Here is a 72,089-nt window from a genome sequence, read left to right as displayed (position 1 = left end):
GTGGGAAGGGATGAGTTGACCAGGGAGTTGCGGAGGGAACGGTCTCTGCGGAAGGTGGAAAGGGGTGGAGATGGGAAGATGTGGCCAGTGGTGGGAGCCTGTTGGAGGTGGCGGGAATGACGGAGGATTATGTGTTGTGTGTGACGGCTGATGGGGTGGAAGGTGAGGACTAGGGGGGGCTCGGTCTCTGTTGTGACTAGGGGGAGGGGGAGCAAGGGCGGAGCTGCGGGGTACCGAGGAGACACGAGTGAGGGCCTCGTCTACGATGGGAGAGGGGAACCCCCGTTCCCTAAAGAATGAGGACATCTCGGATGTCCTAGTGTGGAACACCTCATCTTGGGCACAGATGCGGCGTGGACGGAGGAATTGGGAGCAGGGGATGGAGTCTTTGCAGGAAGCAGGGTGGGAAGAAGTGTAGTCGAGATAGTTGTGGGAGTCAGTGGGTTTGTAATAGACGTCAGTCATTAGTCTATCTCCTGTAAGACCAAGAAATGGGAGGGAGGTGTCGGAGATGGTCCAAGTGAATTTTGGTGCAGGATGAAAATTGGTGGTGAGGTGGATGAAGTCCATGAGTTCTGCACGGGTGCAGGAGGTAGCACCGATGCAGTCACCAATGTAACGGAGATAGAGTTCGGGGATAGGGCCAGTGTACGCCTGGAACAGGGATTGTTCGACGCACCCTACAAAGAGGCAGGCATGGCTGGGGCCCAGGCGGGAGCCCATAGCTACGCCTTGGACTTGGAGGAAGTGGGAGGAGGGGAAGGAGAAGTTGTTAAGGGTGAGGACCAGTTGTAGAGACCCTTAGGAGGAGAGTGTTAATCGAGGGGAATTGGCTAGTTCTGCGGTCGAGGAAGTAAAGGCTTTAAGGCCCTCCTGGTGGGGGATGGAAGTCTCTCTCCCCTACTCCCAATTCCTCCGTCTACGCCGCATCTGCGCCCAAGATGAGGAGTTCCAAACCAGGGCATCCGAGATGACCTCATTCTGTAAGAATAAGGGGTCGGCCATTTAGAACGGAGATGAGGAAAAACTTTTTTCAGTCAGAGAGTTGTGAATCTGTGGAATTCTCTGCCTCAGAAGGCAGTGGAGGCCAATTCTCCGAATGCATTCAAGAGAGAGCTCTTAAGGATAGCGGAGTCAGGGGGTATGGGGAGAAGGCGGGAACGGGGTACTGATTGAGAATGATCAGCCATGATCACATTGAATGGTGGTGCTGGCTTGAAGGGCTGAATGGCCTCCTCCTGCACCTATGGTCTGTTGTCTATTGGAACGGGGGTTCCCCATCCTCCATCATAGACGAGGCTGTCACTCGAGTTCGCTCGGTGTCAACATTGGTCCCACCAGCCCGCGTTTGGTCCATATCCCTCTAAAACTGTCCTATCCATGTACCTGTCTAAATGTTTCTTAAATGTTGTGATAGTACCTATGAGGAACTGCAGAAAAATTGACACAAAGTGCTCGAGTAACAGTGGGCCAGGCGGCATCCATGGAGAACATGGATAGTTGACATTTCGGACCAGGCCACTTCAGTCAGGAGAAGGGTCCTGATGGTCCTTGGTTGGTTGCTCTGGACAAGCTGGACGGAAGGACCTGTTTCCACGCTGTATGGCTCTCTGACTCTAGGTCTCAACAACTTAAGGTTTAATAGGAATCTGAAGGGGAACTTTTTCACGCAGAGGGTGGTGGGTGTATGGAACGAGCTGCCAGAGGAGGTAGTTGAGGCTGGGAATATCCCATCGTTTGAGAAACAGTTGGACAGGTACATGGATAGGACAAGTTTGGAGGGATATGGGCCAAGCGCAGGCAAGTGGGACTCGTGTAGCTGGGACATTGTTGGTCGGTGTGGGCGAGTAGGGCCGAAGGGCCTGTTTCCGCACTGTATCACTCTGTGACTCTATGACTCCATGTCTCTATGTCTCTATGTCTCTATGACTCCATGTCTGTGGAATTCTCTGCCTCAGAAGGCAGTGGAGGCCAATTCTCTGAATGCATTCAAGAGAGAGCTAGATAGAGCTCTTAAGGATAGCGGAGTCAGGGGGTATGGGGAGAAGGCAGGAACGGGGTACTGATTGAGAATGATCAGCCATGATCACATTGAATGGCGGTGCTGGCTCGAAGGGCCGAATGGCCTCCTCCTGCACCTATTGTCTATTGTGTCTCTATGTCTCTGTGTCTCTATGTGTCTGTGACTCCATGTCTCTATGTCTCTACGTCTCTGTGTCTCTATGTGTCTGTGACTCCATGTCTCTATGTCTCTATGTCTCTACGTCTCTGTGTCTCTGTGTCTCTATGTGTCTCTGTGTCTCTGTGTCTCTGTGTCTCTGTGTCTCTGTGTCTCTGTGTCTCTGTGTCTCTATGTGTCTGTGACTCCATGTCTCTGTGTCTCTGTGTCTCTGTGTCCCAACGTCTCTGTGTCCCTACGTCTCTGTGTCTCTATGTCTCTATGTCTCTGTGTCTCTGTGTCCCTACGTCTCTGTGTTCTCTATGTCTCTGTGTCTCTGTGTCCCTACGTCTCTGTGTCTCTATGTCTCTATGTCTCTGTGTCTCTATGTCTCTGTGTCTCTATGTCTCTATGTCTCTGTGTCTCTATAACTCCATGTCTCACTGACTTCCAGTAGCCCCTCATAACCCGCCCGGCACCTTTGTTACTAAGACTCTCGGAAGAAGAAAGCCGGTGAAAAATGTTCACCTTAAATGATATGTTCAAGGGTCAGTCTGGCCGGCCCTTTGAAAGACGCCCTTAATGACTTCTCCAGAATCCCGAGCTTGCGAAAAAAAAAGGCCTGGTTGCGTTTACAAATGCACCGTGACGTGGAGAGCGACACGCTTTAGCACGGCCTGGGTGTCGCGTTACAGGCCCGGCGTGACGGCCGGGATTGCTCGCGGTTAGAGCGTACTTGTTGTGAGCCTGTGGCTGCAGCTGTGGCCTATGCTTCCGAGGGGCCGCTGCCTCGAGTTACCGCCGCGCGGATTAACCCTTGCCACCGGCCAGACGGCTTCAAAGGCCACGGAACCCGCGCCCCCACATCCACCAGCCACGACTGGAGACTTTAGTTTAGGTTTTAGTTTAGTTTAGAGACACAGCGCGAAAACACAGGCCCTTTCGGCCCACCGGGTCCGCGCCGGGCGACCAGCGATCCCTGCACACTTACACCTCCCCACAACCTCTAGGGACAATTTTAACATTGACCAAGCCAATTAACCAACAGCCAGCACCACCATTCAATGTGATCATGGCTGATCATTCTCAATCAGTACCCCGTTCCTGCCTTCTCCCCATACCCCCTGACTCCGCTATCCTTAAGAGCTCTATCTAGCTCTCTCTTGAATGCCTACAAACATCGAATTAACCTACAAACCTGCACGTCTTTGGAGTGTGGGAGGAAACCGAAGATCTCGGAGAAAACCCGCGCGGGTCACGGGGAGAACGTACAAACTCCGCACAGACGGCACCCGTAGTCGGGATCGAACCCGGGTCTCCGGCGCTGCATTCGCTGTAAGGCAGCAACTCTACCGCTGCGCCACCGTGACCGCCCTTACTCTAAACCCACGTCCTCCTGCTCTTGATCCCCCGACTCTGCGTAAAAGACTTTGTGTCGTAGAGTCGTGGAGGCATAGTCATTGACTAGGTTAATTCCCGGAATGGTGGGACTGTCATATGTTGAAAGACTGGAGCGACTAGGCTTGTATACACTGGAATTTAGAAGGATGAGAGGAGATCTTATCGAAACGTATAAGATTATTAAGGGGTTGGACACGTTAGAGGCAGGAAACATGTTCCCAATGTTGGGGGAGTCCAGAACAAGGGGCCACAGTTTAAGAATAAGGGGTAGGCCATTTAGAACTGAGAACTTTTTCAGTCAGAGAGTTGTGAATCTGTGGAATTCTCTGCCTCAGAAGGCAGTGGAGGCCAATTCTCTGAATACATTCAAGAGAGAGCTGGATAGAGCTCTTAAGGATAGCGGAGTCAGGGGGTATGGGGAGAAGGCAGGAACGGGGTACTGATTGAGAATGATCAGCCATGATCACATTGAATGGCGGTGCGTACAGACTCGAAGGGCCGAATGGCCTCCTCCTGCACCGATTGTCTATTGTCTATTGAGTCATAGAGTCGCAGAGTCATGGAGTATATAGTCGCCCAGCGTGGAAACAGGCCCTTCGATACACTTGCCCACCCTAACCAACATGTCCCATCTACACCTGTCCCACCTGCGTTTGGCCCATATCCCTCTAAACCTGTCCTATCCACGTACCTGTCTAATCGTTTCTTAAACGTTGAGATAGTCCCAGCCTGAATTACCTCCTCTGGCAGCTCGTTGCATGAAAAAGTTACCCCTCAGATTCCTGTTAAACCTGTGTCCTCTGGTTCTTGATTCCCCTACTCTGGGCAAAAGACTCTGTGCATCTACCCGATCTATTCCTCTCATGATTTTGTACACCTCTACAAGATCATCTGTGCAGTTCCCCTGTCAATAGACAATAGACAATAGGTGCAGGAGGAGGCCACTCGGCCCTTCGAGCCAGCACCGCCGTTCAATGTGATCATGGCTGATCATTCTCAATCAGTACCCCGTTCCTGCCTTCTCCCCATACCCCCGGACTCCGCTATCCTTAAGAGCTCTATCTAGCTCTCTCTTGAATGCATTCAGAGAATTGGCCTCCACTGCCTTCTGAGGCTGAGAATTCCACAGATAATTCCCCTCATGATCTTATGCACTCAGGATCTCATGATCTGATGAAGATCACCCTCATTCTCCTGTGCTCCAAGGAATAGTGTCCTAACCTGCTCAACCTCTCCCTGTAGCTCACACCCTTGAATCCTGGCAACACCCTAGTAAATCTTCTCTGCACTTCTTGAGCTGAACCACATCCTTGCTAAAGCATGGTGACCCGAAACTGAACACAATATTTGTGTATGTATGGGGAGAAGGCAGGAGAATGCGGTTGGGAGGGAGGGATGGATCAGCCATGATTGAATGACGGAGTAGACTTGATGGGCCGAATGGTCTAATTCTACTCCTATCACTTATGAGGTTCCTGCAGTGGTCTCACCAATGTCTTGTTTAACTTTAGACTTTACGCTTTAGCGATGCATCGTGGAAACAGGCCCCTCGGCCCACCGATCCCACGCCGACCAGCATTTTACCAAGCCAATTAACCGGAGAAAACCCACGCAGGTCACGGGGAGAACGTACAAACTCCGTACAGACGGCGCCCGTAGTCAGCATCGAACCCGGTTCTCTGGTGCCGCCCAAAATACCTGTTATTGGGTATATGGAACGAGCTGCCGGAAGAGGTAGTTGAGGCTGGGACTGTCGCAATGTTCGAGAAACATTTAGACATGTACACGGATAGGACAAGTTTGGAGGGACAAAAGCAGGCAGGTGGGACGGGACTAGGGTAGATGGCGGATGTTGGGAGGCACGAGCAAGTTGGGCTGAAGGGCCTGTTTCAACGCTGTACAACTCTATGACTCTGTGGACTCTCATGATTTTGAACACCTCTATAAGATCAAAGAGTAATGCCATTCCCCCGATCCTCGATTGGCAAGTGTGCAGAAATAGCCTACTGAGGCCACTTGCAAGAGGCACAATGTTTTGGGGCCATTTTCAAACTCCAGTCCGCGCTCCAGGTGTTATGAGCGGTGCCCGATCCAGGCGAGCCCCAGGCTGCTGCGGGGCCTCCAGCCCTCGCCTTCCTTGTACGTGTGGGTCCATAGTGTTCTGTTACCAAGGCAGGATTGGCCCAGTTCAGTTCCAATTCAGTTTAGTTTGTTGTCTCGTGTGCCAAGTAGGGTTGCCAACTGTCCCATATTAGCCGGGACATCCCGTATTTTAAGCTAAATTGGTTTGTTCCGTACTGGACTGCCCTTGTCCCATACTAGGTCTGGGGGCCGCCTTAGGCCCGGACACTGTAGGCTCGGACACTGTTGGTCCAGACACTGTAGGCTCGGACACTGTAGGTCCGGACACTGTAGGCTCGGACACTGTTGGTCCGGACACTGTAGGCTCGGACACTGTAGGTCCGGACACTGTAGGTCCGGACACTGTAGGTCCGGACACTGTAGGTCCGGACACTGTAGGTCCGGACACTGTAGGCTCGGACACTGTAGGTCCGGGCACTGTAGGCTTGGACACTGTAGGTCGGGACACTGTAGGTCGGGACACTGTAGGCTTGGACACTGTAGGCTCGGACACTGTAGGTCCGGACACTGTAGGCTTGGACACTGCAGGTCGGGACACTGTAGGTCCGGGCACTGTAGGCTTGGACACTGTAGGTCCGGACACTGTAGGCTCGGACACTGTAGGCTTGGACACTGCAAACTCGGACACTGTAGATCGGGACACTGTAGGTCGGGACGCTGTAGGCCTGGACGCTGTAGGCCTGGACGCTGTAGGCCTGGACACTGTAGGTCCGGACACTGTAGGTCCGGACACTGTAGGTCCGGACACTGTAGGTCGGGACACTGTAGGTCGGGACACTGTAGGTCGGGACACTGTAGGTCCGGGCAATGTAGGCTTGGACACTGTAGGTCGGGACACTGTAGGTCGGGACACTGTAGGCTTGGACACTGCAAGCTCGGACACTGTAGGTCGGGACACTGTAGGTCTGGGCATTGTAAGTCCGGACAGCGTAGGTGTGGACAGTTTAGGCCCGGACGCTGTAGGCCCGGACAGTGTAGATCTGGACACTGTCGGCCCGGAGGCACGGGCGCCACCTAACGGAGGTTGCGTGTCAACCCATTGGCGGAGCGGGAGCATGTGGCCACTGGCTGGGTGAGGCCACGTGGGGCGCGGGGGGGTGGTGACGTCACCTTGTCCCTTATTTGGGAGTGAGAAAGTTGGCAACCCCCGGTGCCGAGGCACAGCGAGAAGCTTTCCTGTTGGGGCTGAGTTGGGCTGAAGGGCCTATGTCCGTGCCGTACAAACCCGTGACTCTGACGCTGCGGTTCGGAACAGAACTAAACTGAACTAAGCCCGTCTCAGCCAGCAGCCTAGTAAAATAAGGAGACACAAACCTGACCCCGAGCAGGCCGTGATCTTGAAAGCCGACCGCACTCCTTTAAAGTCTGGGTGGGATTTGGGGGGAGAGTTCAGAGGTGAAGTTAGGTTGTTACAAGCACTTAAACAAATAGGCAGCTATCAAAGGCGATCGGCCAAGGGAACAGCTGCATCGATTGTCCAGGGCTACAGTTGTTCCATAATTCCTGACAGAAGGGATTATTTCACCTCCACTCATGGGCTGGGGTATTATTTTATCAATGAACCATATCTTCAGCACCTGTCTCCCACAGTCCATCACCGGGGAGACTGCTGTCTGAGCACGGAGTGACCAGGGGCCCTAATCACTGGGAGGGTGGATTGAATGAAAGAACGGCTCGACTGGGCTTGTCTTCCCCTGGAATTTCGAAGGACGAGAGGAGGTCTCGCAGAAACAAGAATGAATGAATGAATAGGTTTATTGGCCAAGTATGTACGAACACAAGGCACGTGCCTCGGTGCTCCGCTGGCAAGTAACAACACGAACATACACGAAACGCTTAAGAATAAAGCTTAAAACATTCAAACATCGTCACGGTTTAAACACGTGAGTGAAATAAACCAGAGCAAAAAGAGACTACAGACTTGTGGCTGTTGAGTAGAGCTACTACTCGTGGAAAGAAGCCGTTGTTATGTCCGGCTGTGGCTGCTTTGACAGTCCGGAGTCGCCTTCCAGAGGGAAGTGCTTCGAAGAGTTTGTGGCCAGGGTGAGAGGGGTCAGAGATGATCTTGCCCGCTCGCTTCCTGGCCCTTGCAGTGTACAGTTCGTCGATGGGGGGGGGAAGGTTGTGGCCAACACCCTTCTCAGCTGTGTGAACGATCCGTTGCAGCCTCCGGATGTCGTGCTTGGTGGCTGAGCCAAACCAGACCATGATGGAGAAGGTGAGGACGGACTCTACGATGGCAGTATAGAATTGGACCATCATTGCCTGTGGCAGATTGAAATTCTTAAGGGATTGGACAGGATCGATGCAGGAAAAATGTTCCCCATGTTGGGGGAGTCCAGGACCAGGGGTCACAGAGTTTAAGAATAAGGGGTAGGCCATTAAGGGACTGTGATGAGGAAAAACCTTTTTCACCCAGAGAGTTGTGAATCTGTGGAATTCTCTGCCACAGAAGGCAGTGGAGGCCGATTCACTGAATGTTTTCAAGAGAGAGTTAGATTTAGCTCTTAGGGCTAACGGAATCAAGGGATATGTGGAGAAAGCAGAAATGGAGTACTGATTCTGGATGATCAGCCATGATCATATTGAATGGCGGTGCTGGCTTGAAGGGCCGAATGGCCTCCTCCTCCTCCTGCACCTATTTTCTATTTTTTTATGTTTCTATTAACAAGAGCCAAATAATAAGATCTAAGGTATTTATTCACAAAATGCTGGAGTAACTCAACAGGTCAGGCAGCATCTCGGGAGAGAAGGAATGGGTGACGTTTCGGGTCGAGACCCTTCTTCAATAAGATCTAATCTGTCTCTCAAATAGATCCCGGCTCAACTTAAGGAGCCCAGTTCTCTTTTCAGTTCAGTTCAGTTTTCGTTTTTATTTTCAGACTAAATGTATAGGAACGAACTGCAGCTGTTGATTTAAACTAGATATGGACACAAAATGCTGGAGTAACTCAGCGGGACAGGCTGCATCTCTGGGGAGAAGGAATGGGTGACGTTTCGGGTCGAGACCCTTCTTCAGACTGGAGAGTGGGGCTCTGAAGAAGGGTCTAAACCCGAAATGTCACCCATTCCTACTCTCCAGAGATGCTGCCTGTCCCGCTGAGTTACTCCAGCTTTTTGTGCCTATTTTTACTTAATTGTCACGTGTACCAAGATACAGTGAAAAGCTTTTTTGTTGCCTCCAGAGACAATAGACAATAGACAATAGGTGCAGGAGGAGGCCATTCGGCCCTTCGAGCCAGCGCCACCATTCAATGTGATCGTGGCTGATCATTCTCAATCAGTACCCCGTTCCTGCCTTCTCCCCACACCCCCTGACTCCGCTATCCTTAAGAGCTCTATCTAGCTCTCTCTTGAATGCATTCAGAGAATTGGCCTCCACTGCCTTCTGAGGCAGAGAATTCCACAGATTCACAACTCTCTGACTGAAAATGTTTTTCCTCATCTCCGTTCTAAATGGCCCACCCCTTATTCTTAAACTGTGGCCCCTTGTTCTGGACTCCCCCAACATTGGGAACATGTTTCCTGCCTCTAATGTGTCCAACCCCTTAATAATCTTATACGTTTCGATAAGATCCCCTCTCATCCTTCTAAATTCCAGTGTATACAAGCCTAGTCGCTCCAGTCTTTCAACGTATGACAGTCCCGGAGAACGTACAAACTCCCATACAAACTACACCCGTGGTCATGTTTAGTGCAAGATAATGTCCAGTAAAGTCCAATTAAAGGTCGTCGAGGGTCTCCAATGAGGTAGATGGCAGCTCAGGACCACTCTCTAGTACATTATACAAAAGGTATAATAATGGGTGGAATTTTGATGCGTGGTATTATCTGGTCTGTTTGGATAGCATGACAAAAATAACCTTTCACTGTATCTTGGTGCACATGACGGTAAAAAACCTAAAACCTAAATAGGACTAGCATAGGTTTTGGTTCAGGAGGATACTTTCTTAGAAGGCTTAGGACGTTCGGCCTGTCCCCACCAACTCTCACCAACTTCTACAGATGCGCCCAAAACATCTTATTGGACTAGAGTGCATGGGGCACGTTGGCCGGCGTGGGCCGGTGTGGGCAAGTTGGGCCGAAGGGCCTGTTTCCACACTGTATCACTCTCTGCCTCTATGCCTCTATGTCTCTGTGTCTCTGCATCGCTGCGTCTCTGTGTCTCTGTGTCCCTGTGTCTCTGTGTCTCTATGTCTCTGTGTCTCTATGTCTCTCTGTCTCTGTGTCTCTATGTCTCTCTGTCTCTGTGTCTCTGTGTCTCTATGTCTCTCTGTCTCTCTGTCTCTGTGTCTCTGTGTCTCTGTGTCTCTATGTCTCTATGTCTCTGTAGGGCAGCACGGTGGCGCAGCGGTAGAGTTGCTGCCTTACAGCGAATGCAGCGCCGGAGACTCAGATTCGATCCTGACTACGGTGCCGTCTGTACAGAGTTTGTAAGTTCTCCCCGTGACCTGCGTGGGTTTTCTCCGAGATCTTCGGTTTCCTCCCACACTCCAAAGACGTTAAATGTAAAAATTGTCCCTAGTGTGTGTAGGATAGTGTTAATGTGCGGGGATCGCTGGGCGGCACGGACACGGTGGGCCGAAGGGCCTGTTTCCGTGCTGTATCTCTAAATCTAAAAAATAATAATTGTCTCTATGTCTCTATGTCTCTGTGTCTCTATGTCTCTATGTCTCTGTGTCTCTGTGTCTCTATGACTCTGTGTCTCTGTGTCTCTGTGTCTCTGTGTCTCTGTGTCTCTGTGTCTCTGTGTCTCTATGACTCTGTGTCTCTGTGTCTCTGTGTCTCTGTGTCTCTGTGTCTCTATGACTCTGTGTCTCTGTGTCTCTATGTCTCTGTGTCTCTGTGTCTCTGTGTCTCTGTGTCTCTGTGTCTCTGTGTCTCTATGTCTCTGTGTCTCTGTGACTCTGTGTCTCTGTGTCTCTGTGTCTCTATGACTCTGTGTCTCTATGACTATGACTCTATGACTCTGTGTCTCTGTCTCTGTGTCTCTATGACTCTGTGTCTCTGTGTCTCTATGACTCTGTGTCTCTGTGTCTCTGTGTCTCTATGTCTCTGTGTCTCTGTGTCTCTGTGTCTCTGTGTCTCTGTCTCTGTGTCTCTGTGTCTCTGTGTCTCTGTGTCTCTATGTCTCTGTGTCTCTATGTCTCTGTGTCTCTGTGTCTCTATGTCTCTATGTCTCTGTGTCTCTGTGTCTCTATGTCTCTGTGTCTCTGTGTCTCTGTCTCTGTGTCTCTGTCTCTGTGTCTCTGTGTCTCTGTGTCTCTGTGACTCTGTGACTCTGTGTCTCTGTGTCTCTGTGCCTCTATGCCTCTGTGTCTCTGTGACTCTATGTCTCTGTCTCTGTGTCTCTGTGTCTCTGTGTCTCTATGTCTCTATGTCTCTATGTCTCTGTGTCCCTAAGACTCTATGAATCTATTTCTCTGTGACTCTAAGACTCTGTGTCTCTGTGACTCTAAGACTCTGTGTCTCTATGTCTCTCCATCTCCCTGTCTCAATGTCTCTATGTCTCTAAGATGCAGAAAGCATTTTATCAGGATGCATCACAACTTGGTTTGGGAACAGCTCCATCCAAGACCGCAAGAAATTGCAGAGAATTGTGGACGCAGCCCAGACCATCACACAAACCAACCTCCCTTCCATCGACTCCATCCACGCCTCACGCTGCCTCGGCAAGGCCAGCAGCATCATCAAGGACCAATCTCACCCCGACCACTCCCTCTTCTCCCCTCTCCCATCGGGCATGAGGTACAGAAGTGTGAAAACGCACACCTCCAGATTCAGGGGCAGTTTCTTCCCGGCTGTTATCAGGCAACTGAACCATCCTACCACAACCAGAGAGCAGTGCTGAACTACTATCTACCTCATTGGAGACCCTTGGACTATCTTTCATCGGACTTTCCTTGCACTAAACGTTATTCACATTATTCCCTTTATCCTGTGACTGTACACTGTGGATGGATCGATTATAATCATGTATTGTCTTTCCGCTGACTGGTGAGCACGCAACAAAAGCTTTTCACTGTACCTCGGTACACGTGACAATAAACTAAACAGAACTAACGGGCCAAACACAGGCAGGTGGGACTAGAGTACATGGGGCATGTTGGCCTGTGTGGGCAAGTTGGGCCGAAGGGCCTGTTTCCACACTGTATCACTCTATGTCTCTATGTCTCTATGCCTCTATGTCTCTGTGTCTCTATGTCTCTATGTCACTATGATTCTGTATCTCTATGTTTATATGTCTCTGTGTCTTTATGTCTCTATGTCTCTGGGTCTCTGTGTGTCTGTGTCTCTGTGTCTCCATGACTCTAAGACTCTGTGTCTCTATGACTATGTCTCTATGTCTCTATGACTCTATGTCTCTCTGTCTCTGTGTCTCTATGTCTCCGTGACTCTAAGACTGTGTCTCTATGACTATGTCTCTATGTCTCTCCCTGTCTCTATATCTCTATATCTCTATGACTATGTCTCTATATCTCTATGTCTCTGTCTCTCTGTCTCTGTGTCTCTATGTCTCCATGACTCTAAGACTGTGTCTCTATGTCTCTGTCTCTGTGTCTCCATGACTATGACTCTAAGTCTCTGTGTCTCTATGACTATGACTCTAAGTCTCTGTGTCTCTATGACTATGACTCTAAGACTGTGTCTCTATGCCTCTAAGACTCTGTGTCTCTATGACCATGACCCTAAGGCTGAGCCACCAGCCTGATCTCCAGTAATAGTGGGCCCGTGTCAGTACACACGTTGCTGCCCATTAACAAATAAACCAGGCACGCAAGGCCAAGTGTGCAGCTTGGGTTTCTCCAGGAGACGTGCCTCGTCCTCCCGGGCCGCTGGGTCGGGGAGAGGCCTGGGGAGTTCACAGGGTATCTATTGCGCCCCAGCTGTTGCCTATTGCTCAGCAGAAGGGGGCCTGACCTGTCCCGGCCCAGAGTCAGACACAAGGAGAGACGGCTCTTGCCCGAGAGGAGCTGCTACTAAATAGGAGCGGTGATTTATGAGGCTGGGGGCAGGAGTCAAGCTCGTTCAGGAGCTTTTGTAGATCCACTTTGCTACAATACATTCCCTTTGATTGTCCGACAAGGGCAGGGAGTGAGTTTCAGACTGGAGTGTAAGCAAAGAGTTCAGGGTATATATATATATATATTTAATATAAACCTGAGGGGCATCTTTTTCACACTGAGGGTGGTGGATTTAGTTCAGTTCAGTTCAATAGACAATAGACAATAGACAATAGGTGCAGGAGGAGGCCATTCGGCCCTTCGAGCCTGTACGCACCACCATTCAATGTGATCATGGCTGATCATTCTCAATCAGTACCCCGTTCCTGCCTTCTCCCCATACCCCCTGACTCCGCTATCCTTAAGAGCTCTATCCAGCTCTCTCTGTTCCAGCTTCAGTTTAGTTTATTGTCATGTGTACCGAGGTACAGTGAAAAGCTTTTGTTGCGTGCTAACCAGTCAGCAGAAAGACAACACACGATTATAATCGATCCATTTACAGTGTGCAGGCACGCGATAAGAGAATAACGTTCAGTGCAAGGTGAAGCCAGCAACATCCGATCAAGGATAGTCCGAGGGTCACCAATGAGGTAGATAGTAGTTCAGCACTGCTCTCTGGTTGTGGTGGGATGGTTCAGTTGCCTGATAACAGCTGGGAAGAAACTCTCCCGGAATGTATGGAACGAGCTGCCAGAGGAGGTAGTCGAGGCAGCTACCATAACAACTTTTAGACTTGAGACCTTAGAGCACGCACTTTAAACTTTGGCACGCAACAAAAGCTTTTCACTGTTCCTCGGTACATGTGACAATAATTGGTTAGCAGACAGGAAACAAAGAGTAGTGATTAACGGGTCCCTTTCAGAATGGCAGGCAGTGACTAGTGGGGTACCGCAAGGCTCGGTGCTGGGACCGCAGCTATTTACAATATACATTAATGACTTAGATGAAGGGATTAAAAGTAACTTTAGCAAATTTGCAGATGACACAAAACTGGGTGGCAGTGTGAACTGTGAGGAGGATGCTATGAGGTTGCAGGGTGTCTTGGACAGGTTGTGCGAGTGGGCGGATGCATGGCAGATGCAGTTTAATGTGGATTAAACTGTAAGTTGTACAGTGCCCTGGTGAGATCACATCTAGAGTACTGTGTGCAGTTTTGGTCTCCAAATTTGAGGAAGGACATTCTTACTATTGATGGCGTGCAGCTTAGGTTTACTAGGTTAATTCCCGGAATGGCGGGATTGTCATATGTTGAAAGACTGGAGCGACTAGGCTTGTATACACTGGAATTTAGAAGGATTTAGATTTAGATTTTTAGATTTAGAGATTTAGAGATACAGCGCGGAAACAGGCCCTTCGGCCCACCGAGTCCGTGCCGCCCAGCGATCCCCGCACATTAACACTATCCTACACATACTAGGGACAATTTTTACATTTACCCAGTCAATTAACCTACAAACCTGTACGTCTTTGGAGTGTGGGGGGAAACCGAAGATCTCGGAGAAAACCCACGCAGGTCACGGGGAGAACGTACAAACTCCGTACAGACGGCGCCCGTAGTCAGGATCGAACCTGAGTCTCAGGCGCTGCATTCGCTGTAAGGCAGCAACTCTACCGCTGCGCCACCGTGCCGCCATGTGGCAGGAGAGGGGATCTTATTGAAACATATAAGATTATTAAGGGATTGGATACGCTAGAGGCAAGAAACATGTTCCCGATGTTGGGGGAGTCCCGAACCAGGGGCCATAGTTTAAGAATAAGGGGTAGGCCATTTAGAACGGAGATGAGGAAGAACTTTTTCAGTTAGAGAGTGGTGAAGGTGTGGAATTCTCTGCCTCAGAAGGCAGTGGAGGCCAGTTCGTTGGATGCTTTCAAGAGAGAGCTGGATAGAGCTCTTAAGGATAGCGGAGTGAGGGGGTATGGGGAGAAGGCAGGAATGGGGTACTGATTGAGAGTGATCAGCCATGATCGCATTGAATGGCGGTGCTGGCTCGAAAGGCCGAATGGCCTCCTCCTGCACTTATTGTCTATTGTCATTCTCCTGACTGGACAGTCAACACGCAACAAAATCTTTTCAGTGTACCTCAGTACACGTGACAATAAACTAAACAGGTACATGCACTCTGATACGGGTGTCAGGGGTTGTGGGGAGAAGGCAGGAGAATGGGGTTAGGGGGGAGAGATACATCACCCATTGATTGAACTGTGGAGTAGACTTGATGGGCCGAATGGCCTAATTCTACTCCTGCCACATGATCTTACATCGAAACATGGAAGCATAGAACATAACTGCATTCACCGCCATTCAATATGAACATGGCTGATCATCTAAAATTAATACCCCGTTCCTGCTTTCTCCCCATATACTTTAGCCCTGAGAGCTAAATCTAACTCTCTCTTGAAAACATCCAGTAAATTGGCCTCCAATGGAATGTTGGCCTTCATAACAAGGGGAGTTGAGTATAGGAGCAAAGAGGTCCTTCTGCAGTTGTACAGGGCCCTAGTGAGACCGCACCTGGAGCACTGTGTGCAGTTTTGGTCTCCAAATTTGAGGAAGGATATTCTTGCTATGGAGGGCGTGCAGCGTAGGTTTACTAGGTTATTTCCCTGAATGGCGGGACTGTCGTATGTTGAAAGACTGGAGCGACTAGGCTTGTATACACTGGAATTTAGAAGGATGAGAGGAGATCTTATCGAAACGTATAAGATTATTAAGGGGTTGGACACATTAGAGGCAGGAAACATGTTCCCAATGTTGGGGGAGTCTAGAACCAGGGGCCATAGTTTAAGAATAAGGGGTAGGCCATTTAGAACGGAGATGAGGAAGATATTTTTCAGTCAGAGAGTGGTGAAGGTGTGGAATTCTCTGCCTCAGAGGGCAGTGGAGGCCAGTTCGTTGGATGCTTTCAAGAGAGAGCTGGATAGAGCTCTTAAGGATAGCGGAGTGAGGGGTATGGGGAGAAGGCAGGAACGGGGTACTGATTGAGAATGATCAGCCATGATCACATTGAATGGCGGTGCTGGCTCGAAGGGCCGAATGGCCTACTCCTGCACCTATTGTCTATTGACCACTGCCTTCTGTGGCAGAGAATTCCACAGATTCACAACTCTCTGGGTGAGAACGTTTTTCCTCATCTCAGTCCTAAATGGCCTGCCCCTTATTCTTATGATCTGATGAAAAGTTCAGAGAGATATGGGCCAAACTGGGGCCAAATGAGACCTGGGCCGGCATGGACCAGTTGGGCCAAAGGGCCTGTTTCTGCGCTGTTTGACTCTGTGACTTTTTCACCCACAGCCACAGTCATAGAGAGTTGAAACAGGCCCTTCGGCCTAACTCGCCCACACCGGCCAACAATGTCCCAGCTACCCTCGACCCACTTGCCTGCACTTGGTCCATATCCCTCCAAACCTGTCCTATCCATGTACCCGTCCAACTGTTTCTTAAATGATGGGATAGTCCCAGCCTCAACTATCTCCTCCGGCAGCTCGTTCCATACACCCACCCCCCTCTGCGTTGAAAAAGTTACCCCTCGGATTCCCGTTAAATCTTTTCCCCTTCACCTTGAACCTCTGTCCTATAGACAATAGACAATAGGTGCAGGAGGAGGCCATTCGGCCCTTCGAGCCAGCACCGCCATTCAATGTGATCATGGCTGATCATTCTCAATCAGTACCCCGTTCCTGCCTTCTCCCCATACCCCCTGACTCCGCTATCCTTAAGAGCTCTATCCAGCTCTCTCTTGAATGCATTCAGAGAATTGGCCTCCACTGCCTTCTGAGGCAGAGAATTCCACAGATTCACAACTCTCTGACTGAAAAAGTTTTTCCTCATCTCCGTTCTAAATGGCCTACCCCTTATTCTTAAACTGTGTGGCCCCTTGTTCTGGACTCCCCCAACATTGGGAACATGTCTCCTGCCTCTAACGTGTCCAACCCCTTAATAATCTTATACGTTTCGATAAGATCCCCTCTTATTATTCTAAATTCCAGTGTATACAAGCCTAGCCGCTCCAGTCTTTCAACATATGACAGTCCCGCCATTCCGGGAATTAACCGAGTGAACCAACGCTGCCCGCCCTCAATAGCAAGAATATCCTTCCTCAAATTTGGAGACCAAAACTGCACACAGTACTCCAGGTGCGGTCTCACTAGGGCCCTGTACAACTGCACGCAGTACTCCAGGTGCGGTCTCACTAGGGCCCTGTACAACTGCACGCAGTACTCCAGGTGCGGTCTCACTAGGGCCCTGTACAACTGCACGCAGTACTCCAGGTGCGGTCTCACTAGGGCCCTGTACAACTGCACGCAGTACTCCAGGTGCGGTCTCACTAAGGCCCTGTACAACTGACCTGTCCTTTGGTCCTCGACTCCCCTACTCTGGGTGAAAGACTGCGGAATGATGCACTAGAGACGAGACGCATCTGAGACTCTGCCATCTCCCCCCCCCCCCCACCCCTCCCTCCCCCCCGCCCCTCTCGCCTTTTGTCCCCAACCCCCACCTGCCCCTCATGTCACTTTGACAAGTCCGACGCGCCCAGCAAGGCGATGGCAATAAAGCTGCTGTAATATCTCATATGTGATGGTCAAGTGCGGAATGAGCTTGTCACTTGACGGCTGCTTTCCATGGCAGTATTATATGGGATATAATTGCACTGCTCCAGGCGGGAGCCCCGAGGTGTTTCTCTCAGCATTTACCGTCCTAATTGTTGTTACTACTGCGGGTGGCCCGGGGCAATCTGTGTCTGCCGGGCCTGCCCCTTTACTCCTCAGATGTACTGAGGTACAGTCAAGTTCATCTTTGTACACGGTTCAGTACAAAAAAGGGCAAGGTGTCAAAGACACATAGAAACATAGAAAATAGGTGCAGGAGGAGGCCATTCGGCCCTTCGAGCCAGCACCGCCATTCAATGTGATCATGGCTGATCATCCACAATCAGTGACCCGTCCCCGTATCCCTTGATTCCACTAGCCCCTAGAGCTCTATCTAACTCTCTCTCTTAAATCCATCCAGTGATTTGGCCTCCACTGCCCTCTGTGGCAGAGAATTCCACAGATTCTCAAATCTCTGGGTGAAAAAGTTCATTCTCACCTCAGTTTTAAATGGCCTCCCCTTTCGATTTAGTTTTTTTTTTTAGATTTAGAGATACAGCGCAGAAACAGGCCCTTCGGCCCACCCAGTCCGCGCCGCCCACCGATCCCCGCACACTAACACTATCCTACACACACTAGGGACAATTTTTATTCTTAGACTGTGTGGCCCCTGGTTCTGGACTCCCCCAACATTGGGAACATTTTTCCTGCATCTAGCTTGTCCAGTCCTTTTATCATTTTATACGTCTCTATAAGATCCCCTCTCATCCTTCAAAACTAAACAACACAGGAGCTCAAGCTCAAGGAAAATGTAGAATGCATCGAAACCGCAGAGACCATTCCCTCCATAACTCCATGTTCCACTCGGCCCTTCCCACACAAATCGCCCCATTAGGGCGGCACGGTGGCGCAGCGGTAGAGTTGCTGCCTTACAGCGAATGCAGCGCCGGAGACCCGGATTCCATCCCGACCACGGGCGCCGTCTGTACGGAGTTTGAGTACGTTCTCCCCGTGACCTGCGTGGGTTTTCTCCGAGATCTTTGGTTTCCTCCCACACTCCAAAGACGTACAGGTTTGTAGGTTAATTGGCTTGGTAAATGTAAAATTTGTTCCAAGTGTGTGTAGGATAGTGTTAATGTGCGGGGATCGCTGGGCGGCGCGGATCCGGTGGGCCAAGGTAGACACAAAATGCTGGAGTAACTCAGCGGGTCAGGCAGCATCTCAAGAGAGAAGGAATGGGTGACGTTTCGGGTCGAGACCCTCCTTCAGACTGATGTCAGGGGAGGTGGCGAGAGAAAGATAGGATGTAGACGGAGACAGGAAGACTAGTGAGAGAACTGGGAAGGGGGAGGGGATGGAGAGAGAAAGCAGGGACTACCTGAAATTAGAGAAGTTCATGTTCAAACTGCTGGGGTGTAAGCTACCCAAGCGAAATATGAGGTGCTGTTCCTCCAATTTGTGCTGGGCCTCACTCTGCCAGTGGAGGAGGCCCACGACAGAAAGGTCAGATTGAAATCGGAGGGGGAGTTGAAGTGCTGAGCCACCGGGAGATCAGGTTGGTTGAGACGGACTGAGCGGAGGTGTTCAGCGAAACGATCGCCAAGCCTGCGTTTGGTCTCGCCGATGTGGAGAAGTTGCAACCTGGTACAGCGGATACAATAGATGAGGTTGGAGGAGGTGCAGGTGAACCTCTGTCTCACCTGGAAAGACTCTTTGGGTCGTTGGATGGAGTCGAGGGGGGAGTTAAAGGGACAGGTGTTGCATCTCCAGCGGTTGCAGGGGAAAGTGCCCGGGGATTTTTTTAGATTTTTAGATTTAGATTCTACAGCGCGGAAACAGGCCCTTTCGGCCCACCACGTCCGCGCCGCCCAGCGATCCCCGCACATTAACACTATCCTACACACACCAGGGACAATTTTTTACATTTACCCAGTCAATTAACCTACAAACCTGCACGTCTTTGGAGTGTGGGAGGAAACCGAAGATCTCGGAGAAAACCCACGCAGGTCACGGGGAGAACGTACAAACTCCATACAGACGGCGCCCGTAGTCAGGATCTTATCTGAGTCTCCGGCGCTGCATTCGCTGTAAGGCGCTGTACCGCTGCGCCACCGTGCCGCCCTAATGGGGCGATTTGTGTGGGAAGGGACGAGTGGACCAGGGAGTTACGGAGGGAATGGTCTCTGCTGTTTCGAGCCAGCACCGACATTCATTGTGATCATGGCTGATCATCCACAATCAGTAACCCGTGCCTGCCTTCTCCCCATATCCCTTGATTCCACTAGCCCCTAGAGCTCTATCTAACTCTCTGTTAAATTCATCCAGTGAATTGGCCTCCACTGCCCTCTGTGGCAGAGAATTTCACAAATTCACAACATTTTCCTGCATCTAGCTTGTCCAGTCCTTTCATAATGTTATATAACTCTATATGAACCCCTCTCATCCTTCTAAACGCCAGTGAATACAAGCCCAGTCTTTCCAATCATTCCTCATATGACAGTCCCGCCATCCCGGGAATTAACCTCGTGAACCTACGCTGCACTGCCTCAATAGCAAGGATGTCCGTCCTCAAATTAGGAGACCAAAACTGCACACAATACTCCAGATGTGGTATCACCAGGGCCCTATACAACTGCAGAAGGACCTCTTCAATCCTATACTCAAATCCTCTCATTATGAAGGTCAACATGCCATTAGCTTTCTTAAAATATATGTCAGGACCACAATCATCCCCTCAAGATAATGAAGAATTTTTTATCCAAGTAATTTGAGGAGTAACCCAAATGTTGTTATTGAGTCACAGAGAGTTACAGAGTGATACAGCGTGGAAACAGGGCCTTCCACACCGGCCAACATGTCCCAGCTACTCTAGCCCCACCTGCCAGCATTTGGTCCATATCCCTCCAATCCTGTCCTATCCATGTAATTATCTCACAGTCTTTTAATTGCTGTTATAGTCCCTGCCTCAACTACGTCCTCCGGCAGCTCGTTCCATACACCCACCACCCTTTGTGTGAAGAAGTTGCCCCTCAGGTTCCTATTAAATCTTTCCCGTCTCACCTCAAACCCATGTCCTCTGGTTCTTGGTTCCCCTTCACTGGGTAAAAGTCCATTCACCCTATCTATCTCCCTTATACTCTTGGAGGGTGGTGGGTGTACGGAACGAGCTGCTGGTGGAGGTAGTTGAGGCAGGTCACGGGCAGAACGTACAAACTCCATGCAGACAGCACCCGTAGTCAGGATCGAACCCGGGTCTCCGGCGCTGTAAAGCAAAGGCTCTACCCGCTGCGCCACCGTGCCGCCCTATTCCATTTGCTGTCCATTCCAGGTCTTTAGTTTAGTTTTCGGGATACAGCGTGGAAACAGGCCCTTTGGCCCACCGAGTCCGCGCCGACCAGCGATCCCCGCACACTAAACACTATCCTACATACACTGGGGCCAACTTTACACTCCAAAGACGTACAGGTATGTAGGTTAATTGACTGGTTAAATGTAAAAATTGTCCCTAGTGTGTGTAGGATAGTGTTAATGTGTGGGGATCGCTGGGCGGCGCGGACCCGGTGGGCCGAAGGGCCTGTTTCCGCGCTGTATCTCTAAATCTAAAAAAATCAACAACAAAAAAATTCATACCAGGCAAATTAACCTACAAACCTGCACGTCTCTGGAGAATGGGAGGAATCCGATGATCTCGGAGAAAACCCACGCAGGTCACAGGGAGAACGTACAAACTCCGTACAGACGGCGCCCGTAGTCGGGATCGAACCTGAGTCTCCGGCGCTGCATTCGCTGTAAGGCAGCAACTCTACCGCTGCGCCACCGTGCCGTCCAGAGATTGTCCAGCTTGAAGACGTTCTCATCCTCCCTAACATCTGTATGTCAGCAATTACTCTGCCTTAGACTGCAAGCATTCCCAGGGAGTTGTTTATGTAACACAGACCAGACTCCCCCCCACCCCCCCCCCCACCTCCCGTCCCCCCCCACTCCCGTCCCCCCCCCCCCTCCCTCTGCTCTATGACTCCATCAACACTTCACGCTGCCTCGGGAAAGCAGCCAACATCATCAAAGACCTGTCCCACCCCCGTTAGTTCCTCTATCACGCTCCCCCATACAAAGAATACAGAAGGATATCACTGGACTCACAAACAGTGGCGCAGCGGTAGAGTTGCTGCCTCACAGCGTCAGAGACCCGGGTTCCATCCGACTACGGGCGCTGTCTGTACGGAGTTTGTACGTTCTCCCCGTGACCTGTGTGGGTTTTCTCCGGGCGCTCCGGTTTCCTCCCACACTCCAAAGACGTGCAGGTTTGTAGGTTAATTGGCTCCCATAAATTTTAAATTGTCCCTGGTGTGTAGGATAGTGCTAGTGTACGCGGTGATCGCAGGTCAGCGTAAACCTAGTGGGCTGAAGGGCCTCGTGGTGTTCCGGGTGTCAACGTCTCTACATCGGCGAGACCAAGCGCAGGCTCGGCGATCGTTTCGCTGAACACCTCCGCTCAGTCCGTCTCAACCTACCTGATCTCCCGGTGGCTCAGCACTTCAACTCCCCCTCCCACATCCAAACTCACCTTTCTGTCCTAGGCCTCCTCCATTGTCAGAGTGAGGCCCAGCGCAAATTGGAGGAACAGCACCTCATATTTCGCTTGGGCAGCTTACACTCCAGCGGTACGAACATTGACTTCTCTAACTTCAGATGGCCCTTGCTTGCCCTCTCTCTCCGTCCCCTCCCCCTTCCCAGTTCCCCACCAGTCTTACTGTCTCCAACTTCATTCTATCTCTGTCCCACCCCCCCCCCCCCCCCCCTGACATCAGTCTGAAGAAGGGTCTTGACCCGAAACATCACCCATTCCTTCTCTCCAGAGATGCTGCCTGTCCCGCTGAGTTAGTCCAGCATCTTGTGTCTATCTTTGGGCTGAAGGGCCTGTTTGGAGTCTGGAGCCTAAATCTCCTTCCCCTCTGCTACCAGGCTTCTGAAAGGCCCTTCCATAAGCTAGGATACTGTCCGATTCACCTCCACCCCATCGAGAACGTTGGAACTGATGCGCTACAATGCTGAGAACTATATTCTGCACTCTATATCTTCCCCTTTGCTCTACCTATTGCACTTGAGTTTGACTTTGATTGTATTTTTCACACAAATGGTGGTGGGTGTACGGAACGAGCTGCCAATGGAGATAGTTGAGGCAAGGACCATTTAAGGCACAATAAGACAAGTAGATGAACAGGTTTGGAGGGATATGGGCCAAATGCAGGCAGGTGGGACTAGTGTAGATGGGACATGTTGGCCGGTGTGGGCAAGTTGGGCCGAAGGGGCCTGTTTCCACGCTGTATCACTCTTTGACTGTGACTCGATTCCTTTTTGTATTTTGGAACTTTTTTTAAGCAAAGAGTTGTGGGTGTTTGGAACGAGCTGCCGGAGGAGATAGTTGAGGCAAGGACTATCAGACAAGAAGAGTCTGTTCGAAACGTATAAGATTATTAAGGGGTTGGACACGTTAGAGGCAGGAAACATGTTCCCAATGTTGGTGGAGTCCAGAACCAGGGGCCACAGTTTAAGAATAAGGGGTAGGCCATTTAGAACGGAGATGAGGAAAAACTTTTTCAGTCAGAGAGTTGTGAATCTGTGGAATTCTCTGCCTCAGAAGGCAGTGGAGGCCAATTCTCTGAATGCATTCAAGAGAGAGCTCGATAGAGCTCTTAAGGATAGTAGAGCCAGGGGGTATGGGGAGAAGGCAGGAACGGGGTACTGATTGAGAATGATCAGCCATGATCACATTGAATGGCGGTGCTGGCTCCAAGGGCAGATTGGCCTACTCCTGCACCTATTGTCTATTGTCCATTGTCTATTGTTATCAGGCAACTAAATCATCCTCTACATGACTAGAGAGTGGGCCTGACCTACCATCTACCTCATTGAAGACCCTTGGACTATTTTTAATCAGACTTTACTGCACTTTATCTTGCACGAGACGTTATTCCCTTTAGCATTTATCTGTACACTGTGGATGGATTGATTGTAATCATGTATTGTCTTTCCGCTGACTGGTTAGCACGCAGCAAAAAGCTTATCTCTGTACCTCGGTACACGTGACAATAAACTAAAGTGATTAAAACTAACCCACCCATTCTTTTTCTCCAGAGATTCTGACTGACTATTGTAGATGGGGTATGCTGGTCGGTATGGGAGAGTTGGGCCGAATGGCCGGTTTCCAAGCTGTATGATTATAACAATGACTCTTTGGAAACAGGCCCTTCGGCCCAACTTACCCACACCGACCAAAATATCCCATCTACACTAGTCCCACCTGCCTGAGTTTGGTCCATATCTCTCCAAACCTGTCCTATCCATGTACCGGTCTGATTGTTTCTTAAATGTTGGGATAGTCCCTGCCTCAACTACCTCCTCTGGCAGCTCATTCCATACACCCACCACCCTTTGTGTGAAAAAGTTACCCCTCAGATTCCTATTAAATCTTTTCCCCTTCACCTTGAACCTATGTCTTCTGGTCCTCGATTCCCCCACTCTGGGCAAGAGACTCTGTGCATCTATCCGATCTATTCCTCTCAGGATTTCATACACCTCGATAAGATCACCCCTCATCCTCCTGCGCTCCAGGGAATAGAGTCCCAGCCTGCTCAACCTCTCCCTCCAGCTCACACCCTCTAGTCCTGGCAACATCTTCGTAAATCCTCTCTGAACGCTTTCCAGCTTGACAATATCTTTCCAGTAACATGGTTTAGTTTAGAGATACAGCGCGGAAACAGGCCCTTCCGGGTCCACGCCGACCAGCGATCCCCACACACTAACACTATCCTACACCCACTAGGGACAATTTCTTTAAACATTTACCAAAGCCAATTAACCTACAAACCTGCACGTCTTTGGACTGTGGGAGGAAACCGAAGATCTGGGAGAAAACCCACGCAGGTCACGGGGAGAACGTACAAACTCCGTACAGACAGCGCCCGTAGTCGGGATCGAACCCGGGTCTCCGGCGCTGCATTCGCTGTAAGGCAGCAACTCTACCGCTGCGCCACCGTGCCACCCAGAACTGAACACAATACCCTAAATGCGGCCTCACCAACGTCTTGTACAACTGCAACGTGACCTCCCAAATTCCATACCAGCATAGATGGACACAAAATGGTGGAGTAACTCAGCGGGACAGGCAGCGTCTCTGGAGGGACGGAACGGGTGACGTTTTGGGTCGAGACCCTTCTTCGGGTGATACTTGCTTGTCGCACCACTTTGGCCCTTGGGAGGGTCGTGCTGGAACCGTCCCAGCTGCTGAGCTAAACGTCAGGCCCTCGGCTTGTAAAACCGCCCGGAGCCAGCCAGCTATTCCCATAAAGTGTGGAGTGGTCCGCAGCGCGCTAACTAGCTTTGGTGTGGGGAGGGGTGGGCAGGGGGGAGGGGGCAGAGTCGTGGCCTGGACACCCGATAGCCCTGGCCATTGACGGGGTGAGTGCATTAAGCTGGACAGTTTTACAGTGGGGATAAACAGACACCCGGGTGTTGCCTTTCAATGGCATTCCTGGACTGGTCTTTTCCATCAGCCTTCCTCTCATCTCATCTCCCCACCCAACACACCACCCCTTCCCCCCCCCCCTCTCCCCCCTCTCTCCCACATCTGTCTCTCTCCCCCCTCCCTCTATCCCACCCTTCCTTCCCTCTATCTCTCCCCCCTTCTTCACCCGCTCCACCTCCCTCTCTCCCCCCCTCACACTCCTCCCTCCCAACCCCCTTTTCACCCACCCCTCTCCCCTCCCCCCTCTCTCCTAACCTGGCTCCCTCTCGCCATTGCTCCCCCTTCCTCTCTCCCCCGCTCCCCCTCCCTCTCTCCCCCGCTCCCCCTCCCTCCCTCCCTCTCTCCCCCTCTCCCTCACTCTCTCCCCCTCCCTCTGTCCCAAACTCCCACCATTCCTCCCTCCCACTCCCCCTTCTCCTCCCCCCCGTTCTCCCCTCCCTCTCTCCCAAACTCCCTCACTCTCTCCCCCTTCCTCCCTCTCTCCCACCCTCATGTTCCCAATGTTGGGGGAGTCCAGAACCAGGGGCCACAGTTTAAGAATAAGGGGTCGGCCATTTAGAACGGAGATGAGGAAAAACGTTTTCAGTCAGAGAGTTGTAAATCTGTGGAATTCTCTGCCTCAGAAGGCAGTGGAGGCCAATTCTCTGAAAGCATTCAAGAGTGAGTTAGATAGAGCTCTTAAGGATCGCGGAGTCAGGGGGTATGGGGAGAAGGCAGGAACGGTGTACTGATTGAGAATGATCAGCCATGATCACATTGAATGGTGGTGCTGGCTCGAAGGGCCAAATGGCCTCCTCCTGCACCTATTGTCTATTGTCTATTATCCTTGCGATCATCTTCATAAACCTCCTCGGGACTCTTTCCATCCTTGCCCAAAGCTGCTCTCAATATTCCAAATGCGGTCTGACCAGAGCCTTATGGAGCCTCAGCATTACATCCCTGTTTTTATATTCTAGTCCTCTCGAATGACTAAAGAAATTCCTCCTCATCTCCTTCCTAAAGGAACATCTTAGCATGTACTTAAGTGCTTTGTTACACTTTAATTCTAGTGTAATAAAATAACTGCAGATGCTGGTACAAATCGAATGTATTTATTTCACAAAATGCTGGAGTGACTCAGCTGGTCAGGCAGCATCTCAGGAGAGAAGGAATGGGTGACGTTTCGGTTCAATAGACAATAGGTGCAGGAGTAGGCCATTCGGCCCTTCGAGCCAGCGTGATCATGGCTGATCATTCTCAATCAGCACCCCGTTCCTGCCTTCTCCCCATACCCCCTTCTTCAGTCTGAAGAAGGGTCTCGACCTGAAACGTCACCCATTCCTTCTCTCCTTTAATTCTATATCTCTGTCTCCTCTGTGCCCACTTCAGTATGGATCACATCCTTCTTACAGTCGGGCGAGCAGAACAGTGTACAATCCTCCCAGCGGGCGGTCACGGCGGTAGAGTTGCTGCCACACAGCGCCAGAGACCCGGGTTCGATCCTGACTACGGGTGCTGTCTGTACGGAGTTTGTACGTTCACCCCGTGACCTGCGTGGGTTTTCTCCGGGTGCTCCGGTTTCCTCCCACGCTCCGAAGACGTGCGGGGGTTTGTAGGTTAATTGGCTTCGGTGAAATTCTGTAAATTGTCCCTAGTGTGTGCGTGTGTGTGTGCGTGTAGGATAGTGACAGTGCGCGGGGGCATCGCTGGTCGGCGCGGAGTTGGTGGGCCCGCAGGGCCTGCTCCCGCTCTGCATCTCCAAACTAAACAAAGCTAAGTTCGCCACCAACTATGGTCTCGTTAAGCTGTAAAGCTTAACAGGTTCGAGTTGGCCAAAGGTTGGCTGGGAGACGCTTCACAGCGGAGCGATGCTGGCGTGCTATGAAGGAGAAGAATTATCTGGGTAAACAAAGGAACAAAAATAGGTTTGACAGCAGAGGTCAGGAGTCGATATTGAAGAGTTTTATGTGGTTTTAATTTAGATTTTGTTACAGAATGATTTATGTAAATAGGCCGCTGTCCAGATATTGTACATCAATCAGTCTCCAAATGGAATTTGGACAAAATGCAGCCCCGAAGAAATCGGTCAGACAGATCAGACAGTGTGCAAAATCATGAGAGGAATAGATCGGGTAGACGCACAGAGTCTCTTGCCCAGAGTAGGGGAATCGAGGACCAGAGGACATAGGGTTTAAAGGTGAGAGGGAAAAGATTTAATAGGGATCTGAGGGGGTAACATTTTCACACAGAGGCTGGTGGGTGTATGGAACGAGCTACCACAGGAATGCAGAATATTTACCAGGGAGTTGACAAGACTACAGGGTTTGAGCTACAGGGAGAGGCTGAGAAGCCTTGGGACTCCATTCCTTGGAGCACAGGAGGATTCACAAAGGGTGGTGGTTGTATGGAACGAGCTGCCGGAGGAGGAAGTTGAGGCTGGGACTATCCCAATGTTTAAGAAACAGTTAGACAGGCACATGGACAGGACAGGTTTAGAGGGATATGGGCCAAACGCAGGAAGGCGGGACGAGTGTGGATGGGGCATGTTGGCCGGTATGGGCAAGTTGGGCCGAAGGGCCTGTTTCCACGTTGTATCACTCTATGGCTCTATCTGCACATCCTCAGGATCCCATGAAGATTGTTCTTAGAGTGGTAGAGTCGTGCAGCACGAAACAGCCCCTTCAGGTACAGCAGGCAGTGAAGAAAGCCAATGGAATGTTGGCCTTCATAACAAGAGGAGTTGAGTATAGGAGCAAAGAGGTCCTTCTGCAGTTGTACAGGGCCCTAGTGAGACCGCACCTGGAGTACTGTGTGCAGTTTTGGTCTCCAAATTTGAGGAAGGATATTCTTGCTATTGAGGGCGTGCAGCGTAGGTTTACTAGGTTAATTCCCGGAATGGCGGGACTGTCATATGTTGAAAGACTGGAGCGACTAGGCTTGTATACACTGGAATTTAGAAGGATGAGAGGGGACCTTATCGAAACGTATAAGATTATTAAGGGGTTGGACACATTAGAGGCAGGAAACATGTTCCCAATTTTGGGGGAGTCCAGAACAAGGGGCCACAGTTTAAGAATAAGGGGTAGGCCATTTAGAACTGAGATGAGGAAAAACTTTTTCAGTCAGAGAGTTGTGAATCTGTGGAATTCACTGCCTCAGAAGGCAGTGGAGGCCAATTCTCTGAATGCATTCAAGAGAGAGCTAGATAGAGCTCTTAAGGATAGCGGAGTCAGGGGGCATGGGGAGAATGCAGGAACGGGGTACTGATTGAGAATGATCAGCCATGATCACGGTGAATGGTGTTGCTGGCTCGAAGGGCCGAATGGCCTCCTACTGCACCTATTGTCGATTGTCTTCGGCCCAACTCGTATGAAGTTCGAAGTATGAAGTTCAACCATGAGGATGAACATGTCCCATCTACACTGGTCCCATTTGCCCGCGTTCTGCCCAATAAACCTGTCCGATCCATGTACCAGTTAAAGTGTCTTGTAAATACTGACACAATGAACTGCAGATTTAGACTTTCGACTTTAGATTTACAGCACGGAAACAGGCCCTTCGTCCAACGAGACCGCGACGACCAGCGATCACCCTGCACACTAGGACTATCCTACACACTAGGGACGTTTTATAATTTACAGAAGCCACTGTTGGGGGAGTCCAGAACCAGGGGCCACACAGTCTAAGAATAAAGGGGAGGCCTCATTTAAAAATTTTCACCCAGAGAGTTGTGAATTTGTGGAATTCTCTGCCACAGAGGGCAGCGGAGGCCGATTCACTGGATGGATTTAAGGGAGAGTTAGATGGAGCTCTAGGGGCTAGTGGAGTCAGGGGGTATGGGGAGAGGGCAGGAACGGGTTACTGATTGTGGACGATCAGCCATGATCACAATGAATGGCGGTGCTGGCTCGAAGGGCCGAATGGCCTCTTCCTGCACCTATTTTCTGTGTTTCTATGTTAATTAACTTTCAAACCTGCACGCCTTTGGAGTGTGGGAGGAATCCGGAGCAGGTCACGGGGGGAGCGTACAAACTCAGCACAGACAGCACTTGCGGTCAGGGTTTCTGGCGCTGTGACAATAGGCAATAGGTGCAGGAGGAGGCCATTCGGCCCTTCGAGCCAGCACCACCATTCAATGTGATCATGGCTGATCATTCCCAATCAGCACCCCGTTCCTGCCTTCTCCCCATACCCCCTGACTCCGCTATCCTTAAGAGCTCTATCCAGCTCTCTCTTGAATGCATTCAGAGAATTGGCCTCCACTGCCTTCTGAGGCAGAGAATTCCACAGATTCACAACTCTCTGACTGAAAAGTTTTTCCGCATCTCCGTTCTAAATGGCCTACCCCTTATTCTTAAACTGTGGCCCCTTGTTCTGGACTCCCCCAACATCGGGAACATGTTTCCTGCCTCTAACGTGTCCAACCCCTTAATAATCTTATACGTATCGATAAGATCTCCTCTCATCCTCCTAAATTCCAGTGTATACTCTATCACTGCGCCACCGTGCACTCACCAAAATGTCTTATACAACTGCAGCATGACCGCCCAAGTTCTATACTCGATACTCTGACTGACGAAAGCTTTTTTTTTCGACCACCCTATCTACCTGTGACGCTACTGTCAAGGGGCTTTCCCTGCAGCTCAGGCCCTCGAGTCCTGGCAACATCCTCGTAAATCTTCCCCGCACTTTCTTTCCCATCTTAACGACGTCCTTCCTGCAGCAAGGTGACCAAAAACTGAACACAATACTCCAGGAGCAGCCGTTGTGTGACAGAAACACAACGTCCCGACTTCTATTGAGGGCGTGCAGCGTAGGTTCACTAGGTTGATTCCCGGAATTGCGGGACTGTCGTATGTTGAAAGATTGGAGCGACTAGGCTTGTATACCCTGGAATTTAGAAGGACGTGAGGGGATCTTATCGAAACGTATAGGATTATTAAGGGGTTGGACACGTTAGAGGCAGGAAACGTGTTCCCAATGTTGGGGGAGTCCAGAACAAGGGGCCACAGTTTAAGAATAAGGGGTGGGCCATTTAGAACGGAGATGAGGAAAACCTTTTTCAGTCAGAGAGTTGTGAATCTGTGGAATTCTCTGCCTCAGAAGGCAGTGGAGGCCAATTCTCTGAATGCATTCAAGAGAGAGCTAGATAGAGCTCTTAAGGATAGCGGAGACAGGGGGTATGGGGAGAAGGCAGGAACGGGGTACTGATTGAGAAAGATCAGCCATGATCACATTGAATGGCGGTGCTGGCTCAAAGGGCCGAATGGCCTACTCCTGCACCTATTGTCTACTGTCTAAACTCTAATACCCTGACTGATGAGGTGTGGAATATAATGTTTCAGCACTTCTCTTCCAGAGTCCATCTGTCTTGCTGCCGTCAGTGCGTGTGTGTGTGCGTGTGTGTGTGTGTGCGTGTGTGTGTGTGCGTGCGTGTGTGTGCGTGCATGGGTGCGTGTGTGTGTGTTTGTGTTTGTGCGTGTGCGTGTGTGTGTGTGTGTGTGTGTGTGTGTGCGTGGGTGTGTGTGTGTGTGTGTGTGTGTGTGTGTGTGTGTGTGTGTGTGCGTGTGTGCGTGTGTGCGTGTGTGCGTGGGTGCGTGTGTGTGTGTGTGTGTGTGTGTGTGTGTGTGTGTGTGTGTGCGTGTGTGCGTGGGTGTGTGTGTGTGTGTGTGTGTGTGTGTGTGTGTGTGTGTGTGTGTGTGTGTGTGTGTGTGTGTGTGTGTGTGTGTGTGTGTGTGTGTGTGTGTGGAACCATTCCCATCCATACATTCTCGCGGAATGGCCCTCTGAGGCCTCACCTGCTAACCCCATCCAAACTCCTGGGGCCTGCAAGACAATGGGAGCTGAATGATTATGGGAGACTCAGCAATAACCTCCTATCATCCAAGACAGAGAATCTGGGAGAAACTCTCGTTGAGCTTGGTTTAGTTTAGTTTAGAGATACAGCGCGGAAACGGGCCCTTTCGGCCCACCAGGTCCTCTCTGCCCAGCGATCCCCGCACATTAATACTATCCAACACCCACACTAGGGACAATTTCTTTTTTTTTACATTTGCCCAGCCAATTTACCCACAAACCTGCACGTCTTTGGAGTGTGGGAGGAAACCGAAGATCTGGGAGAAAACCCACGCAGGTCACGGGGAGAACGTACAAACTCCGTACAGGCAGCGCCCGTAGTCGGGATCGAACCCGGGTCTCCGGCGCTGCATTCGCTGTAAGGCAGCAACTCTACCGCTGTGCCACTAAGTCATAGAGCAATCGGGTCATGGAGTCATAGTAACAGAGTCATAGTTGTGTACAAAATCATGAGAGGAATTGATCGGGTAGATGCACAGAGTCTCTTGCCCAGAGTAGGGGAATCGTGGACCAGAGGACATAGGTTCAAGGTAAAGGGGAAAAGATTTAATAGGAATCTGAGGGGCAACTTTATCACACAAAGGGTGGTGGGTGTATGGAACAAGCTGCCAGAGGAGGTAGTTGAGGCTGGGACTATCCTAACGTTTAAGAAACAGTTAGACAGGTACATGGAATAGGACAGGTTTGGTGGGATATGGACCAAGCGCAGGCAAGTGGGACTAGTGTAGCTGGAACATTGTTGGCCGGTGTGGGCAAGTTGGGCCGAAGGGCCTGTTTCCACACGGTATCACTCTGTGACTCTATGACATAGAGTCATGGAGTCATCGTCATAGAAACGGGCCAACTTGCTCATCCCGACAAAGATGCCCCATCCACCCTCTGTGTGAAAAAGCTGCCCCTCAGATTCCCATTAAATCTTCGCCCCCCCTCAACTTTAACCTATGATTAGTGATTCACCTACTCTGTGTCAAAGACCATTCATTCACCCTATTTATTCCCCTCGTGATCTTGTACATTATAAGATCATCCCTCATCCTCCTGCGCTCCAAGGAATTTAGAGTCCCAGCCTGTTCAACTTCTCCCGATAGCTCAGGCCCTCGAGTCCTGGCAACATCCTCGTAAATATTCAGCACTGTGCATTGTAGGTAAATTGTTTTGGTTTACAAATCTGTTGTTCGGCCACGTTTGGAGTACACAGTAGTGTGAAATGGTGATCAATGGTTGGCGTGGATCTGTGGGCCGAAGGGCATGTTCCCACCCTATATCTCTAAACTAAACCAAGCATAGTAGCTCTTTCAACACATTAGACAATAGACAATAGACAATAGGTGCAGGAGTAGGCCATTCGGCCCTTCGAGCCAGCACCACCATTCAATGTGATCATGGCTGGTCATTCTCAATCAGTACCCACTGATAATCTTTTATACTTTAGACTTTAGAGATGCAGTGTGGAAACTTCGGCCCGCCGAGACCACACCGACCAGTGATCCCCGCACATTAACACTATCCTACACATTGGGGACAAATTGGTACAATTTTACCAATGCCAATTCATTTACAAACCTGTACGTCTTTGGAGTGTGGGAGGAAACCGGAGCACCCGGAGAAAACCCACGCGGTCACGGGGAGAACGTACAAACTCCGTACAGACAGCACCCGTAGTCAGGATGGAGCCCGGATCTGATTTTTGATTTTTGATTTTGAGGTACTGCGCGGAAACAGGCCCTTTGGCCCACTGAGTCCGTGCCGCCCAGCGATCCCCGCACATTAACACTATCCTACACACACTAGGGACAATTTTTACATTTGCCCAGCCAATTAACCTACAAACCCGCATGTCTCTGGAGTGTGGGAGGAAACCGAAGATCTCGGAGAAAACCCACGCAGGTCACGGGGAGAACGTACAAACTCCGTACAGACGGCGCCCGTAGTCGGGATCGAACCTGAGTCTCCGGCGCTGCATTCGCTGTAAGGCGGCAACTCTACCGCTGCGCCACCGCGCCGCCAGGGACTCCTGTCCTGAGTTCCAGACTGTAATCTGAGGCTGGGAAGGGGTGTCTGAGTGTTCTCCCAGCATCCACTAACTTTCCCTAAGCTCACGGTGGCGCAGCGGTAGTGTCGCTGCCTCACGGCGCCAGAGACCCGGGTTCCATCCTGACTGCGGGTGCCGTCCGTACGGAGTTTGTACGTTCTCCCCCGTGACCTGCGTGGGCTTTCCCCGGCTCGCCCCCCACACTACAAAGACGTGCGAGTTTGTAGGTTAACTGGCTTGGTGTAAAAATGTAACCATTGTCCCCAGTGGAATGTTAGTGTGCGCGGGGATCGCTGGTCGGCTTGGACTCGGCGGGCCGAAGGGACCGTTTACGCGCTGTGTCTCTAAAATTAAACTCGCCACCGTTCATGTTTCACACAAGTGACAACGAGGGGGAGATTGGTGAGAGGAGGTTTTTGCTCGCTTTCCCCCTGGGGCTTTCTTTGGTGTTTATTTTCAATCCGCTTCTGACTTTGTCTCATTCATCCATCTCAATTTTGCACTGTCTCCCCCTCACTCTCCCGGTAGTTAATGTGGATCAGATGCTCACTGTGAAACGCGTTACACACCTCCTGCCTTCAAGCCACTGAGGGTAACAATGTCGAACCAACTTCGCTCGGGATTCCAGCACCCCAGTGGCAGGAGCAGAATTAATAATAATAATAATAATAATAATACATTACATTTGTACAGCGCTTTTCTGGACACTCAAAGACGCTTTACAGGGTTAATAAGACATAAAAATAAATAAATAAACGAACAGAAAAGGAAGAATAAGGTCAAGCGACGGTCAGTGGTTGAAGGCAGTACTGAACAGGTGAGACTTCAGCGATGTTTTGAATGTGGTGAGTGAGGAGGAGTCTCTGACGGTTTGGGGTAGTGAGTTCCAGAGGGTGGGAGCAGCGATGGAGAAAGCCCTGTCCCCCCAGGATCTGAGTTTGGTCCGGATGGGGGGGGATAGGAGATTGGCAGCAGCAGAGCGGAGGGTGCGGATGGGAGTGTGTCTGTGGAGGAGGTCAGTCAGGTAGGATGGGGCCAGGTTATGGAGGGCTTTGTAGCGTCATGAGGAGGATTTTGTACTGGATTCTCTGGGGGATGGGGAGCCAGTGGTGCTTGTAAAGGACGGGGGTGATATGGTCACGGATCGGGGAGTGGGTGAGTAGACGGGCAGCGGAGTTTTGAATGTATTGAAGTTTACTGATGATTTTTGAGGGTGCGCCATAGAGGAGGCTGTTGCAGTAGTCCAGACGGGAGGTGATGAAGGCGTGGATGAGGGTTTCTGCAGCTGTGGAGGAGAGGGACGGACGGAGACGGGCGATGTTTTTGAGGTGGAAGAAGGCTGTCTTGGTGATGTGTTTGATGTGTTTGTCGAAGGAGAGGGTTTGATCAAAGATGATTCCAAGATTCCGGATGTGAGGGGAGGTGGATACTGGGAGACCGTCGATATTGAGGGTGAAGTTATGGGTGGATTTGGTGGGCGTTTTTGGGCACATCGAGTGCGCTCTGCCATTCCAATCATGGTTGATCTACCTCTCCCTCCCAACCCCCAACTCTCCCGCCTTCTCCCCATAACCCCTGCAGTGATGTGTGGGTCGGATGCGAGCCTGGGCGATGCCGTATGAAGGACAGGCTATTGCCCAGGCAGCACGCCCCCCCCTCTCCTCTCCATGTCCCTGATACATCCAAAGGAACAGCAGAGCCTGTTGTGATATTGCAGGGACTACTTTGTTGTATCACAAGGCCTACTTTGTTTGCCTGTGTAGTAATGTCTATATAAGAGAATGAGGTGATTAGGTGGTTTAGATTTTTAGATTTAGATTTAGAGATACAGCCCTTCGGCCCACCGGGTCCGCACCGCCCAGCGATCCCCGCACACTAACACTATCCTACACACACTAGGGACAATTAAAAAAAAAACATTTACCCAGTCAATTCACCTACGTACCTGCACGTCTTTGGAGTGTGGGAGGAAGCCGAAGATCTCGGAGAAAACCCACGCAGGTCACGGGGAGAACGTACAAACTCCGTACAGACGGCGCCCGTAGTCGGGATCGAACCTGAGTCTCCGGCGCTGCATTCGCTGTAAGGCAGCAACTCTACCGCCGCGCCACCGTGCCGCCCGTTCCAGGTGGCCACGGAATAAACAGCCTGGGTTTAAGCTCCAGCATTATAACCTTTTAAACACGTGTACTTGTGGTCCGTCCAGTATCAACAAAGGTACAACAGATACCGGACCACGAAGTACAACAGAGCCGAGACCGTTTGGCACCAGCGCAGGAGCTGCCAGAACCAGGATGTAGACAACAACGACAAACTGCCTCCGGGACTCCGACTCTGGATATTTCTTGAGGTTTACCTCAAGATAGAGAGAGATATAGATAGAGAGTTAGATAGAGCTCCAGGGACTAGCGGAATCAAGGGATATGGGGAGAAGGCAGGCACGGGTTACTGATTGATAGAAGGATGAGAGGAGATCTTATCGAAACGTATAAGATTATTAAGGGGTTGGACATGTTAGAGGCAGGAAACATGTTCCCAATGTTGGGGGAGTCCAGAACCAGGGGCCACAGTTTAAGAATAAGGGGTAGGCCATTTAGAACTGAGATGAGGAAAAACTTTTTCAGTCAGAGAGTTGTGAATCTGTGGAATTCTCTGCCTCTAGTCGGGACCGAAGGGAAAGGGAAAGGAGAGGTATAGACAGTGATGTAGAGAGATATAGAACTAATGACTGAAAGATATGCAAAAATGTCATAATGATAAAGGAAACAGGTCAATGTTAGCTATCTGCTAGGTGAGAACAAGAAGCTGGTGCGACTTGGGTGGGGGAGGGAGGGATGGAGAGAGAGGGAATGCTGGGGTTACTTGAAGTTAGAGAAACCAATATTCATTCGGCCTCCACAGTCGTCTGTGGGAACGAATTCCACAGATTCACCACCCTCTGGCTAAAGAAATTCCTCCTCATCTCCTTTCTAAATGTATGTCCTTTTATTCTGAGACTGTGACCTCTGGTCCTAGACTCTCCCATTAGTGAAAACATCCTCTCCACATCCACTCTATCCAGGCCTCTACTATTTCTTGTGTCACCCCACCCATCTACCAATATAACCACACCCCCCCCTCACCTGTATCCACCTATCACTTCAAGCAGGATCCCGACCCAAAACTTTACCTATCCAGAGACTCAATATGTTGGCTTTGCCTGTCCATGTTCTCCAGAGATGCTGCCTGGCCTGCTGAGTTACTCCAGCACTCTGTGTCTTTTTTTTGTTGTAAACTGGCATCTGCAGTTCCTTGTGTTTCCACGGATCACCTGTCAAGCTTTGACCCAATCTCACTTTTCATTTCCGTCTTTCTTCACTTTCCTATTGAACTCTGTGGAATTCTCTGCCTCGGAAGGCAGTGGAGGCCAACTCTCTGAATGCATTTAAGAGAGTGCTAGATAGAGCTCTTAAGGATAGCGGAGTCAGGGGGTATGGGGAGAAGGCAGGAACGGGGTACTGATTGAGAATGATCTGCCATGATCACATTGAATGGCGGTGCGTGCTGGCTCGAAGGGCCGAATGGCCTCCTCCTATTGTCTACTGTCTATTGAAATGGCGGCACGGTGGCGCAGCGACGGAGTTGTCGTCTTGCATCGCCAGGGGCCGATCTATCTTTCCCTCTCATCCCCATTCTCCCGAACGCACACATTGAGAGTATTGTGTCCAGTTCTGGGCGCCATGTTATAGGAAAGATGTTGTTGTTGGAAAGGGTACAGAGAAGATTTACGAGGATGTTGCCAGGGCTCGAGGGTCTGAGCTGTAGGAAAGAGGTTGAGCAGGCTGGGTCTCTATTCCTTGGAGCGCAGGAGGATGAGGGACGATCTCATAGAGGTGCATAAAATCATGAGAGGAATAGATCGGGTAGATGCACAGAGTCTCGTGCCCAGAGTAGGGGAATCGAGGACCAGAGGACACAGGTTCAAGGTGAAGGGGTAAAGATTTAATCAGTAACTTTTTCACATAAAGGGTGGTGGGTACATGTAACAAGCTGCCAGAGGAGGTAGTTAAGACAGGGACTATCCCAACGTTTAAGAAAGTTAGACAGGTACATAGACAATAGGTGCAGGAGGAGGCCATTTGGCCCTTCGAGCCAGCACCGCCATTCAATGTGTTCATGGCTGATCATTCTCAATCAGTACCCCGTTCCTGCCTTCTCCCCATACCCCCTGACTCCGCTATCCTTAAGAGCTCTATCTAGCTCTCTGTCTTGAATGCATACAGAGAATTGGCCTCCACTGCCTTCTGAGGCAGAGAATTCCACAGATTCACAACTCTCTGACTGGAAAGGTTTTTCCTCATCTCCGTTCTAAATGGCCTACCCCTTATTCTTCAAACTGTGGCCCCTTGTTCTGGACTCCTCCAGGGACTCCCCCATGGATAGGGTTATTCACAAAATGCTGGAGTAACTCAGCAGGTCAGGCTGCATCTCGGGAGAGAAGGAATGGGTGACATTTCGGGTCGAGACCCTTCTTCAGACCCCCATGGATAGGACAGGTTTGGAGGGATATGGACCAAACGCAGGCAGGTGGGACTAGGGTAGCTGGGACACGTTGGCCGGTGTGGGCAAGTTGGGCCGGTTTCCACGATGGATCACTCTGTGACTTTATTACTCTAACCTTGATAGAATGTACCACCAGATTCAGGAACAGCTTTCCCCCCGCAGTTATCAGACTACTGAACGGTGCTGCCATAAGCCAGAGCAAGTTGGAGAGTACGAAGCTGAGGTTAACTTGACTGAAGTCACCGGAGATGATGAATTCGACATCAAGGTTCGAAGCCGGCCTTCCGGTGAAGTGCCTCCTCGGGCGACGAGATTCCTTGATGGAGAGGAAATTCCTCAGCAGCGATGAAAAAATGATCATTTATTTCAGTTGGAGGTGGGGGGGAAAAGCGCATTTTTCCTCCGTCTGTAATGAAGATGAATGCCTTCAGCTTGCATCACTCAGCGGTGCCTGCAAAACACGTTGGCTCTGGAGACAATCCTCTGGTGGTTTCTGTGCCTTCAGATTCCCAGGCCCGGGTTCGGTCGCCAGGGGCAACGGCGGGGATGGAGGCCGGCCTTCACATCCTGACCAAAACCCCGCCCGTCCTCAAACTTTAGACTGAGACACATTTGTTCCTCATCTCCCCCATTTAGAACGGAGATGAGGAAAAACCTTTTCAGTCAGAGAGTTGTGAATCTGTGGAATTCTCTGCCTCAGAAGGCAGTGGAGGCCAATTCTCTGAATGCATTCAAGAGAGAGCTGGATAGAGCTCTTAAGGATAGCGGAGTCAGGGGGTATGGGGAGAAGGCAGGAACGGGGTACTGATTGAGAATGACCAGCCATGATCACATTGAATGGCGGTGCTGGCTCGAAGGGCCGAATGGCCTCCTCCTGCACCTATTGTCTATTGTCTATTCTCGTTCCATAGGGCGGCACAGTGGCGCAGCGGTAGAGTTGCTGCCTCCCAGCGCCAGAGACCCGGGTTCGATCCTTACCTCGGGTGCTGCCCGCACGGAGCTTGTGGGTTTGCTCCGGGAGCTCTGGTTTCCTCCCACACTCCCAAAAAACGTACAGGTTTGTAGTTTAATTGGCTTCGGTGAAGATTATAAATTGTGTGTGTGTGTAGGATAGTGCTAGCGTGCGGGGATCGCTGGTCGGCGTGGACTCGGGGTGGGACGAAGGGCCTGTTTCCGCGCTGTATCTCTAAACTAAACTAAACATTCCCCCCCTGAGAGAGTGGCAGATCGAACTGCAAAGGTGTCAGTCACTAGTCTGTCTAGTCTGTCTGAGGAAGGGTCTCGACCCGAAACGTCACCCATTCCTTCTCTCCTGAGATGTTGCCTGACCTGCTGAGTTACTCCAGCATTTTGTGGATAAACAACCACAAAGGTGCGTGGTTCTTGATGTTGATGCATGGAGTCATAGTCATACAGCACGGAAACAGGCCCTTCGGCCCATAATGTCCATGATGACCAAGATCACCATCCAAGTTAGCCCTGCTGTTTATTTAATCCCTGTGCCAAACCTTCACTCAATCTAAAAAGTAGACTGTTGGAGGAACTCAGCGGGCCCTGGAGCGACTGGGCTTGTATACACTGGAATTTAGAAGGATGAGAGGGGATCTTATCGAAACGTATAAGATTATTAAGGGGTTGGACACGTTAGAGGCAGGAAACATGTTCCCAATGTTGGGAGAGTCCAGAACAGGGGGCCACAGTTTAAGAATAAGGGGTAGGCCATTTAGAACTGAGATGAGGAAAAACTTTTTCAGTCAGAGAGTTGTGAATCTGTGGAATTCTCTGCCTCAGAAGGCAGTGGAGGCCAATTCTCTGAATGCATTCGAGAGAGAGCTAGATAGAGCTCTTAAGGATAGCGGAGTCAGGGGGTATGGGGAGAAGGCAGGAACGGGGTACTGATTGAGAATGATCAGCCATGATCACATTGAATGGCGGTGCTGGCTCGAAGGGCCGAATGGCCTCCTCCTGCACCTATTGTCTATTGTCTATTGTCTATTGTCTATTGACTATTGTCTAGTCATAGTCATACAGCGTAAACAGGCCCTTTTGCCCAGCATTTCCATGCCGACCAAGATGCCGCATCTAAGCTAGTCCCAGCTGCCCGTGTTTGACCCAACGCCCCCCCTTAGTTGTGGTCATAGAGGACAGAAACAGGCCCTTCAGCCCAACTCAATCCACGCCGACCAAAACACGGCATCTAGCATAGTCTCATTTGGCCATGTTTGACTTTGGACTTTTAGAGATACAGCACGGAAACAGGAATGTATTCTGAGGGCTAGTCAGCATGATGTTGTACATAAGAGAATGTGTATCACAATCTGATTGAGTCTTTTGAAGAAGTAATCAAAAACATAGAAACAGAGAATATAGGTGCAGGAGTAGGCCATTCGGCCCTTCGAGCCTGCACCGCCATTCAATATGATCATGGCTGATCATCCAACTCAGTATCCTGTACCTGCCTTCTCTCCATACCCCCTGATCCCTTTAGCCACAAGGGCCACATCTAACTCCCTCTTAAATATAGCCAATGAACTGGCCTCAACTACCTTCTGTGGCAGAGAATTCCACAGATTCACCACTCTCTGTGTGAAAAAAAACTTTCTCATCTCGGTCCTAAAGGACTTCCCCCTTATCCTTAAGCTGTGACCCCTTGTTCTGGACTTCCCCAACATCGGGAACAATCTTCCTGCATCTAGCCTGTCCAACGCCTTAAGAATTTTGTAAGTTTCTATAAGATCCCCCCTCAATCTTCTAAATTCCAGCGAGTACAAGCCGAGTCTATCCAGTCTTTCTTCATTTGAAAGTCCTGCCATCCCAGGGATCAATCTGGTGAACCTTCTCTGTACTCCCTCTATGGCAAGAATGTCTTTCCTCAGATTAGGAGACCAAAATTGTACACAATACTCCAGGTGTGGTCTCACCAATGCCCTGTACAACTGCAGCAGAACCTCCCTGCTCCTATACTCAAAAAGGTTGAAGAGGTCAAGTCCATAGACGTTGTCTACATGGACATTTGATAAGGTTCCACATGGTAGGCTGCTGTGGAAGGTTAGATCCATGGGATCCAATGAGAGAGAGCCAACTGGATAGAGAATTGACTTCATAAGATCATAAGATCATAAGTGATAGGAGCAGAATTAGGCCATTCAGCCCATCAAGGCTGATCTATATCTGCCTCCTAACCCCATTCTCCTGCCTTCTCCCCATAACCTCCGACACACGTACCAATCAAGAGTCTATCTTACCTCTGCCTTAAATATATCCATTGACTTGGCCTCCACAGCCTTCTGTGGCAAAGAATCCCACAGATTCACCACCCTCTGACTAAATGGAAGGAAGCAGAGGGTGATGGAGGAAGGTTTTTTAGATTTAGATTTAGAGATACAGCGCGGAAACAGGCCCTTCGGCCCACCGAGTCTGCTCCGACCAGCGATCCCCGCACATTAACACTATCCTACACCCACTAGGGACAATTTTTACATATTACCCAGTCAATTAACCTACAGACCTGTACGTCTTTGGAGTGTGGGAGGAAACCGAAGATCTCGGAGAAAACCCACGCAGGTCACGGGGAGAACGTACAAACTGAGTCTCCGGCGCTGCATTCGCTGTAAGGCAGCAACTCTACCGCTGCGCCACCGTGGTTGTTTTTCGGACTGGAGGCCCGTGACTAGTGGTGTGCCTCAGGGTTCGGTGCTGGGCCCATTACTGTTTGTGGTTAGTAGGTTTGCAGATGGCACTAAAATTGGTGGTACTGTAGATAGCAAAAAATGGCTATCAAAAATGGCAACAGGATCTTACCGGTTGGACAAGTGGGCTGAGGAATAGTTATTGGAGCTTAATGCAGATAAATGTGCAGTGTTACATTTTGGGAAGTTAAACCAGGGTTTGACCTTCACAGTGAATGGTCGGGTTCTGTGGAGTGTTGTTGAGTACAGGGATCCAGGACTGCAGGTACACAGTTCCTTAAAAGTGGCGTCACTGGTAGATAGGGTGGTCAAGAAGATTTTCGGTACGTTGACCTTCATCGGTCAGGGTACTGGGTCTGAAGGAGGGTCTCGACCCGAAACGTCACCGATTCCTTTTCTCTTGAGATGCTGTCTGACCCGCTGAGTTACTCCAGCTTTTTGTGTCTATATTGAGTAAAAAAGTTGGGATCGAAGGTAGACACAAAATGCTGGAAATTAACTCAGCATCTCTGGAGAGAAGGAATGGGTGACGTTTCGGGTCGAGACCATTTCTTCAGACTATTCTTCAGACTTCATCACCGATTCCGTTTTCTCCAGAGATGCTGCCTGACCCGCTGAGTTACTCCAGCATTTTGAATATGATCATGGCTGATCATCCAAAATTAGTACCCCATTCCTGCTTTCTCCCCGTATCCCTTGATTCCGTTAGCCCTAAGAGCTACGTATATCTAACTATAGTCTTGGAGTCTATTCCTTGGAGCGCAGGAAGACGAAGGGGTGATCTTATCAATCTGCATTAGATCACGAGGGGAATGGATAAGGTAAATGTAGTCTTTTGCCAAGAGAAGGAACATAGATGGGTGGGAAAGATTTAATAGGAATCTAAGGGGCAACGTTTTCACACAAATGGTGGTGGGTGTATGAGGCAGGGACTATTGCAAATGTTTAAGAAGCAATTAGACAGGTATATGGATAGGACAGGTTAAGGAAAGAACTGCTGGTTTAAATCTGGTTTAGAGTTAGATAGAGCTCTTTAGGATAGCAGAGTCAGGGGGTATGGGGAGAAGGCAGGAACGGGGTACTGATTGAGAATGATCAGCCATGATCACATTGAATGGCGGTGCTGGCTCGAAGGGCCAAATGGCCTCCTCCTGCACCTATTGTCTATTGTCTAAATCGAAGGTAGACACAAAATGCTGGAGTAACTCAGAGGGACAGGCAGCATCTCTGGTTAGAAGGAATGGGCAACGTTTTGGCTCGAGACCCTTCTTCAGACTGATCTTAGGACAGGTTTACGTGGATATGGGCCGAACGTGGGCAGGTGACACAGCGGCAGATTCCTGCCTTACGGAGTCTGTACGTTCTCCCCGTGGCCTGCGTGGGTTTTCTCCGAGATCTTCGCTTTCCTCCCACACTCCAAAGACGTACGGGTTTGAAGGTTAATTGGCTTGGTACAAGTGTAAATCGTCTGAAGAAGGGCCTCGACCCATCCCTTCTCTCCAGAGATGCTGCCTGTCCCGCTGAGTTACTCCAGCATTTTGTGTCTGCCTTCGATTTAAACCAGCATCTGAAGTTCCTTCCAACATAAATTGTCCCCAGTGTGTGTAGGATAGTGTTAGTGTGCGGGGATCGCTGGTCGGTGCGGATTCGGTGGGCCGAAGGGCCTGTTTCCGCGCTGTATCTCTAAACTAAACTGAAAGTAAAGGTGAGACGAGCTTAGATTGGGTATCTTGGTTGGTGTGGACATGTTGGGCAGTGCTGTGTGACTAAGACTATCAGGAGAGAAGGGGCAATAAGAGGCATCTAATTCACTGCACGTTCATTCCTCTCCTTATCTGACATTCCTTTTTCTCCTTTGTCCCCTTTTTGATCCTTTTTCATCATCTTCTTCAGTTGAGTTTATTGTCACGTGTACCGAGCGAGGTACAGTGAAAAGCTCTTGTGCGCTACCCAGTCAGTGGAATCGAGCCATTTACAGTGTAGAGATATATGATAAGGGAATAATGTTTAGAGCAAGGTAAAGCGAGCAAGGATAGTTTGAGGGTCACCAATGAGGTAGATGGTAGTTCAGCACCGCTCTCTGGGTTGTGGTAGGATGGTTCAGTCGCCTGATAACAGCCGGGAAGAAACTGCCCCTGAATCTGGAGGTGTGCGTTTTCACACTTCTGTACCTCTTGCCTGATGGGAGAGGGGAGAAGGGGGAGTGGCCGGGGTGAGACTGGTCCTTGATTATGCTGCTGGCTTTGCATAGTTAGGTTTAGTTAAGTTTAAAGATACAGAAAAGAAACAGGTCCTTCAGCCCACCGAGTCAATCACCGACCATCCCCATCTCCCATGACATCAGTCTGAAGAAGGGTCTCGACCCGAAACGAAACGTCACCCATCCCTTCTCTCCAGAGATGCTGCCTGTCCCGCTGAGTTACTCCAGCATTTTGTGTCTGTCTTCAGTTTAAACCAGCATCTGCAGTTCCTTCCTACACGTACTTATCTACTTGTGTTGCCGGTTTGGGGTGCCAACTTTCTCACTCCCAAATAAGGGACAAAAGGTGACGTCATCGCACCGCCCCGCGCCCCACATGACCTCACCCAGCCAGTGGCCACGTGCTCCAGCTCCACCAATGGCGGCAGCCCGGGCCGGGAGGCGGGTTACTACGCAACCTCCATTAGGTAGCCCCTGGGCCTCCGGGCCTACACTGTCTGGGCCCACAGTGGCCACCGGGCCTATGGTATCCGGGCCTACAGTGTCCGGGCCTACAGTGTCCGGGCCTACAGTATCTGGGCCTACAGTGTCCAGGCCTACAGTGTCTGGGCCTACAGTGTCCGGGCCTACAGTGTCTGGGCCTACATTCTTGCTATTCTTGCTATTGAGGGCGTGCAGCGTAGGTTTACTAGGTTAATTCCCAGAATGGCGGGACTATCATATGTTGAAAGACTGGAGCGACTAGGCTTGTATACACTGGAATTTAGAAGGATGAGAGGGGATCTTATCGAAACGTATAAGATTATTAAGGGGTTGGACACGTTAGGGGCAGGAAACATGTTCCCAATGTTGGGAGAATCCAGAACCAGGGGCCACAGTTTAAGAATAAGGGGTAGGCCATTTAGAACTGAGATGAGGAAAAACTTTTTCAGTCACAGAATTGTGAATCTGTGGAATTCTCTCCCTCAGAAGGCAGTGGAGGCCAATTCTCTGAATGCATTCAAGAGAGAGCTAGATAGAGCTCTTAAGGATAGCGGAGTCAGGGGGTATGGGGAGAAGGCAGGAACGGGGTACTGATTGAGAATGATCAGCCATGATCACATTGAATGGCGGTGCTGGCTCGAAGGGCCGAATGGCCTCCTCCTGCACCTATTGTCTATTGTCTGTTGTCTACACTGTCCGGGCCTACAGTGTCCGGGCCTACAGTGTCCGGGCCTACAGTCTCCGGGCCTACAGTGTCCGGGCCTACAGCGCCCCCCGGGTCTAATTCAGGACAAAGGCGGTCCCGTACGGGACAAACCAATTTAGCCCAATATACGTGATGTCCCGGCTAATACGGGACAGTTGGCCGCCCCAGTTGCTGGGCGTGCTAATGGCAGCGAGTGGGTACAAGGCTTTGCCCTTGTGTGTGGCATCCACAGGGCCTGGTCCCAGCACTTGCTCCCTGAGGGGGTGGGGTGGAGGAGGTTAGCGCCACCAATTAACCTCTCAACATCACCCACAAACACACTCACCAAACACTTCAGAGGACAAACGCTCGCCCTTTGAAAGCTGGAGGTTTTTTTCCCCTCTCTCTGCCCAGTCCCATTTCCTGCCCTCATTAATCATCGGCTACCGATGGAGTGCTTCACATATTTGTTTTTAACCTTCGTTCTCATTGTTTCAGTTCACTCGTTGCTTTGTGAATGGATCGCAGGGCTGGCACGGCGGCACAGAGAGTGGATCCACTGCCTCACAGCGCCAGAGACCCCGGTTCCATCCTGACCTCGGGTGCTGTGTGTGTGTGTGTGTGCGTGTGTGCGTGTGCGTGTGTGTGTGTGTGTCCGTGTGTGTGTGTCTCCGTGTGTCCGTGTGTTTGTGTCCGTGTGTCCATGTGTGTGTGTGTCCGTGTCCGTGTGTGTGTGTGTGTGTGTGTGTGTGTGTGTCCGTGTGTGTGTGTGTCCGTGTGTGTGTGTCTCCGTGTGTCCGTGTGTTTGTGTCCGTGTGTCCATGTGTGTGTGTGTCCGTGTCCGTGTGTGTGTATCCATGTGTGTGTGTCCCCGTCCGTGTCCGTGTCCGTGTCCGTGTCCGTGTCCGTGTCCGTGTCCGTGTCCGTGTGTGTGTATATGTGTGTATATGTGTGTATGTGTGTGTGGGTGTGTGTGTGTCTGTGTGTGTGTGTGTGTGTCTGTGTTCATGTGTGTGTGTGTCCGTGTGTCCGTGTGTGTGTCCATGTCTGTGTGTGTCCGTGTGTGTGTGTGTCCGTGTGTCCGTGTGTGTGTCCATGTCTGTGTGTGTGTGTTTGTATGTCCGTCCGTGTTTCCGTGTGTGTGTGTGTGTGTGTCCGTGTGCGTATCCATGTCTGTGTGTGTGTGCGCGCGTTTGTCTGTGTGTGTGTGCGCGCGTGTGTGTGCGTGAGTGTGCGTGTGTGTGTGTGTGTGGAGTTTGCACGTTCTCCCCGTGACCGCGTGGGTTTTCTCCGGGTGCTCCGGTTTCCTCCCACACTGTTTATCTCGGGGGCGGCACAGCGGTAGAGAGTTGCTGCCTCACAGCGTTCGATCCCGACCACGGGCGCTCTCTGTACGGAGTCTGCACGTTCTCTCCCCCGTGACATGCGTGGGTTTTCTCCGAGATCTTCGGTTTTCTCCCGCATTTCACGTCAGTGAAAGTTGATGTGCAGAGGACATGTGGGAGAGTCTAGGACCAGAGATCATAGCCTTTTGGAAGGAAAAGAGGAGGAATTTCTTTTGTCAGCGGGTGGTGAATCTGTGGAATTCATTGTCACAGACGGCTGTGGAGGCCATCAGTGGATATTTAATAAGGCAGAGATAGATCGATTCTTGATTAGTAGGGGTTATGGGGAGAAGGCAGGAGAATTATCAAAACGTATAAGATTATTAAGGGGATGGACACATTAGAGGCAGGAAACATGTTCCCAATGTTGGGGGAGTCCAGAACAAGGGGCCACAGTTTAAGAATAAGGGGTAGGCCATTTAGAACTGAGATGAGGAGAAACTTTTTCAGTCAGAGAGTTGTGAATCTGTGGAATCCTCTGCCTCAGAAGGCAGTGGAGGCCAATTCTCTGAATGCATTCAAGAGAGAGCTAGATAGAACTCTTAAGGATAGCGGAGTCAGGGGGTATGGGGAGAAGGCAGGAACGGGGTACTGATTGAGAATGATCGGCCATGATCACATTGAATGGCGGTGCTGGCTCGAAGGGCCGAATGGCTTCCTCCTGCACCTATTGTCTATTGCCTAATGGGGTTAGGAGGGAGAGATAGATCAGCCATGATTGAATGGCGGAGTAGACTTGATGGGCCGAATGGCCTAATTCTACTCGAAGTGATATGTGACTCTAAGCTGGATGTTAATGTTGTGCTAGAGACAGGCAGCTTGGATGTAACACTGTTCGATGATAACCCTCTAACTCCACATCAGCCGAATTCTTCCGTCGCTCTTTATTTCTTTCTAATTGCCTGGTTATGAAGCTGTATCCTCTTTACTGGAGATAGCGAGCCTGTTATCTGAAGTTAGATAAAGTCACATTAAAGTCCCATGTATCTCTTTACCGTTTATCTTCAGTGGCCTCGGTCTTAACCTCTTAATTGGGAATCAAAGACTGAGCCAGCGATCCATCAATCACTGTGTTTGCAGATGGGCTCATTCTTGCGCCTCAGGGATTTGAAGATCTAGGAGAGTGGGGGAGTCGATTGCCAAATAACACAACACTTAACCCTGTTTCCATATCGCTCGCTCACCCCCCCCTGTCCCTACTACTGTCCGTTACCCCATGGTTAGGGTTGCCAACTGTCCCGTATTAGCCGGGACATCCCGTATTGTGGGCTAAATTGGTTTGTCCCGCACTTGTCCCATATTAGGCCCGGGGGGCTTCTGTAGGCCCGGACACCTTAGGCCCGGACACCTTAGGCCCGGATGCTGTAGGCCCGGACGCTGTAGGCTTGGATGCTGTAGGCTTGGACGCTGTAGGCCCGGACTCTGTAGGCTCGGACCATGTATGTCTGAACAGTGTAGGCCTGGAGGTCCAGGCACCCCCTAATGGAGGTTGCATAGCAACCCACCTCCCGGCCTGGGCAGCCGCCATTGGTGGAGCGGGAGCACATGGCCGCTGGCTGGGTGAGGCCACGTGGGGCGTGGGGCGGTGACGTCACCTTGTCCCTTATTTGGGAGTGAGATAGTTGGCACCTCTAGCCACGGTCCAACAGCAATGTATGTCCGGACAATGTAGGTCTGGAGGCCCAGGCGCCGCCTAACGGAGGTTGCATAGCAACCCACCTCCCGGCCTGGGCGGCCGCCATTGGTGAATCTGGAGCACATGGCTGCTGGCTGGGTGAGGTCACGTCGGGCGCGGGGCGGTGACATCACCTTGTCCCTTATTTGGAGGTGAGATAGTTGGCACCCCTAGCCACGGTCCAACAGCAATGTGGCATCTGTTGGCATGGGGCAGCATGGTGGCGCAGCGGTAGAGTTGCAGCCTGACAGCGCCAGAGACCCGGGTTCCATCCTGACTACGGGTGCTGTCTGTACGGAGCTTGTACGTTCTCCCCGTGACCGGCGTGGGTTTTCTCCCACACTCCAAAGATGTGCAGGTTTGTAGTTTAATTGGCTTCGGTAAAAATTGTGAAAATGTCCCTAGTGGTGTAGAATAGTGCTAGAGTAAATGTAAATTGTCCCTAGTGTGTGGGATAGTGTTAATGTGCGGGGATCGCAGGTCGGCGCGGACTTGGTGGGCCGAAGGGCCTGTTTCTGTGCTGTAACTAATCTAAACTAAACTAAACTAATCACACAAACCAACCTCCCTTCCATCGACCCCGTCTACACCTCACGCTGCCTCGGCAAGGCCAGCAGCATCATCAAGGACCAGTCTCACCCCGGCCACTCCCTCTTCTCCCCTCTCCCATCGGGCAAGAGGTACAGAAGTGTGAAAACGCACAGCTCCAGATTCAGGGGCAGTTTCTTCCCGGCTGTTATCAGGCGACTGAACCATCCTACCACAACCAGAGAGCAGTGCTGAACTACTATCTACCTCTTTGGTGGCCCTCGGACTATCCTTGATCGCACTTTGTTGGTTTTACCTTGCATCAAACGTTATTCCCTTATCATGTATCTGTATACTGCAAATGGCTCGATTGTAATCATGTATTGTCTTTCCACTGACTGGATAGTGCGCAACAAAAGCTGTTCACTGTAGCTCGGTACATGTGACATTAAACTAAACTAAACTAAACCCCTCAGTCTGTGATGCTCCATAGATAACAATTCAAGTTTGCCCCACATCTTAGAACATTAGAAACATAGAAAATAGGGGCAGGAATAGGCCATTCGCCCTTCCAGCCAGCACCGCCATTCAATGTGATCGTGGCTGATCATCCAAAATCAGTACTCCTTTCCTGCTTTCTCCCCATATCCCTTGATTCCATTAGCCCCTAAGAGCTATATCTAACAGTCTCTTGAAAACATCCAGTGAATTGGCCTCCACTACCTTCTGTGGCAGAGAATTCCACAGATTCACAACTCTCAGACTGAAAAAGGTTTTTTCTCATCTCCGTTTTAGATGGCCAGCCCCTTATTCTTAAACTGTGGCCCATTCAATCATGGCTGATCTCTGCCTCCTAATCCCATTTTCCTGCCTTCTCCCCATAACCCTTGACACCCGTTCTAATGAAGAATTTGTCTATCTCTGCCTTAAAAATATCCACTGACTTGGCTACCACAGCCCTCTGTGGCAACATGAGTTCCACAGATTAACTACCCTCTGACGAATAAAGTTCCTCCTCAACTCCTTTCTAAAAGAGTGCCCTTTAATTCTGAGGCTATGACCTCTTGGTCCTGAACTCTCCCACCAGTGGAAACACGGCACAGTGGCGCAGCGGTAGAGTTGCTGCCTTACAGCGAATGCAGCGCCGGAGACTCAGGTTCGATCCTGACTACGGGCGCCGTTTGTACGGAGTTTGTACGTTCTCCCCGTGACCTGCTTGGGTTTTCTCCGAGATCTTCGGTTTCCTCCCACACTCCAAAGACGTACAGGTTTGTAGGTTAATTGGCTGGGTAAATGTAAAAATTGTCAGTAGTGTGTGTAGGATAGTGTTAATGTGCAGGGATTGCTGGGCGGCGCGGAACCGGTGGGCCGAAGGGCCTGTTTCTGCGCTGTATCTCTAAATCTAAAATCTAAAAAAAATCCTCTCCACATCCGCTCTATCCAGGCCTTTCATTGTTCTGCAAATTTCAATGAGGTCCCCCCTCAACCTTCTAAACTCCAGCGAGTACAGGCCCAGTGCCGACAAACGCTCATCGTATGTTAACCCACTCATTCCTGGGATCGTTCTTGTAAACCTCCTCTGGACCCTCTCCAGAGCCAGCACATCCTCCCTCAGATATGGGGCCCACACTTGCTCACACTACTCCAAATGTGGCCTGACCAGCGCCTTATAGAGCAAATCTACCGCTGCGCCACCGTGCTGTCCCTTACACCACAGTGCCACTGTTTTATGTTCTGTATTTTCGGGCCTAGCCTTGGAGCTGAGATCCCTCCATCCTGGGGCTGGATTTGGACTCACTAACCCTTCACTCAGAGCTGAGAGACAGCTACTTAGTCTGCCTGAATGGATGGTGTCAAGTTAGGAACAGGGGACGTACAACGAGATCTGGGTGTCCTGCTGCATCAGTCACTGAAAGGAAGCATGCAGGTACAGCAGGCAGTGAAGAAAGCCAATGGAATGTTGGCCTTCATAACAAGAGGAGTTGAATATAGGAGCAAAGAGGTCCTTCTGCAGCTGTACAGGGCCCTAGTGAGACCGCACCTGGAGTACTGTGTGCAGTTTTGGTTTCCAAATTTGAGGAAGGATATTCTTGCTATTGAGGGTGTGCAGCATAGGTTTACTAGGTTAATTCCCGGAATGGCGGGACTGTCATGTGTTGAAAGACTGGAGCGACTAGGCTAGTATGCACTGGAATTTAGAAGGATGAGAGGAGATCTTATCGAAACGTATAAAAGTATTAAGGGATTGGACACGTTAGAGGCAGGAAACATGTTCCCAATGTTGGGGGAGTCAAGAACAAGGGGCCACAGTTTAAGAATAAGAGGTAGGCCATTTAGAACTGAGATGAGGAAAAACTTTTTCAGTCAGAGAGTTGTGAATCTGTGGAGGCCAATTCTCTGAATGCATTCAAGAGAGAGCTAGATGGAGCTCTTAAGGATAGCGGAGTCAGGGGGTATGGGGAGAAGGCAGGAACGGGGTACTGATTGAGAATGATCAGCCATGATCACATTGAATGGCGGTGCTGGCTCGAAGGACCGATTGGCCTCCTCCTGCACCTATTGTCTATTGTCACCGAGTCCAAGCTGACAAGCGATCCCCGTACACAAACACTATCCTACACACACTAGGGACAATTTACAATTGTACCAAGCCAATTAACCTACAAACCTGTAAGTCTTTGGAGTGCGGGAGGAAACCGGAGCACCCGGAGAAAACCCCGCGCGCAGGTCACGGGGAGAACGTACAACCTCTGTACAGACAGTGCCCGTGGTCAGGATTGAACCTGGGTTCCTGGCGCTGTGAGGCAGCAACTCTACCGCTGTGCCACCGTGCCGCCCGAAATGATTGTCTCCAAATACTAAGCATGTCACTGCACCTCGGTACATGTGACAATGAAGTATCGTTGAATACAGGTCAGCCGTGAACATTATTGCAACAGTGAAGAGCAGATTTACATGAGTCTGTGCCCAAGCTGATGCAGTAAAGATATCTTGTTTTAATGCACATTATAAAACAAGTCATTAAACTGATCAGATATCAGTGTGATGTTTGTGTGGGAATCATTCAGACCGCATCCACTTTAAGGGGGGGGGCGTGGGTTTTTCAAACAACAGTGGATGTACGGTGTGTAGGAAGGAACTGCAGATGCTGGTTTAAACTGAAGATAGACACAAAAAAAGCTGGAGTAACTCAACGGGTCAGGCTGCATAGAAAACATAGACAATAGGTGCAGGAGCCATTCGAGCCATTCATTGTGATCATGGCTGGTCATCAACAATCAGTAACCCGTGCCTGCCTTTTCCCCATACCCCCTGACTCCGCTATCCTTAAGAGTCACCACCCTCTGACTAAATAAATTTCTCCTCATCTCCTTTTGAAAAGAAAGTCCTTTAATTCTGAGGCTGTGACCTCTGTTCCTAGACTCTCCCACCAGTGGAAGCATCCTCTCCACATCCACTCTATCCAGCCCTTTCACTATTCTGTACGTTTCAATGAGGTCCCCCCTCATTCTTCTAAACTCCAGCGAGTACAGGCCCAATCACACAGCAGACTTCACCTAGGCAGTACACAAAGAGTCACCACGTTTCATGTGGAGAGGATGTTTCCACTAGTGGGAGAGTCTAAGACTAGAGGTCACAGCCTCAGAATAAAAGGCACGGTGGCGCAGCGGTAGAGTTGCTGCCTTACAGTGAATGCAGCGCCGGAGATTCAGGTTCGATCCCGACTACGGGTGCTGTCTGTACGGAGTTTGTACGTTCTCCCCGTGACCTGCGTGGGTTTTCTCCGAGATCTTCGGTTTCCTCCCACACTCCAAAGACGTGCAGGTGTGTAGGTTAATTGACTGGGTAAATGTAAAAATTGTCCCTAGTGGGTGTAGGATAGTGTTAGTGTGTGGGGATCGCTGGGCGGCGCGGACTCGGTGGGCCGAAGGGCCTGTTTCCGCGCTGTATCTCTAAATCTAAAAAAAATATCTAAAAAAGGACGTTCCTTTAGAAAGATGAGGAGGAATTTCTTTAGTCAGTGGGTGTGATGAATCTGTGGAACTCACTGCCACAGAAGGCTGTGGAGGCCAACTCAATGGGCATTTATAAGGCAGAGATTGATCATCGGAGGGATCTACAGGAGTCGCTACCTCAAGAAGGCAGCCTGCATCATCAGAGACCCACACCACCCTGGCCACGCTCTCATCTCACCCCTGCCATCGGGGAGGAGGTACAGGAGCCTGAAACCTGTAACGTCCAGGTTCAGCTTCTTCCCTACAGTCATCAGTCTGAAGAAGGGTCTCGACCCCAAATGTCACCCATTCCTTCTCTCCAAAGATGCTGCCTGTCCCGCTGAGTTACTCCAGCATTTTGCGTCTATCAGGCTATTAAACACTGCAACCTCCAAATAAGCACTGAACTACATAGACTATTATTGTTATTGTAGACAATAGACAATAGGTGCAGGAGGAGGCCTTTCAGCCCTTCGAGCCAGCACCGCCATTCAATGTGATCATGGCTGATCATTCTCAATCAGTACCCCGTTCCTGCCTTCTCCCCATACCCCCTGACTCCGCTATCCTTAAGAGCTCTATTCAGCTCTCTCTTGAATGCATTCAGAGAATTGGCCTCCACTGCCTTCTGAGGCAGAGAATTCCACAGATTCACAACTCTCTGACTGAAAAAGTTTTTCCTCATCTCAGTTCTAAATGGCCCACCCCTTATTCTTAAACTGTGGCCCCTTGTTCTGGACTCCCCCAACATTGGGAACATGTTTCCTGCCTCTAACGTGTCCAACCCCTTAATAATCTTATACGTTTCGATAAGATCTCCTCTCATCCTTCTAAATTCTAAAATTATTGCACTGTTATGTGTGCATGTGTGTGTTTGTATGTATATTTACGTGTGTGTTTGTGTGTGTATACAGATATATATGTATGAATTTTCATTTGTTCTATCTGGGAAAAAAATGACAATAAAATACTCTTGATAGATTCTTGATTAGTACGGGTGTCGGAGGTTATGGGGAGAAGGCAGGAGAATGGGGTTATGAGGGAGAGATAGGTCAGCCATGATTGAATGGCAGAGTAGACAGGTGAATTTATAATGTTATATAATCAGTTGTACAGGGTCCTGGTGAGACCGCACCTGGAGTACTGTGTGCAATTTTGGTCTCCTAATATGAGGAAGGACATTATTGCTATTGAGGGAGTGCAGCGTAGGTTCACCAGGTTAGTTCCCGGGATGGCGGGACTGACATACGATGAAAGAATGGGTCGACTGGGCTTGTATTCACTGGAATTTAGAAGGACAACAGGGAATCTTATAGAAAAATATCAAATTCTTAAGGGATTGGACAGGTTAGATGCAGGAAAAATGTTCCCGATGTTGGGGGAGTCCTGCATCAGGGGTCACACAGTTTAAGAATAAGGGGGAGGCCATTTCAGATTGAGATGAGGAAAAACTTTTTCACCCAGGGAGTTGCGAATGCGTGGAATTCTCTGCCACAGAAGGCAGTGGAGGTCAATTTCACTGGATGCTTTCACGAGAGAGTTAGATATAGCTCTTAGGGCTAAGGGACATGGGGAGAAAGCAGGAACGGGGTACTGATTGTGGTTGATCAGCCATGATCATGTTGAATGACGGTGCTGGCTCGAAGGGCCGAATGGCCTTCTCCTGCTACTATTTTCCATATTTCCCCTTCACCTTGAACCTATGTCCTCTGCTCCTCGATTCCCCTTACTCTGGGCAAGAGACTCTGTGCATCTACCCGATCTACTCCTCTCATGATTTTATACCCTCGGTAAGATCATCCCTCATGCTCCTGCGCTCCAAGGATTACCCAGTCTCTCCCTATAGCTCTGACCCTCGAGTCCTGGCAACATCCTCGGAAATCTTCTCTGCGCCCTTCCCAGCTTGACAACATCTTTCGTACAAAGCGGTGCCCAGAACTGAACGCAATACTTTAAGTGCAGCCTCACCAACGTCTTGTAGAAACATAGAAAATAGGTGCAGGAGTAGGCCATTCGGCCCTTCGAGCCTGCACCGCCATTCAATATGATCATGGCTGATCATCCAACTCAGTATTCCGTACCTGCCTTCTCTCCATACCCCCTGATCCCTTTAGCCACAAGGGCCACATCTAACTCCCTCTTAAATATAGCCAATGAACTGGCCTCAACTACCTTCTGTGGCAGAGAATTCCACAGATTCACCACTCTCTGTGTGAAAAAAAACTTTCTCATCTCGGTCCTAAAAGACTTCCCCCTTATCCTTAAACTGTGACCCCTTGTTCTGGACTTTCCCAACATCGGGAACAATCTTCCTGCATCTAGCCTGTCCAACCCCTTAAGAATTTTGTAAGTTTCTATAAGATCCCCCCTCAATCTTCTAAATTCCAGCGAGTACAAGCCGAGTCTATCCAGTCTTTCTTCATATGAAAGTCCTGCCATCCCAGGAATCAATCTGGTGAACCTTCTCTGTACTCCCTCTATGGCAAGAATGTCTTTCCTCAGATTAGGAGACCAAAACTGTACGCAATACTCCAGGTGTGGTCTCACCAATGCCCTGTACAACTGCAGCAGAACCTCCCTGCTCCTATACTCAAATCCCCTCGCTATGAATGCCAACATACCATTCGCTTTCTTCACTGCCTGCTGCACCTGCATGCCTACTTTCAATGACTGGTGTACTACGACACCCAGGTCTCATTGCATCTCCCCTTTTCCTAATCGGCCACCATTCAGGTAATAGTCTGCTTTCCTGTTCTTGCCACCAAAAGTCTGTTTGTCTTTTTTTCCTTTTTTTTTTTTTGTTTGTGTCGGTGTTGGGATGGTTTTTGTTTCTGTTTTTGGCTGTGTATGTGTGGGGGGGTGGGGCGGGTGGGGCGGGGGAAACCTTTATTTTATTAGGTCTCTTCCCCGGGGCGCAGCTCGGCCGCGGGGCCTTCCATCGCCCGCGAGGCCTTCCATCGCCCGGCGCGGCACGGCCGCTGGACTTAACATCGCTGGCGCAGCTTGGCCGCGGGGCCTTCCACCGCCCGGTAAGGCCGCGGGACGGTTCAGTGCTCGGTGCGGCTCGGCCGCGGGGCCTTCCATCGCCCGGTGCGGCTCGGCCGCGGAACTGTTCAGCGCCCGGCGCGGCCGCGGGGCCTTCCATCGCCCGGCGCGGCTCGGCTGCGGGACTTAACATCGCCGGCGCGGCTCGGCCGCGGGACGTTTCAGTGCCCGGTGCGGCTCGGCCGCGGGACTTAGCAGCGGCCGCAGGGCCTTCCATCGCCCGGCGCGGCTTGGCCGCTGGACTTAACATCGCCGGCGCGGCTGGGCCGCGGGACGTTTCAGTGCCCGGTGCGGCTCGGCCGCGGGGCCTTCCATCCCCTTGCGGTGGCTGTGTGTGTTGGTCGCCTCGGTAGGGGTCGAGCTGTCTGTCCGTGGGCGCGGGGGGAAGAGAGTAGAAGAGAGTGGAAGTTTTGTTGCCTTCCATCACAGTGAGGGGGTGTTTGGACTCGCTGTGATGGATGTTGGTGTTGGGGTCGGGTGTCCTGTGTTCTTTTCTTTTTTGCTGTGTCTTGTGACTGCTGAAATTTCGTTCGGTATTTATACCGAATGACAATAAAGTTCTGTTATACTGTTATAAGTGGATAACCTCACATTTATCCACATTATACTGCATCTGCCATGCATTTGCCCACTCACCTAACCTACTCAAGTCACGTTGCAGCCTCCTAGCATCCTCCTCACAGCTAACACTGCCCCCCAGCTTCGTGTCATCCGCAAACTTGGAGATGTTGCATTCAATTCCCTCGTCCAAATCATTAATATATATTGTAAATACAACTGCAACGTTACCTCCTAACTTCTGCACTCAATACTCTGACTGATGAAGGCCAATGTGCCCGAAGCCTATCACACGGAGGCCAGAACTGAACACGATACTTTCCACAATACAATACTCTAAATGCAGCCTCACCAACGTCTTATCCAACTGCAACATGACCTCCCAACTTCTATATTCCACACTCTGACTGACGAAGGCCTCTGTATTTCCTACAGGAACGATTGGACTTTGGGCGAGATAAGAACGGATTCTTGTTAGTCTGCCTGAGCGGAGTTAACTTGGCACCTCGTCAGTCTCCTTTATCTTTACCGTGCCTCATTAGTCTTCCTACTTCACCCCTCCGCTCCGCTCCCCCCCTGCCTCTGCTCCGCCCCATGTCACAGCTCATTTTTCTCACTCGATAACCATCTCGCGCACTGACAGGTCCGTCCCGACCTGCACGCTGCTTCCACAGCTCCAGGAACTGCAGCAACGCAGTTCCAGCAACGCAGAAACAAAAGCTGGGACATCTAGGTGCAGCTACACAAGTTGTGGGTGAGACCACACTTGGAGTTGTGTGTGCACAGTTCTGATTTCCCAGCTAGAAAAATGTCATTATAGATACAGAGATGATGGATAGGTGCAGGAGGAGGCCATTCGGCCCTTCGAGCCAGCACCGCCATTCAATGTGATCAAGGCTGATCATTCTCAATCAGTACCCCGTTCCTGCCTTCTCCCCATACCCCCTGACTCCGCTATCCTTAAGAGCTCTATCTAGAGTTAAATCTAACTCTCTCTTGAAAACACGAGGATGAATAGGACAGGTGTCAGGGGTCATAGAAACATAGAAACACAGAAAATAGGTGCAGGAGTAGGCCATTCGGCCCTTCGAGCCTGCACCGCCATTCAATATGATCATGGCTGATCATTCAGCTCAGTAGCCTGTACCTGCCTTCCCTCACTGGAGGAAGGCAGGAGAATGGGGTTAGGAGGGAGAGATAGATCAGCCGCGATTGAATGGCGGAGTAGACTTGATGGGCTAATTCTGCTCCTACCACTTATGAACTCTCTCTCACCCTGAACTACCCCAATCTCCTCAAAGGTCCTGACTATTTCATAAGTTCTGCAGAAAGCATTTTATCGGGATGCATCACAGCTTGGTTTGGGAACAGCTCCATCCAAGACCGCAAGGAATTGCAGAGAATTGTGGACGCAGCCCAGACCATCACACAAACCAACCTCCCTCCCATCTCCTCCTCTCTCCCATCGGGCAAGAGGTACAGAAGTGTGAAAACGCACACCTCCAGATTCAGGGACAGTTTCTTCCCAGGTGTTTTCAGGCAACTGAACCATCCTACCACAACCAGAGAGCAGTGCTGAACTACTATCTACCTCATTGGAGACCTTCGGACTATCCTTGATCGGACTTTAAATGTTATTCACGTTATTCCCTTTATCTATTTCTGTCATTTATCTGTCCACTGTGGATGATGATTCGATTGTAATCATGCATTGTTTTTCTGCTGACAGGTTCGCACGCAACAAAAGCTTTTCACTGTACCTCGGTACACGTGACAATAAACTAATGACTGACAAGTTCATATGCTCGTAGGTTATCGGAGCAGAATGAAGCCATTCGGTCCATTCAATCATGGCTGATCTATCTATCCCTCCTAACCGCATTCTCCTGCCTTCTCCCCATAACTCCTGACACCTGTACTAATCAAGAATCTATCTATCTCCGCCTTAAATATATCCATCGACGGCCTCCACAGCCGTCTGTGGCAAAGAATCCCTCAGATTCACCACCCTCTGACTAAAGAAGTTCCTCCTCACCTCCTTTCTAAAGGTAAGTCCTGTTATTCTGAGGCTCAGGCGTGTGTGGGCATTCTTTGAAAATGTACGGGAGATGCATATCTGGTTTCTGGGTTGCATACCTGGGTTGGGAGCCCACTTTAAATGTGATCGCTGATGGCCATAAACATCGCAAAAATTCCCACGCTTACCTGACTGTCGCCTCCAATCTACCTGTCAAATGTCCTGACGGTAAGTAAAATGGTTAAACACAAGTATTTTATGGTATCTTGAAATGACTTTACTTATTTTAATATTATGTGCTTCTAAATGCATCTAAGAGAACCTAGCGAACCTGGGGACAGCATGCGACAGCGCCCGCAATAAGCTACGATACCTGCCGACAAGCCAGCTGTCGACGAGAAATTTCTCTCCGGATGATTTCTCAGCGACGCGCCAAGATCCACTTCGATTCTTGGAAGACTCCTCACGATCATGCCCGCGACACCCCGGCAAACTGTCAGCGGCAGTCGTCTTAAAATCGCATAAGTGGGACGGTCCCTTAAGGGTGTCAGGGGAGAAGGCAGGAGAATGGGGTTAGGAGAGAGAGATAGATCAACCATAATTGAATGGCGGGAGTAGACTTGATGGGCTGAATGGCCTAATTTGCTCCAATCACATGACCTCCTGGCCTAATTCTGCTCCTATCACTTATGAACGACTACGACCTATTAACTTGAATGATGGAGTAGACTTGATGGGCCGAATGGGCTATTTCTACTCCTATCTCTTATCACCGTGGGCGGCACGGTGGCGCAGCGGTACCTTACAGCCAATGCAGCACCGGAGACTCAGGTTCAATCCTGACTACGGGCGCAGTCCGTACGGAGTTTGTACGTTCTCCCCGTGACCTGCGTGGGTTTTCTCCGAGATCTTCGGTTTCCTCCCACACTCCAAAGACGTACAGGTACGTAGGTTAATTGGCTGGGTAAACGTAAAAATTGTCCCTAGTGTGTGTAGGATAGTGTTAGTGTGCGGGGATCGCTGGGCGGCGCGGACCCGGTGGGCCGAAGGGCCTGTTTCCGCGCTGTATCTCTAAATGTAAATCTAAAAAAAACTTATGAACTACAACTGCTGGAGAGAGATACCAGTCGGACGCAGTGAAAAATTCCAGGAGCGCGAACAGATACGAAAGAATGGCCCCTCGGAGTCAGCAGATAAGAAGGTCAGCCCACGTGAAGTGACATGGTTTTAGTGGGTTGGGAAGCGACTTTTATTTGAAGACGTGCAAGGCTCCATTGTGGACATGCTACCTATCTATCTCTGCCATCTATCTACACAATGATTAATTCACTGGCAGCCCTGCTCATACTCTGTCTATTATCACCTTCACAAGACGTCTTCCCGCCTTCCAAAGTGGCATCACAGGTAGATTGGGTGCAGGACTAAATAATATTTCCTTATCTCCCACTCCTCCTGATTCCAGATTCAGGGAGAGTTTTTCCCCCCAGCTGTTATCAGGCTGTTATCAGCTGTTATCATGTCTGATGAGGAGGAGCTTTTTCAATCAGAGAGTGGTGAAGGTGTGGAATTCTCTGCCTCAGAAGGCAGTGGAGGCCAGTTCGTTGGATGCTTTCAAGAGAGAGCTGGATAGAGCTCTTAAGGATAGCGGAGTGAGGGGGTATGGGGAGAAGGCAGGAACGGGGTACTGATTGAGAATGATCAGCCATGATCGCATTGAATGGCGGTGCTGGCTCGAAGGGCTGAATGGCCTCCTCCTGCACCTATTGTCTATTGTCTATTGCAACTGAATCATCCTCCCAACAACTATATTTTTAAGGCAGAGATAGATAGATTCTTGATTAGTACGGGTGTCAGAGTATACGGGGAGAAACATAGAAAAATAGATGCAGGAGGAGGCCATTTGGCCCTTCGAGCCAGCACCGCCATTCAATATGATCATGGCTGATCATCCAAATTCAGTACCCCGTTCCTGCCTTCTCCCCATATCCCTTGACTCCGTTAGCCCTAAGAGCTACGGTAAATCTAACTCTTGAATACATCCAGTGAATTGGCCTCCACTGCCTTCTGTGGCAGAGAATTCCACAGATTCACAACTCTGGGTGAAAAAGGTTTTCCTCATCTCAGTTCTAAATGGCCCACCCCTTGTTGTTAAACTGTAAGCCCTGGTTCTGGACTCCCCCCAACATTGGGAACATTTTCCCAGCATGAGAATGCAGGAGAACTGGGTTAGGAGAAATAGATCAGCCATTATTGAATACCGGCGTAGACTTGATGGGCCGAATGGCCAAATTCTGCTCTGATCACTTATGACATGGTAACTAGAGAGCAGTCCTGAGCTTCTATCCACCTCATAGTCTGAAGAAGGGTCTCAATCCGAATCGTCACCCATTCTCTCTCTCCTAGATGCTGCCTGACCTGCTGAGTTACTCCAGCATTGTGTGATACCTTCTATCTGATAGGTAACCCTCGGACTATCTTCGATCGGACTTTGCTGGGCTTTTACCTTGAACTAAACATTATTCATTTGTCATGTATCTATACACTGTGACGGCTCGATTGTAATCATGTATCGCTGTTCCGCTGACTGGTTAGCACGCAACAAAAGCTTTTCACCCTACCTCGATACACGTGATAATAAATGAAACTGAAAGGAGTGATCTTATGGAGGTGTACAAAACCTCGGGAGAAATGGATCGTGTTTTGGCCTCCTCCTGCACCTATTGTCTATTATCACAATAGATTCAGGCCTATCGGCCCTTCGAGCCAGCACCGCCATTCAATGTGATCATGGCTGATCATTCTCAATCAGTACCCCGTTCCTGCCTTCTCCCCGTACCCCCTGACTCTGCTATCTTTAAGAGCTCTATCTAGCTCTCTCTTGAAAGTATCCAGAGAATTGGCCTCCACTGCCTTCTGAGGCAGAGAATTCCACAGATTTACAACTCTCTGACTGAAAAAGTTTCATGGGAACCTGAGGTTTAACTTTTTTCTTTTGCACACAAAGGAGGTGGGTGTATGGAACGAGCTGCCGGAGGAGGTAGTTGAGGCTGGGACTATCACAACGTTTAAGAAACAATTAGACAGGTACATAGATGAGATCGATTTAGAGGGTTATGGGCCAAATGCAGGCAGGTGGGACTAGCGCAGATGGGACAATGTTAGTCGGTGTTGCCAAGTTCTGTTGCCAAGGTGTTAGTCGGTGTTGCCAAGGCCGAAGGGTCTGTTTCCACACTGCAAGACGATGACTCTACAACAGACAGAGCAAAGGGGCAGATACAGAGTGCAGAATATAGTTCTCAGCATTGTAGCGCATCAGTTCCAGAGACAAAGTCCAATGTCCGCAATGGGGTAGAGGTGAATCGGACAGTACGCGAGCTTATGGAAGGGCCTTTCAGAAGCCTGATAACATAGTGGAAGAAGCTGTTGCTGAGTCTGGTGGTGCACGCTTTCAAGCTTCTGTACCTTCTGCCGGACGGGAGCAGAGAGATGGAGGGATAACTGTGGTGGGACAAGTCTTTGAATGTGTTATTATGATTCTGAGACTCTCGGACTCCATGACTATATAACGTTGCCCCCCATCCTCCTGCGCTCCAAAGAATAATGTCCTTGCCTGCCCCACCTCTCCCTATAGTTCTGTACCTTTTGCCAGGACTCAAGGGGCTGAAGTGTGAAAACACACACTCCAGATTCAGCCACAGTTTCTTCAACAGCTGTTATCAGGCAACTGAACCATCCTACCACAACCAGCGAGCAGTGCTGAACTACTATCTAGCTCCCTGGTGACCCTCGGACTGTCTTTGATTGGACTGTACTGGCTTTATCTTGCACTAAACGTGATTCCCTTCATCATTTATCTTTACACTGTGAATGGTTCGATTGTAATCGTGTGTTGTCTTTCCACTGACTGGACAGCGCGCAACAAAAGCTTTTCACTGTACCTCGGTACACACGACAATAAACCAAACTGGCAATGGAAGGCACGGTGGCGCAGCGGTAGAGTTGCTGCCTTGCAGCGCCAGAGACCCGGGTTCGATCCCGACTACGGGTGCTGTCTGTACAGAGCTTGTACGTTCTCCCCGTGACCTGCGTGAGTTTTCGACGAGATTTGGATTTATTTTTTTAGATTTAGAGATACAGCGCAGAAACAGGGCCTTCGGCCCACCGAGTCCGCACCGCCCAGCGATCCCCGCACATTAACACTATCCCTACACACTAGGGACAATTTTTACAATTGCCCAGCCAATTAACCTACAAACCTGCACGTCTTTGGAGTGTGGGAGGAAACCCACGCAGGTCACGGGGAGAACGTACAAACTCCGTACAGACGGCGCCCGTAGTCAGGATCGAACCTGAGTCTCCGGCGCTGCATTCGCTGTAAGGCAGCAACTCTACCGCTGCGCCACCGTGCCGCCCTTTTCTTTGGTTTCCTCCCACACTCCAAAGACATGCAGGTTTGTAGGTTAATTGGCTTGATATAAGCGTGAATTGACCCTTGTGTGTAGGATAGTGTTAATGTGCGGGGATCGGCGGTCGGTGCAGACTCGGTGGAACGAAGGGCCTGTTTCCGCGCTGTATCTCTAAACTAAACTAAAGATAGACACAAAAAGCTGGAGTAACTGAGCGGGTCAGGCAGCATCTCTGGAGAGAAGAAATGGGTGATGTTTCGGGTCGAGACCCTTCTCTAGTAGTTTAGTTTTCAGGTACAGTGTGGAAGCAGGCCCTTTCACCCTACCGAGTCCACGCCGAGGGCGTGCAGCGTAGGTTTACTAGGTTAATTCCCGGAATGGCGGGACTGTCGTATGTTGAAAGACAGGAGCGACTAGGCTTGTATACGCTGGAATTTAGAAGGATGAGAGGAGATCTTATCGAAACGTGTAAGATTATTAAGGGGTTGGACACGTTCGAGGCAGGAAACATGTTCCCAATGTTGGGGGAGTCCAGAACAAGGGGCAACAGTTTAAGAATAAGGGGTAGGCCATTTAGAACTGAGATGAGGAAAAACTTTTTCAATCAGAGAGTTGTGAATCTGTCGAATTCTCTGCCTCAGAAGGCAGTGGAGGCCAATTGTCTGAATGCATTCAAGAGAGAGCTAGATAGAGCTCTTAAGGATAGCGGAGTCAGGGGGTATGGGGAGAAGGCAGGAACGGGGTACTGATTGAGAATGATCAGCCATGATCACATTGAATGGCGGTGCTGGCTCAAAGGGCCGAATGGCCTACTCCTGCACCTATTGTCTATTGACCAGCGATCCCTGCACATCAACACTAGGGACAATTTACACTTATACCAAGCCAATTAACCTACAAACCTGTACGTCTTTGGAGTGCGAAAGGAAACCGGAGATCCCGGAGAAAACCCACGCAGGGAGAATGTACAAACTCCGTACAGACAGCGTCCGTAGTCAGGATCGAACCCGGGTCTCTGGCGCTGTTAGGCAACAACTCTACCGCTGCGCCACCGTGCCACCCCTTGACTATGACACTAAGACTATGACGAAGGCTCTACATGGATAGGACTGGTTTGGTGGGAAATGTACCAAATGCAGGCAAGGTGGGACTGGTGTAGCTGGGACATGTTGGCCAGTGTGGGCAAGTTGGGCCGAAGGGCCTGTTTCCACGCTGTATCAACCTGTGACGCTATTGACTACATTGCCAGGACTAGAGGGTGTGAGCTACAGGGAGAGGTTGAGCAGGCTGGGTCTCTATTCCATGGAGCGCAGGAGGATGAGGGGAGATCTTATAGAGGTGTACAAAATCATGAGAGGAATAGATCGGGTAGATGCACAGAGTCTCTTGCCCAGAGTAGGGGAATCGAGGACCAGAGGACATAGGTTCAAGGTGAAGGGGAAAAGATTGAATAGGAATCCGAGGGGTAACTTTTTCCACACAGAGGGTGGCGGGTGTATGGAACGAGCTCCTGGAGGAGGTAGTTGAGGCTGGGACTATCCCATCGTTGGACAGGTACATGGATAGGACAGGTTTGGAGGGATATGGACCAAGCGCAGGCAAGTGGGACTAGTGTAGCTGGGACATGTGGACAAGATGGGCTGAAGGGCCTGTTTCCACGCTGTATCACTCTATGACTAGTGTAGCTGGGACATTGTTGGCCGGTGTGGGATGGTTGGGCTGAAGGGCCCTGTTTCCACACTGTATCACTCTATGACTAGTGTAGCTGGGTCATTGTTGGCCGGTGTGGGATGGTTGGGCTGAAGGGCCCTGTTTCCACACTGTATCACTCTATGACTAGTGTAGCTGGGACATTGTTGGCCATTGTGGGATGGTTGGGCTGAAGGGCCCTGTTTCCACACTGTATCACTCTATGACTAGTGTAGCTGGGACATTGTTGGCCGGTGTGGGATGGTTGGGCTGAAGGGCCCTGTTTCCACGCTGTATCACTCTATGACTAGTGTAGCTGGGACATTGTTGGCCGGTGTGGGATGGTTGGGCTGAAGGGCCCTGTTTCCACGCTGTATCACTCTATGGCTGAGACTCGGTGAAGAGTTTTGACGTTCACAATCTCTCTGCGTGGCCTGACAGGTGGGGAGAGAGGGGGAGAGGCGCTTGGCGGAGCGGTTGCTATGGAGACGGCAGTGACAAGGCCTGCACGTCTCACTTGCGGCAGCTGTCATCGAGCCACGGCCATTACTCCTGGAGTAATTACCCTGGGCACTTGCTCCAAACAGCCTGACAAATGTAACCAGCCTGTATTTACAGCCTTGTTTTGACAGCTCCCTTAACCCCTTCCCCGCCGGCTCCCTGCCGGTCCCGTGTCCGACGGGACAGAGAAACATAGAAGCATAGAAAATAGGTGCAGGAGGAGGCCATTCGGCCCATCCAGCCAGCACCTCCATTCAATGTGAACATGGCTGAACGTCCACAATCAGTAACCCGTGCCTGCCTTCTCCCCATATCCCTTGATTCCGCTAGCCCCTAGAGCTCTATCTAACACTCTTTTAAATTCATCCAGTGATTTGGCCTCCACTGCCCTCTGTGGCAGAGAATTCCACAGATTCACAGCTCTCTGGGTGAAAAAGGTTTTTTTCACCTCAGTTTTCAATGGCCTCCCGTTTATTCTTAGACTGTGTGGCCCCTGGTTCTGGACTCCCCCAACATTGGGAACATTTTTCCTGCATCTAGCTTGTCCAGTCCTTTCATGATTTTATACATCTCCATAAAAGATCCCCCTCTCATCCTTCTAAACTCCAGTTAATACAAGCCCAATATGATCATCCAAAATCAGTACCCCGTTCCTGCTTTCTCCCCCTATCCATTGATTCCGTTAGCCTGGAATCCATGTAGAGCGGGAATGTGGGAACGTTGAGGAATAGATCGGGTAGATGCACAGAGTCTCTTGCCCAGAGTAGGGGAATCGAGGACCAGATGACATAGGTTCAAGGTGAAGGGGAAAAGATTTAATAGGAATTCGAGGGGTAACTTTTCACACAAAGGGTGGTGGGTGTATGGAACGAGCTGCCAGAGGAGGTAGTTGAGGCAGGGACTATCCCAACGTTTAAGAAGCAGTTAGACAGGTACATGGATAGGACAGGTTTGGAGGGATATGGACCGAGCACAGGCAGGTGGGACTAGTGTTGCTGGGACGTGGTTGGCCGGTGTGGGCAAGTTGGGCCGAAGGGCCTGTTTCCAGACTGTATCACTCTATGACTATGACTCTCGAAATCAATTTAGTTTGTGACCGTACTCTCTCTCTCTCTACCCTGTTAGACTAATTGGATTATATTGAAAACTCATTATCATTCTTGAATTTTCTTAAATGAAATTTCCTTCTTAAAAGGCAGGAACGGGGTACTGATTTAGAATGATCAGCCATGATCACGTTGAATGATGGTGCTGGCTCGAAGGGCTGAATGGCCTACTCCTGCACCTATTGTCTATTGTTAGGAAATCTGTTTTTTCGTGCTTGGAGACCATTTAAGCTACATTGGGACACATTTCGAGTTATAGGGTAAGGCAGCACAGAAACGGGCCCTCCGGCCCAACTTTCCCATGCTAACTAAGACGCCCTATCTACACACTAGTCCCATAGCTTCGGCCCGGAAGGGGTGTCTCAGAGACAGGACTGCTCCATCCAACACCACAAGAAACTTCAAAGAGTTATGGACGAAGCCCAGACCATCACACAGACCAGACTCCCCACCATCGACTCCGTCTACACTTCACGCTGCCTCGGAAATGCAGCCAACATAATCAAGGACTCCATGTCTTATAACGGCATGGTTGCGCAGCGGTAGAGTTGCTGCCTTACAGCGAATGCAGCACCGGAAACCCGGGTTCCATCCCGACTACGGGCGCCGTCTGTACGGAGTTTGTACGTTCTCCCCGTGACCTGCGTGGATTTTCTCCGAGATCTTCGGTTTCCTCCCACACTCCAAAGACGTACAGGTTTGTAGGTAAATTGGCTTGGTGTATATGTAATAAAAAAATTGTCCCAAGTGGGTGTAGGATAGTGCTAATGTGCGGGGATCGCTGGTCGGCGCGGACCCGGTGGGCCGAAGGGCCTGTTTCCGCGCTGTATCTCTAAACTAAACTATGACTCTGAAGGTCTCTGAGCTCCAGTTTTCCTGCAAGATTCCGGCTGCATTGGTGTTCCGGGCTGCGGGATGTTCCATCAACCCCAGCCTCTCTGGGGGGTCAGGCCGCATCACTTTTGATGTATTCAAGAGAGAGCTACATTTAGCTCTTCGAGCCAGCACCACCATTCAATGTGATCATGGCTGATCATTCTCAATCAGTACCCCGTTCCTGCCTTCTCCCCATACCCCCTGACTCCGCTATCCTTAAGAGCTCTATCTAGCTCTCTCTTGAATGCATTCAGAGAATTGGCCTCCACTGCCTTCTGAGGTAGAGAATTCCACAGATTCACAACTCTCTGACTGAAAAAAGTTTTTCCTCATCTCAGTTCTAAATGGCCTACCACCTTATTCTGATGTTGATGCCTTTAATCTGGGTCTGCATTTTAACTCCCAATGGAGTTTAAATGGTCTCCAAGCATGAAAAAACAGATTTCCTCTAATTTAAGTAAATTCAAGGGTGATAATGGGTTTTCAATATAATCCCATTAGTCCAACAGGAGAGAGAGAGAGGGGGGGAGGGAGAGGGAGAGAGAGAGAGAGAGAGAGAGAGAGAGAGAGAGAGAGAGAGAGAGAGAGAGAGAGAGAGAGAGAGAGAGAGAGAGAGAGAGAGAGAGAGAGAGAGAGAGAGAGAGAGAGAGAGAGAGAGAGAGAGAGAGAGAGAGAGAGAGAGAGAGAGAGAGAGAGAGAGAGAGAGAGAGAGAGAGAGAGAGAGCACAAACTAAATTGAATTCAAGTGTTTCAAGAGTGACCCATTATAATTGATTTTAAATCAAAGGGTTGAGTTAAAGCCCAAAATAATGAAATTGATCCCTGTGGGTTTTGATATAAATGCATTGATCTAATCTAACACACAAGGTTTAAAATACAGCCCTGACAGTTTAGTTTAAAGATACAGCACGGAAACACACGAAGTCTCTATGACTAAGACGCTACATGGATTTCATGGATAGGACACGTTTAGAGGACTGTTCCAGATGCTACGGTCAGGCAAACGCCTCCGCTGTCACGCTGTGAAAACGGAGAGGATGAGACGGAGTTTCTTCCCACAGGCCATCAGGACTGTCAACTTTTTATAACTCCAGGGACTAAATTTTTGTCTACACTATAGTAACTTATTAACTTTATTTATATGCTGTAACTGTAATTCTTTCTTTGTGCACAATCTGCAGGCATTGCCACTTTCATTTCACTGCACATCGTGTACGTGTATGTGACAAATAAACTTGACTTGACTTGAGGGATACGGGTCAAACACAGCCAGGAGTGGCTGGTGTAGCTGGGACATGTTGGCCGGTGTGGGCAAGTTGGGCCGAAGATTCGTAGTGTAACCGAGTCCGCGCCGACCAGCGATCCCCGCACATTAACTCTATCCTACACCCACTAGGGACAATTTACAATTATACCAAGCCAATTAACCTACAATCCTGCAGGTTTCTGGAGTGCGGGAGGAAACCGGAGCACCCGGAGAAAACCTACGCAAGTCACGGGGAGATCGTACAAACTCCGTACAGACAGCACCCGTAGTCAGGGTGAAACCTGGGTTTTCTACGTACCTTCTGCAGAAAGGTCTCGACCCGAAACGTCACCCATTCCTTCGCTCCAGAGATGCTGCCTGTCCCGCTGAGTTACTCCAGTTTTTTGTGTCTATCTTCAGTATCGAACCCTGATAATCTACCTAATTAAACTCCAGGGTTTATAGGCAGCCTTTCTATAATCTTATTAATCTAATTATGTGCAGTCCCTCAATAATCAAGCCCACCACATTACCTACAGACTCCACTATAATCTAATTAATCTCGCAAGGTTAAAATGCAGGCCTTCTGTTGTTGAATTAAACTCACAGGTTTAAAATGCAGACCCAGATTAAAGGTATCAACATCATTGGAAAATCTGACACGCTGCAATTAAATTGAGAATGATCAGCCATGATCACATTGAATGGCGGTGCTGGCTCAAAGGGCCGAATGGCCTCCTCCTGCACCTATTGTCTATTGTCTGTAGACTCTATTCCTCTCATGATATTGTGCACCTCTATAAGATCACCCATCAGCCTCTAAACCTATCCTATCCAAGTACCTGTCTAAATGTTTCTCAAACACTGTGATAGTACCTGCCTCATAAGTGATAGGAGCAGAATTAGGCCATTTGGCCCATCAAGTCAACCGCCATTCAATCATACGATACGGTCGAACTTTATTCATCCCCGGAGGGAAATTGGTCTACCAATGGCTGATTTATCTCTGTCTCCTAACCCCATTCTCCTGCCTTCTCCCCATAACCCCTGACACCCGTATTAATCAAGAATCTATCTATCTCTGCCTTAAAAATATCAATTAACATAAAGTATCTGTGGAATTACCTGCCTCAGAAGGCAGTGGAGGCCAATTCTCTGAATGCATTCAAGAGAGAGCTAGATAGAGCTCTTAAGGATAGCAGAGTCAGGGGGTATGGGGAGAAGGCAGGAACGGGGTACTGATTGAGAATGATCAGCCATGAGCACATTGAATGGCGGTGCTGGCTCGAAGGGCCGAATGGCCTCCTCCTGCACCTATTGTCTATTGTCCCAAATTATGCACTCATAGAGTGATGCAATGTGGAGACAGGCCCTTCAGCCCAACTTGCCCACACCGGCCAACAATGTCACAGCTACACTAGTCCCACCTGCCTGTGTTTGGAGGGTCCACATCCCTCCAAACTAATCCTATCAATGTACCTGCCTAACTGTTTCTTAAACTTTGGGATAGTCCCAGCCTCAACTACCTCCTCCGGCAGCTTGTTCCATACACCCACCACCTCTTTACTCCTGTACTCAAATCCTCTCGTTATGAAGGCCAACATGCCATCAGCTTTCTTCTCTGCCTGTTGTATCTGTACGCGACAGTCACTGGAAGTTGGGGTGTAGGTACAGCAGGCAGTGAAGAAAGCTAATGGCATGTTAGCCTTCATAACGAGAGGATTTGAGTACAGGAGTAAAGAGGTTCTTCTGTAGTTGTATAGGGAACCTGGTGAGACCACATCTGGAGTATTGTGTACAATTTTGGTCTCCTAATTTGAGGAAGGACATCCTTGTAATGGAGGCAATGCAGCGTAGGTTCACGAGATTGATCCCTGGGATGGCGGGACTATCATATGAGGAAAGATTGAAAAGACTAAGCTTGTATTCACTGGAGTTTAGAAGGATGAGAGAGGATCTTATACAGACATATAAAACTATAAAAGGACTGGACAAGCTAGATGCAGGAAAAATGTTCCCAAAGTTGGGGGAGTCCAGAACCAGGGGCCACAGTCTAAGAATAAAGGGGAGGCCAATTAAAACTGAGGTGAGAAGGAACTTTTTCACCCAGAGAGTTGTGAATTTGTGGAATTCTCTGCCACATTAGGGCAGTGGAGGCCAAATCACTGGATGAATTTAAGAGAGAGTTAGATAGAGCTCTAGGGGCCAGTGGAATCAAGGGATATGGGGAGAAGGCAGGCACAGGTTGCTGATTGTGGATGATCAGCCATGATCACAATGAATGGTGGTGCTGGCTTGAAGGGCTGAATGGCCTCGTCCTGCACCTATTTTCTATGTTTCTATGTATCTATGTACTCTTTGTGTGAAATACTAGAGGGCGTGGCTTTAAGGTGAGTTGGGCAAATTTAAAGGAGACTTATGGTGAGTCTGGAAGCGGATGTGTGTTGCAGACAGAGTTTATTGCATGGGCAAACCTCCATGACAATCGCAACACTCTCAAACTGTAGACTACCAACAAACGTCTTCATCAGACGGAGTTCAACACTAGACTAGTTGTCCCTCCCGCACTGGCACACCATGTGACATCGCTAGCCAATCCGAGGGTTCGACTCTCCCAGCCAATCCCTATGTCCCTACATGACCCCCCCCCCAGAACCCTCGGTACGGTACCGAACGGGCACCCGGACCGCCCGACCTGAACGAGTACGGAGAGGGGAGGCCGGTACCCCCCGGCGACGAAGGAGGCGGGGAGGGCCCTGCAGATGGAGGCGATGGGGGCGCAGCTGGAGGGGGAGGGAGGGGGGACCCTGCAGGTGGAGGCGATGGGGGCGCAGCTGGAGGGGGCAGAGGAAACACGACCGGGGGCAGCGGGGGCCCGAGCGGTGGGAGAAGAGACGCAGCTGTGAAGCCAGGTGGACCGGCCAGGGGGCGGCCCCGGCGAGGAGGTTGACCCACCAGAACGGGACGGTCCTGGTCTAAGTGGGCAGGTTTAAGCCGGGAGACAGAGACCAGCTCCTGTCGGGTGCCCACTTGCAGAGTGAAGGTGACCGTCCCTCTTTTCAGCACCTGGAGCGGGCCCTGGTAGACCGGCTGCAGAGGGGGCCGGTGGGAATCCCGCCGGAGGAAAACGAACTCGCAGTCGTGCAAGTCCGCCGGTACGTGCGCCGCGGTACTCCCGTGACTGGAGGCCGGGACTGGGGCCAGGGAACCTACCCGGGCCTGGAGAGAAGCCAAAACTGACGGGACGGAAGACGGCAAGGGCGGAGGATGGAGGAAAAATGTCACCCGGCACCCGCAGGGGCGAGCCATAGACGAGTTCCGCCGAGGAAGTACCCAGATCGGACTTAGGGGCCGTGCGAATACCGAGGAGGACCCAAGGCAGCTGGTCAGCCCAGTCAGGGCCGGTCAGGCGGGCACAGAGGGACGCCTTCAGCTGTCGGTGGAAGCGTTCTACCATCCCGTTAGCTTGGGGATGATAGGCGATGGTCTGCTGCAAGCGAGACCCATACAGCTGCGCAAGCGCGACCCACAGGGACGAGGTGAACTGGGCGCCCCGGTCAGTAGTGATGATGGCCGGGACGCCGAAACGGGCAACCCAATGTAATGCCAGGGCCCGTGCACAGGAGGCCGCCGAGGTGTCCGACAACAGAAAAGCCTCCGGCCAACGAGTAAAACGGTCGACCACCGTCAGGAGATGAGTGTAGCCCCTAGAGTAAGGCAATGGACCAACCAAATCTACATGAATGTGGAAAAAACGGACGGGCGGAACCACGAAATTCTGGCACGGAGGCAGGACGTGGCGGTGGACCTTGGAGGTCTGGCACGGGACACAGGCACGGGCCCAGGCGGCCACCTGCTTCCGCAGGCCGTGCCAGACAAATCGGGCGGCCACCATAGCCGAGGTCGCCTGAATGGATGGGTGTGCCAGGCCATGAATGGCCTCAAAAACCTTACGCCGTAGGGTGGTCGGCACCACCGGGCGGGGGCGGGGAAGGGAAACATCACACCAAAGTGTGGTACCTGTGGGGCCGCACGCTACCTGGGCCAACCGCAACCCTGAGGCAGTGGAGGCGTACGCTGAGGCAATGTCTTCCAGGCGCTGAGCCTCCGCTAGCTCCCGAAAATCCACCTCGCCCCCCACCGCAGCAACAGAGGAACTGGCCGGCCGGGACAGGGCGTCAGCAACGGCGTTAAGCCTACCCGCGATGTGGCGAACATCCGTGGTGAACTCCGAAATGAGGGTGAGGTGCTGTTGCTGGCGGGCCGACCATGGATCAGAAACCTTAGAAAATGCAAACGTGAGGGGCTTGTGATCCGTGTAGTCAACAAAAGAGCGGCCATCCAAAAAATAGCGAAAATGGCGAACAGCTAAATGGAGGGCCAGGAGCTCCCTGTCGAAGGCACTGTAGTTCAGTTCAGGTCGAGTAAGCTGCCGGCTGAAAAATGCCAGAGGCTGCCAGTGAGCATTGACCTGTTGCTCTAAGACCCCACCCACCGCCACGTCTGAGGCGTCCGCCGTCAGGGCCGTGGGGGCAGAGGAGCGGGGGTGCACGAGCATGGTGGCGTTGGCGAGGGCCAGCTTGACCGCGTCAAAGGCCGCCTCGGCAGCTGTGGACCAGACCAACTCAGCGGGATTACCCGCGAGGCATTGAAAAAGGCGGCGCATGATCCGAGCTGCCGCGGGCACGAACCGGTGATAAAAGTTCACCATGCCCACGAATTCCTGCAAGCCCTTGATGGTGATAGGGCGGGGAAAAGAGCGGACCGCGTCCACCTTAG

This window comes from Rhinoraja longicauda, chromosome 1 (assembly GCF_053455715.1).
Source record: "Rhinoraja longicauda isolate Sanriku21f chromosome 1, sRhiLon1.1, whole genome shotgun sequence".
Classification (NCBI taxonomy): Eukaryota; Metazoa; Chordata; class Chondrichthyes; order Rajiformes; family Arhynchobatidae; genus Rhinoraja; species Rhinoraja longicauda.
The sequence above is the reverse complement of the archived record's forward strand: the minus strand, read 5'-3'. Positions refer to the sequence as shown.